The 72,089-nt window shown below is 45.7% G+C and overlaps 3 protein-coding genes across 5 annotated transcripts in view; all 3 read left to right on the top strand.

Moving 5' to 3' along the window:
* The window catches only part of LOC119433177 (lysosomal Pro-X carboxypeptidase-like), a 26,088-nt gene extending 12,681 nt beyond the window's left edge, over positions 1-13,407 (top strand). For both annotated transcript variants that reach the window (XM_049658878.1, XM_049658879.1), the window contains 6 exons: positions 1-62; positions 4,642-4,799; positions 7,380-7,549; positions 9,155-9,307; positions 11,084-11,271; positions 13,073-13,407. The exon at positions 1-62 is cut by the window's left edge and continues 120 nt beyond it. In XM_049658878.1, the coding sequence (XP_049514835.1) occupies positions 1-62; positions 4,642-4,799; positions 7,380-7,549; positions 9,155-9,307; positions 11,084-11,271; positions 13,073-13,262 (921 nt within the window). In that variant the 3' untranslated portion in view covers positions 13,263-13,407. The remainder of the gene's footprint in view (positions 63-4,641; positions 4,800-7,379; positions 7,550-9,154; positions 9,308-11,083; positions 11,272-13,072) is intronic.
* Positions 13,408-27,981: 14,574 nt separating this feature from the next.
* Positions 27,982-42,469, top strand: LOC119432823 (lysosomal Pro-X carboxypeptidase-like). The gene is made up of 9 exons (XM_049658880.1): positions 27,982-28,101; positions 29,957-30,097; positions 31,233-31,334; positions 33,584-33,765; positions 35,284-35,441; positions 36,608-36,777; positions 38,614-38,766; positions 41,248-41,435; positions 42,260-42,469. Exons 1-9 carry the CDS (start codon positions 27,985-27,987, stop codon positions 42,444-42,446), a joined length of 1,398 nt encoding a protein of 465 aa, XP_049514837.1. The 5' UTR covers positions 27,982-27,984; the 3' UTR covers positions 42,447-42,469.
* A 6,114-nt stretch (positions 42,470-48,583) lies between these two features.
* On the top strand, positions 48,584-71,535 carry LOC119432821 (lysosomal Pro-X carboxypeptidase). 2 transcript variants are annotated; one of them, XM_049658748.1, is made up of 9 exons: positions 48,584-48,791; positions 52,421-52,546; positions 56,114-56,254; positions 56,844-56,945; positions 64,560-64,717; positions 66,475-66,635; positions 67,082-67,234; positions 68,954-69,140; positions 71,214-71,535. In XM_049658748.1, the coding sequence occupies exons 3-9, from the start codon at positions 56,160-56,162 to the stop codon at positions 71,357-71,359; spliced, it is 1,002 nt and encodes a 333-aa protein (XP_049514705.1). In that variant the 5' UTR covers positions 48,584-48,791; positions 52,421-52,546; positions 56,114-56,159; the 3' UTR covers positions 71,360-71,535. The 2 variants fall into 2 exon arrangements, with proteins under 2 accessions (XP_049514705.1, XP_049514706.1); XM_049658749.1 differs by lacking the exons at positions 48,584-48,791; positions 52,421-52,546 and adding an exon at positions 60,469-60,650 and having other exon boundaries at positions 56,144-56,254.
* Positions 71,536-72,089: the final 554 nt, after the last annotated feature.

Raw genomic sequence — 72,089 nt, 5'->3', positions numbered from 1 at the left:
GGCTCTTACGGTGCCATGCTAGCTGCGTGGATGCGGATGAAGTATCCCCACGTCGTCACGGCGTAGGTGCCTCTTCGATTGTGCGTTACTGATGTCGTAGGATATGACTGGCTGAGTTGTACCTCTCGAAGGCATGCATATATTGTCATGTGACAGTCTTGTAACTACGCCCTTAACTCTACTGCTTTGGGGACATAATTGACTGAGTCATTCTTCTCTTTTCAAGTCTACATAGTGTCGTATGATGACCTTGTGACAACAACCTCATATGCAGGTGAACCTACGTTTACTGCACTGTGAAAAAAGAACCCATACTAGTTCCTAAACGTCGATTAACGTTTGACTTATTCGATAACCAGAAGACGTTTTTTTTTTCTGATGTGCTACCTGACCAGACGAGTTTTCGTCAAACTTTTGACTATGCGAACTGTGGAAATACGCGGGGACAAAGCTTCGTAACCAAGAGACGACGAACTTGGGATTAAGGAACCCATGGAAGTTCCGAAATGTCGATTCACTAATGACTTGGTCAATTACCAGATGTCTTAGTCTCTTTACTAGTGCCATATATAATAGTCGCCCAGGCCCCATGAGGCCAAATACGTCTGCTGGTGCCAGCACACCTTATGAACCGTCTTTCAGGACAGAAAAACAAACTTCAATCTTCGGACGCCCTAGTAGCCCGACTAAGATCCTGTAAGATCCATTGTCATTGCAGAAAAAACTTCATCGTGAAGAAGATTAAAGTTTAGATAAGATAGGCTTCTACACGAAAATAAGTTATTCGAAGGAATATAGAAAGGTTAGCCTGAGCTAGCGCACTTTAACCTGCTATTCTTCACGGGGGAACGGGGACGTAAAGGTGTGATGAGAGATGGCAATGACACAGAAGAGGGATGCGCTACGGTAAAGGCCAGTTCACCATTCTGATGATTATAAAAAAATTCCAAGGATGTCAGTGGGCCTCTTCGATTAACCATCTCTGACCGTCCCGGACTGCCCGAAGGAGTGCTTTCAGCCAATGAGCGTTGCGTGTGCAGCTTCTCGGACAGTCCGGAACTGTCAGAGACGGATAATCGAAGAGGCCCAGTGTCAAAGGTATTCCCAGAAGCCACGGGGTTAAAGAGCTTGGCTGGAGTCATACATTCAAATGTAGTTTGACAAAAAAAGGCGCAAAGGAGAGTCTCGTATGGGGGCTTCTTCTGCGTGAGCAGCATAGTTGCCACGGAAAGACTTCACAATACTAATTTAAGAGCTGCGATAAACTGCTCCGGTATACGGTGAGGACCTGCACGGCGCTTTTAACGACCGGAGTCTGGTGACCGCAGGTGATAACGTGCATTGATTCTAGCAGGTGCTTCAGCATTCATATTTCAGCGTGTTCTCAATATTTCGATCTCTTTGCTTGGCTATAGAGCTTTTCATCGGGCGAGGAGGAAAGGGCGCGCGGCGTACCACACCTCCTCTCTTTCTTGCGTGAGCTGGCGTGGCGCTGCGCTGCTTGAATGTGTTGCCGTCGCGTGCTGCGGGACAATTTCAAGATGTTTTTGTTCATTTTTCGCGAAATTTACGTGATGTCAGTTCATACAAGGTTCATACAAGTTCATACAAGAACCACCGTGTAGCCTTTCGGTGCGGGGGCAACTACACCATGCGGACATTTCTCAATTTCTCTTGGCGGCGCAAACATGTGACGCGTATCATCAGCTGCGGTGTGTGTACTATGTGTATTGAACTATTTTGGCTGTATCGGTTTTGACTCGGCGAATACCAGCGGTGTCTGTGAATTGCCAGCGTGAGTGGAAAAAATCTTCGCACTATCTCATCGCTTGGCGTGGGAGCTAAAACATAAGAGTGCATGCTCGTGTGCGGCCAACCCAATGCAACCCCGAAACATCTAAGCGCCAGTCGTTATAAAATATTTGTGTCCGCCACCGGCATCATTCTTGAGCATTTCATGTCCAGTAAACGTGAAACTACTATGCTATGTCTACGTTATCCCTCTGTATGAGGCAGATGGCGTTGCTCAGCACAGCGATCACTGCGGTTGGTAAACCAGCATGATACATATACAGGGTGATAATGTTTATACTTGGGGAATTACTAAAAACAGCCTGTGGCAGACAACATAATTCTAGTGCTTGAGCTGGATTATTCAAAGAGGCAGATATTACTTTTACGAGAATTCGAAACACCTATTGGAGATATGCGCCATCAAAACTGTCGTAAAAATGCACTGTTGTTCCACTTACCTTTTTAACAAAACTCTCTTTTATGCATGGAAGCACGAATCTAACTAGAAACGCCAATGTATTTCGTTCCACACTTTGGGAAATAATATCTCGGAACTGGTGTCATCCTGGAAATTAATTTCAAACGAATATATCCTACAAGCTCAACGGCTACAATTCGCAAATTGAAATATGGGCCGTAATGTAATTAAGCTAATGAGTAAATATTGGTTGATTAGTTGGAAATGTGCTTCTATTTCCCGTGCTAGGAATGTCCGCCTTTTCGGATAATCCAGCTCAAGGACAAGAATTAGGGTAACTGCCACATGCCACTAAAAAAATGTCATAAAACTTCCATAAAACTCAAAATCGACCACCCCGTATAAGCTTTGTGCCTCGGCATCGCCGTTTTATCCTGTAAAGCAGGAATATCGTAAGGGCATCGCATAAAAAGAATCCAACGGAAATTTGTAGGGACAAAATTTCTGTAATACGCGTGAGTGCGTCGTAGAGAACGGGACGAACAAACCCTACCCCCACGCACCCCCCCTCCCCACCCCCCACCTTACCCCCCTCAAAAAGAAAAAAAAAAGGAAAAGGAAAGCTAGCGCCACAATAATACCTCGTATGATCATGTCGCATGCTTGGACCATGTGCTAGATAGAACAAACATTTCTATAACCCAGCATATACCACTGCTTCGGACGTTCGTGCAGTCCGCAGACGGTCGCTCGACTACTAGACAATTGTAGCTCACACTGTATATCTTATGCTGTTATTACTAACCAAAACTATTTTATTAGTGGGCTGGAACCTAGTCCAACAAACGAAGTAGTCGCGCAATCTATGTACAGACAGCACTTTGAACGACTGTCAGAGTAAACAGCACAACGTATTCCTCAGCAGAATGGTGTTGCGCCTAAACCGCCGCTTAGAACTACAGGGAGAATGCTGCAGTGAGGTCACATTAGTGAAACGAATTTTCAGAAATACGTAACTGATCTCCGACGCAGATTGTAGGCTCAAACACCGGCGTACACATCGCGCTGGGTGCTCCGTCCGCCTCAACATGCGTAAATCGCTGCAGCATGTGTCACGCAACCATTTTACACGTAGCAGACGCCACGTCATACTAAATAGACCACGAGACGCGAAAACGACCACCAGAAACTGCCGCCATCGCTCGCCCAAGCCAGCGTGCCTATACTGCCCATAGATACCGCCACCGCGTGCGCATGGCGGCGCCCACGAAAAAAAAAAAAAAAGAACGGTCTATAGTGTTGCTGTATTTATTCACCCTATCATTCGCTCCTTGACGTAGCGAATCACTACGACGCGGGGTCATGCCCATGAGTCTAGAGTGAAGCAGAGGCCCCTCCATGTCTGTAGCAGCCGGAGGCGACGAATATTAGCCCCGTGCTTTCACCGACCCCAAATTCGCAGTATAAGAGCGGTCAGTGTCCTCGATGCAGACACAGGCAGATGTAGTCATGGTGCCTGTACCCCACTATTTTGTACTGGCGCCTAACGGCACATGTAACTCTTTACAGACAGGTTTGACATCAGGCAATGGCGGCCATATTTGGCTGAGGTTAGAATGCAAGAACTACTGTGTACCTAGCTTTGACTGCTGTTTAAAGGGACACTAAAGCATAACAATAAATCAACTTAGACTGATAAAGTATTCTTCGAAACCTCTGCTTTCGTTAATTACACTGCAATATGTCAGTTATTAGAAAAGAAAATGTAGCTCAAAGTAAATTATTTTGAATTTCGCGCGGAAACCCCAACGTCAGCACTTCAGTGTGACGTCACGACTTCTAAAGTAATTTTTCGTATTTGAGCCACATTGGCTGAGTAAAAGTTCGTGATACTTGCCATATTCAGCCTCGGGCTCCTTTAGAACACAATGTAGTGAATATTTACCGCTAAATGATTAACTGAGACCTAGAAGACGCTGTCAAAATTCATGATGTCACGGTGAGCTGGTGCGGGAACTTCAAAAGTGGCGTCGCCACTCGCCTTCTGTGTTTTTCGTTTCTTTCTGGATTACCAAGCGGATTCTGGCAGTAAGAGTGGTGTTTTCGGTATTGTGGAAGGTTAATCTACTGATGCAGAAGAAATCATTGTTCCCCTTAGTGTCCCTCAAAGAACCTGAGGTGGGGGAATTATTACGAAGGCCTCCACTGCACGCGAGTAGCGCCTGTGTTTAGCTGAAATTTTAAACGTTTTGAATAATTATCCTCTATCACATTTGACATAGAGAGAACCCCGGTAAGCACTCGTCCTGCTGTATGTCACTTTCGGGCTGTGTGCGCTGCTCCACACATTTTAATTACTATTCTGTTATCTGGCTAATTCTACGCACGAAAGCGGTCACTTGGCCAACGTCTTTGTTGTCCTTTCCCAGTGCTCTCGCCAGCAGCGCCCCCTTCAGGATGTTTCCCGGTCTCGGCTCCTGTGACCGGTACTACATAGGCGTGACGCAGGCATTCGAGAAGTCGTCATCGGGATGCCGGACGGTCGTGTCCAACACCTGGCCCGTACTCGACAAGCTCGGATCAACACGTGAGACCTTTGATCATGTTTAAATAATGCCCGCCAGTAGCCTTTTGTCGACTGCAATACTGGAAACATCAGCATGAAAACTTGTACATGATGTCATCAAAGAACCCACCATTTCCACGCACATGTATGCACTAAAAATTTCGACGGGAACTTCACCGCACGCTGGAGAAAATTATCCTGGGGTAACTCCGTGCTGGGGTATAGCTCCGTGCTGGAGTAACTCAGTTTTCGACTGCTCTCGCATTTCTCTAAGGAGTACGCTTACTTCGCTTGTGCCCAATCTGCATAAACGTGTTCGATTCGTTTGAGGGTAGGGGCGCTGAGGCACGAGAAGTACGAGAAGTTGAAGAAATTTTGTTAGTAACAGAAAAAACAGTTACTCCGGCGTAAAGAAATTTGTATCGTGAATGTGTACACTTTCTGGTGCTCTTTAGCCAAACTTGGCCATTGCGCCATAAAACCTTATATATCATCGTATACACTTTCTGTATTTTCACCGACTCTCGACAATTCATTCTTGCACTTTTCGAGATAGCTCGTTAGGCTTAGTGGGAAAACCTGAGAATCTCGGAACACCTACGCCCTGGCCGGAAAAAATCTTGCAATATCTTTTATAACAAATACTTGGTGGCTAAGGCTAGGATGCAGCTTTCGTTCTATGTAAATACATTTTCACGTAGATTTAGGAACCCGTGCTTAGGGCTAGTGACTACGTCTGAGTCGCACTTTTTCCTGCCTCACCAAGGACTCTCGAAATGATGGGTTACAAAGGGAGCGCTGTTGGTGGCTACAGTCAAAAACCTGTTTGTGGATACTTTTCGAGCGACTATTAGCACTATGCAAATTACAAAGAGCGAACAAAAATGTACGTATGAGCGCTGAAATCCTGCCCATTAGCGAAATTACACGACATATGATCTCAATTGGAGTAATAAATATAGGACACAGACCCGCTTGAAGTTGAATAACTATGTCGCCCCACTAGGCCATGTAATACCTCCGACACGCTCCCAGGTCTCTCTGGGAAACAATACATCGCTGCCCATATTGGATCTTGGTTTTAGCGCTCATCTTAATTCGACGAGCAGCTCAAGCCAGCATACGCAAGTATAGTGACGTTCAAAGAAGCACCAAAGAGAAAATTAGTTGAGCTGTATTAGTACATTACCGTTCTACAAAGCTACTCTTACCGATAGAGAGAGCTTGATATGCCAGAAAAAAAAAAAAACCCAGAAACAAATAACGTGGGGCAACGCCACTGCCGCCAAGTTTCTGCACTAGCTCGTCGTGACGTCATAGATTTCGAAGGCGTCAGCTCAGGCCTAGTTAATCTTTTTGAAGAACTACATTAAAAACAAAACAGAAGAGTGTATTTATCAAGTTTTAACAACGTCTACAGTGCCACAATAGCCCAAACATGAAAAAATGCTTTTGAAATCCGTGAGATAATTAACAGTCGTAGAACAATAAATGTCGCTAGAGCCAGCGTGTCGACGAGGGGACTTGTCTACGTCAGGACAGCACCGTAGCGCTCTTGTAGAAATGTTAAATTTAGTGACGTTCCACGTTATACCAATGTTAATCACTTCAAGCCTTCATATTCCCGTGAAACCGCTCTCTTGTTTCAAAATTCGTGATGTCACACTGATGAACTTGTGCCGGGGTACCAGTGCAAAATTAAAAAAAAAATGGAAATGAAGCTTTGACTTGCCCTGTCTTCGATTATCAACACACACCCGCCAAACAGGTGACAAGAGAGTATTGAAATACCTATTTATCGGCCATAACTAATTTTTCTCAACAGTGTCCCTTGAAAGGCCGTGGATGTACGAAGCTAAGCCCAATGGAAATCAGACGGCCGCTAGGCCTGTTCATTTGCATTAAAGGCGGGGAGCGCGACAAGTGAGACTCAGCGAAAACAACATGTTTGCAAACGCTCACATCTTCTTGAGAACAAAACCATTGCTTGAGAGCCTTCCGGAGACTTATTCCAACAGAGCTTCTAAGGCCTTGTATTGTCTAAGACGATTGTCACCATTTTTGATAAAAATTTGTGGCTGACTGCTGCTGCGTCAAAGTGCGTTCTCGGCTACGACTTTGCCGTTCTTTTTACCTTTAACTTGCATTTGCATTCCCACATTCCATTCTTATCAATGCAATATTAACTTTCTTGAAGTTTCTTTGAAGCATACTTAAATATGCCTCAATTCTAGAGTATACGCTCCAACCAGCCTAACTTCCTTCTCGAAATTTTGTTTCTGTATTTTTTTCACTTTTAACGGTCTGGTCTAGGTGAATTTGATTTTTATTCTGTCAGTGTTTACCTCGCGATACTTTGGTGTTCCGGATTACTAAGTTGCTTCAATTTTCAATAATATTTCTGCCCCAGATGCTCAGGTGGGTGAAAGGAAAGGACCACACTGATGAGTGCTTTGAGCGGTTCGATGCTCAACAGTCACTCCATCGTTAATCATACCTGTAAAGGAACACGACCCATCTTAACAATATTTTAACAGTCCCATCACATTCTTCACCTCTCATTCCATGCCCTGTGTGTTTTGTACGTGGTGGGTACCACAGCGGAGGGCTGTAAGACGCTGCAGGCAAAGTTTCGCACTTGCCACACCCTGGAACCCAGCAATTACCCTGAATTCCGCGACTGGATCCGAGACACGTACTCGATACTGGCCATCATCAACTACCCGTTCCCCGCAAGCTTCCTCGGACCCATACCAGCTCATCCTGTCAAGGTAATTGTACTGCATTCTGACAGGGTTTGCAGTTTTCCTGCGCATTCTCTTAGAGCTCAGATATATTTACAATAGCCAATGCTGCGTCCCTCATGGAGAGGTTAAGTGACAAGGTGTGCTTTCTAATTCAGTGATTGATTTATTAAATGACTGATGTGCTTTAACGTCCAAAGTAACAAAAGGGTTGTCAGAGGCGTTAAACTTAAGGGCTCCGGACTGAGTTTGACCGAAAGGAGTTCTTTAACGTTGACAGAAAGTTTGGTACTAGATATGTAACGTATCACTGCTTGTCACCGGGATAGCTGGTTCAGATTTACGATGGTATGATAGTGCGTGAAACAATGTGAAATAAGACCAGGAGAAGAAATATCTTTCCTGTCCTGGCCTTACTTCAGTTTGCGTCTCGTCTTATTGCACAATAACCTCGGCACTAAAGTTGATTGTGTCCTGAAATAACTACATATATAGTTCAATGGTTGAATTTGGTGACATCGAACTGCGCACCTTTTTCTGCCATGAAATTAGTATGCTTGCCTCTTTGAGCAATCAAGCTTCAGAAATGGGATGTCGTGTAATTTAACATGGGTGGCTTTTGTTCATGTATAAACGTTTGCTGTGTCCCCGTTCGTTTTCTGCTGGTAAGCGGTCAATAGCTGCTGTTACAATAGCAACAAGACATATCTCTCTAAGACAACGACAGACTATCTATGAAATCTTTCAGGGCGCATTTTTCATGTCATGTGATTGCGCAAGTTGTCTTTCGTCTGTCGTCCAATAACCACTCAGAAAAAGTTGTGCAACATGGCTTACGAAATGCGGGGACAAATGCACCTCACTGCGTTCGCGTGAAATATATACAAAAATAACAAAATACCATGCATTCTGCTTCTTCAACACTTTACCCATCGAATGCTTTGTATGGAAGAAAATCCTGCAAGCAAATCGCATGATACTAACTCAAAAAGAACGGAAATAAACAACATGACTGCTGCTTTTTTGTATCAGACTGAAGCGTTTATTAATGAGCACTATGGCGTGTCTGCACAGGCATGTATTGTGCACGCAGGCTCCATCTGACAAACTTTGAACATGCAATGCAGCCAAAGTTATGGGTTGCGTCAGCCAACGCGAAGCGAGAACCAGAAAAGTGCTGCTCCATTAACCCCTTGTGATCGCCCTCCGCACGACGCCGGCTGAATGGAAACGTCATGGAAAGATTAGCAGAGCTCAATGTGCTAGCACTCTCCTGTTCTCCTGGACGATGCAGCTGGCCCTCGTTGCTGATTGGCTGGCACGCGCATTAACCTTCTTCGCACTGCACGGAATTACTAGAACATGACGTGAGTGGGCCGAGTCTGAAGCCGACCTGACACAGCCTGACCCGACCACGTTTACATGCATCTCGCCAAAGCAAGTTCACAGTCGAATTGACTGAAATTGTCTCGAAACTTACTCAGCCTGATCCGCTAGTGTTTAACGAACGTGCCCGACAAGCTAGCTCGACCTGACTCTATAGGGTTCACGTAGACGTAGCTATTCAGAGCACCGGATTACGCGTATTGGTGATTTTATTTTCATTTTTTGGTACTGCCGTGCACCTTGCAGGCGACTTGCAATATCTTGCGCAGCGGGGCTAAAACTGAAGAAAGCACGGTGGATGCAGTCGCCAAAGTGATGAACATGATGTACAACGGCACCGGGAAAAGCCAGTGCACCAACGTTTACCTCATTGCAAATATGCATGCCTACCAGTTCCAGGTAAGTGGCATTTGACACCGAAATGCACACACGCCAATGCTCTGTGCACAACATTTCGTTTGGAGAGCACATTCATTTAAGAAATTAAAATTTAGGTACCGGAAGGGTTAAATTCCAAAGATTACGGTGGCGAGGGTGCCCAAAGACCGCCGCGGCCATGCCAAGGATGCTACTGGCAAAGCTTCATCAGTAGACCTATCAATTATTTCAAATGATTATTGATTCAGGGATAATACTTCAAATTCAACTGATTTTCGGACTAATTCAGAAAACTAAAAAGAAAATAGCTACTTTTTAATTATGATGATTTTTCTTGGTGCATAAACGATGTTGAGCAACGTTAGGGTGCGCTTATCATGGTGTACGTACCGCCTGTTGCTGATGACATTGTTTTCTTTGGCATGCCGTAACTGCTTAAGTTAATTTACAACACTGGTCCAGAACTCTGGCATTGGTGTTCTTAGAGTCCGTGCAACCATGACAGTTTCCTTTGTGGGAATGAACAATGAATAAAAAATGGTTAAAGGAAGGTTAAATCCCAGAATAGTGAATCCCACAAAGCTCGAATTGGTCAGAAATGAGTAATACCGAAGCAATCGTGACAAAGCTACAAAGCTTGTAGGTTCCTAATTTTCTTACTGACAGCCTTTACACACCGCCTTAGCAGACGACGCGTGAAGCAGATGACGGTTGCACATGGTGGTTAGCGGATGTGACGTAAATCCACGCACATTGCCTCAGATTTACAGCTCGCAGAGGCCATGTCCACAAGCGGCGCTAGTTCGCAATGTCTCGTGCTCTGCGTCATTTCAGGAGAGCGGTAATAGGGGCGCTTTCTTCAGTTGGCGCATGCGCTCTTCAGTTGGCACATGCGGTTTTATCTACTTTCTGAAGCTACACTTTCTAGCGCGGTATAATTTTTTATTTGCTCTTGGCCTTTAAGACAGAAAGCAGAATTCTACCAATTGTAGGGAACAAAATTATGATTTCGATCTAGGGCCTCGAATTTTTCGCGCATGTTGCCGTGAAATGACAAGTTAAAAACAAAAAACAAAAAAACAAAAACAGAAACAAAAATGCAGCAATACCTTGAAGCACATAGTGTAAATATCGGTAACTCCGCAATAACAATATATACCGCTGTTCTGCAATTTGCATCCGTTAGCGCATCTGTACTGGACAAATTCGGTATATGAGCTTACAGCTTACGTGAGCGTTTTGCAGTGCTTATAATAGTTTTGCAGAAATTCCTACTCGCAAATTAGTTATATATGTCATAGTGGCGTACAATGCATCAATTTTGCCCGCTTTAGATGTCTGAATAGCTGCAGCTAACAAAATTGTGATACTGTTCTTTGTTGGCGAGTAACAAAGCTTTAAACTTTACCTTTCAGTCTTTGTTTTGATTATGTTCCAGTACGCAAGTACGTTAGCTAAAAAAGAGCGAAGGCCTCAATAAAAAAAAATTTGAACGTTTGTCCTATTGTTTTTTGCGACTACTACATGGTGCTCACTGTGATGTTTGTTTGACTGCCCCCCCCCCCCCCCCCTCTTTTTCCCATCTTATGTAAGATCCAACTGAGGGCCTTCAAGGGTACCCTGAATAAACAAATAATAAATGAGTACTGTCTAGAGATTACATTTTCCTTTTAAATGCAACAGACCTCATCTAATTTGAAGCTGCTGTTGATGCCGAGCAAAAAACAAATTCTCCGTTCCCGTGTACTGAGATAGGAGCTCCCCAATGTAAAAGCTTTCTCTGAACCCTCTGCGCAGGAGTGTACCGAGCTCATCCACCCGAAGTGTGGTGACGGCGTCAAGGACATGTTCTACCCTCAAGAGTGGAATCCCGAGAAATTTGCTGAACGGTGCCGAAAAAGGTTCGGGGTTACGCCCGAATTCGACGGGATGCGCAAAAAGTACCCGATCCCAGACTTCGAGATGGCGTCCCAGATTTTCTTCAGGTATACGTTATATCCGCCAGTGCACAGAGATTGCCGTTCACATACAAATAAAGAAAAAAAAAGTCTGTTCCTAAAATGCCTCGCGTCGAACATGACATGGTACTCCGGAATAGCTTAAGCCTTTCTTTTTTTAGAGAAAAAGAAAACAAAATGAAAAGTCCCAAAATTATATCGCTTGTATGTAAGTACATGGTTCGCGAGCAGCCTGACACGAAAGAGGCAACTTCGGGAGGCGGTGTGGCCAACTTCGGGAGGCATTTACTTTAATAAGTAAATGTACGACACAATAGAACTTCGCAAGAAACGAAGCTGGGCCCATTTCTTACTGTGCTCTTGTCCGCGATACCGATCACTGTCCACAGCAAGTTAATCAAACAAAATTTCTGTTTTTCTGCTTGAAAAGTGGTGGCAGTTGCGAGGGCATAGCCGCTTTTAACAGCGAAGCTGTTTAAGCCAGCTGTAATTTGTGGTTCATGGTTCGTATCAAGAAACTGCCGCGCCGTAGCCAAACTTGCCCGTTTTTTATACTGGTTCTTACTATCGAGTCGCGACTAGTGCGTTACAAATGCAAAAAAAAATTTATATTTAAATAACATGGTGAGTACCGGAAAGCGACGTTCCCATGTAGTTGGATAATGTAATCGTATCCTCATGAATATTATAATAAAAACGCTTTTCTTTGCCAGAACAAAGAAGTTGCAGTTTCGCCCGAAAGGTGAAGCATCAATTGCAATAGCAAAATTACTAGTAGAGTATACGGAGTAAGGATAGTAGTTTTATGGGCTGCATATACTTGGACACATTCGCTTACTAACTGAATTAACAAGCTGGCGTAAGCGCTCAAGCAAACATGAATAGATCACACTCGATGACCGCAGAGAAGCACTGTCAAAATGCTAGGCGTGAGCTAGCGCTGCGGGAGCAGTGACCGAAGGTTCGTATGATCTATTGCTTCAACGGAAACTGAGCGGCGAAAGCACAGCGCATACAAAGGTCGCAGCCGTGTGGAGATCGCTTTCAACATACGGTGCGCGTGATAGATATCAGCCGCAGAAAGTACAAGTACGATGTTCCTGGCAGAGTAGAAGCCGCGCACCCTTCCTCCCGCGCGGCCTTCCCGCTTTCCTCCTTTCACGTGGGAGATTGAATCGCCAGTTCCCCTTGCGCCCGGTCGCAAGATACGCATTTAGTGCCAAATCTAAACGAGTCTCCCCTCCCTCTCTCCCATACCCCCACGGCCTTTCGCATGACCGGAGACGTCGTGTTTGCTCTCCGCCGTGCGTTCGCTCTCCGTGAAAGCACGCGTCCCCCGCGCGCTTTCACTCGCACATACGAAATGCGGCGCGCGGCGACGAGTTTATCGCCATTGGACTTTATACGGAACCTCACGGCGACCACGACGGCGACGGCAGGAATGTGCTTGGAGTGTCCATATAATTGCTATCATAATAAAAAGATCAAGCCATAACAACGCGTGGTGAATTTCCATGTTGACGATGCATCCTGGATTTCCACGTCTTTTCACCGTATTCTGAGTGAACTTCAGGGGTGTTATCTCGTTGTCGGTGACAACAAAAAAAGTCGATCAAATAAATGTAAATTTTCTCAAATGCTGGAATGCACGGGTATGACTAAACCATTTCCAAGCGCTTAACACAAGCGTTTGCCGTCATGTGCGGAATGTATAGTTTACGGTGTCGCTTTCGAGTTAACCTTAAAAATTAGGATTGAGATGATCGTGCAATAAAATGTACAAGTCGTCTCAGGAGGATTACCATACTTTTTTTTTTTCACATCGCAGTGACGGCGACATGGATCCATGGGTTGTGCACAGCTTGAAAAAGGCTCCCACGAGGGAAACCAAGTACCTACTCATCAAGGGCGCCGCTCATCACGTGGACCTACAATTCTCGCACCGCGATGAGCTTCGATCCTACAGGAATGCCAGGGAGGCCGAAAGACAGGCTATCGCCGGTTGGATAAACGCGTGATGTTGAGGACCGCGCTAGACTTCAGCGCTTGTGCGCAGGCACAGGTCCTACGGCCAAACCGATTCATAGAAAAAATTTGATTGACTGCTCGCGCAAAAATTGAGGCAATATATCGCAGCATGAGGCCAATAAATGGATAGAAGCCGCCCCCGCAAATTTCCTGATTCGTTTATTTCAATTGCACGGCAGGCAGCTACGCTGCCCAAGCAGGATCTTAGCAGGATCAAGCAGGATATCTCTGCCGGGAGGGGGGGGGGGGGGGGACAGCTACGCAATGCACCCCAAAGGGTGCAACTGTTTTTAGAGTGTACAGCGGACATTGGTAGGCCCTTTTCGAAGAATGAGACATTGGTATACTATACAACATACGCAGGTAGAAAAATGCATAGCTCTACACTTCCACAAAAAATGGTAGTTTATAAAAGCCACCTTCTAGGAAAGTACAGGCAGATGCAACCATTATATCTAATTTCGCCGTGACTACCATCTTTTTTTTGGAGCAAGAAAATACCTTTAACAATTAAGACCTGTTTTAAAGCGATAAGCTGATAAAAGACCTTGCTTATGCCACCGTATATGCAATGGTTGAAGCTGTAGTGACCACAACGTGTCAAACTCACAATGCATGTAGATAATTTGATGAAATTTCGTGAAAATTTCTGATGGGGTATTTTGGCGCTTGTGGACTGCAGCTCCACGCCCATCGACGAAATCCATTCGTAACTCAAAAGACTAGCCGGCGGCCTCAGTCAGTGCCTGTGGTCGAAGCAATTCTGGATCATGGCAACTGACAATATATTTGGAACATGGAGTGGGCCGTTCGGTGGATCATGTCGGCCGTAAATCAGATAGATAGAAGTCTATGAAGGAATATGCATTGAAAAAGAAAATATTTGTGGTTAACGGGCTAAAACCACGATATGATTATGAGGCGCGCCGTAGGGGAGGACTCCGTATTAATTTTGACTACCTGGAGTTCTTTAGCGCGCACACGGAATCAGAATGATTACGAAGGGGAGGCAAGCGCAGGAGTGGACAACACAGATGCAATTATAAGCTGATTCACGGGTGCAGAGAGAGCAAAATGTGAGATCACAGCATATAGCGCAGTGCTTTACAGGTTTGTGCTTTGTTGCTTGACAACATTTTACACTTTACATTCATGAACCGGCTAATCTCACACAGAGTGCAAATAAAGCATTATTCTCAAGCCCTGCGTGTGCTTCGTTTTGTTTCCTAACAATGATTCTTAATTGCCCACTACAGGACACCGGTCGAGAAGCAGGCGAAGTGTTTGATTTTGGTTATTATCTTATCAAAAACTTCAAATATTAGAGTGTGACTGAGAGAAAAAACAAAGGCGGCACAGCCATTCCTTGGAGTTGATTGGCGACGTTAGTGCGATTAAATACCCATCCCATGATGGGTCTGTAACTGGTAATACGTTTTATATGTTATGATAAATATTATTAACGCTATTGGCATTCTTTGGGAACTTCACCCAGTTTACGGTATTTCCCTAACTATGTATGTACGTCCATGCCTAACCTCTTTCCCGCCAACTTTGGTCACCGGGTAGTCTATGGTCAAATGGTTAGAGCATCGAGCCTTTGTGTTGAGGGAACCAGATTCAAAACCAACCGCTGGACCAACTTGGGTAAATGGGCATGTAACACTGGTGTATGGAGCTCTTCGATCAACCACTCTGATGCCAACTTGAGTCGCCGAATATGTGCTACTAGATATGTGCTGCTCTTTATTCAACTTCATTGACGCCAACCTTGGTGACGGGGTGTGTGCCACTGTGTCACATGTGTCGCTCTTCAATTAGCCTTTTTGACCCCCAACTTGGGAGGTATGTGCCACCACCTAGTATGTGCCGCCTTCAACGATGAAAAAAAAACATTAATGAAGATATTCTGGTGCTGGGCATAACTGTAAAAAATAAATAAAAAACATACTTGTAAACCCGGCTGCTTGTTATTCAGTCCACGTAGTACATAAGAACCATTGTTTGGGAAGGAAACAATAAACAAGGCTGCCATGAAGCAAGAAATAAACAATGTAAATGGGAAGCAAAAAGGCAAGAAAGTAAATGAGCACAATGAGCACAATTGGCAGCGCAATGCACGCGTAATGCGGAGGTTGCGGGTTCGGCTCCCGCCGGCGACAAGTGATCTTTTCGTCCACTTTCATTTCCCTTTTCTTCACTATTTTCTGCATTCTAATTTCAGCCACACTCAATTTCCCCGATGCTTTCCTTGGATTCATTGTCTGTTGGCTTTATGTGGTCATGATTTTCAAAATTGAGCCCCTCCGTTCCCATTCTTCTTTCCTATGTCGCACTATCTGTGATGGATGATGCTATGGGTTATTAGTCGGTGTATGATGGGTTGATTATTTATTAATTTAGCGTGCAGACGCTGCGGAAAGTTCCAAACTGGTAATTGAGGAAGTGGTACTCGAAGTAGTACCGGTTGTCTCCCGCTTACTGGTATGGTTAAACAATTGTATACTGCGCAATCTTCGGGGTTGGCCCACGAAAACGGTTAGACAGTCACGCGAAATCGGGGTAAGCTTCAGAGAATGCTCGAACGCATTAAATAAACTGGACTGCATTAATTCAGAGAAGATTGAGCCAAATTGAAACATTTCGGAAAAACAGTCCGAACGTTAGAACCACTGACGCGCCATGTTACTATGCGGTCACGAACACAAGTGTGAGTGCCTAGTTTTCGTGTGAGGAGCTACGCTTTTGAAAACGTTCTTGCCTGCATTTCTGATGCTGCCATCCTTTACAACATTCCAGAATGCCTGTAGATAAAATGCAACCAGAAATGCAGCCATTGTTACCTGGTTAACTTTCTTGAGGCAAATTGTTTTTCACATCTCGTCAGCATGGTTTCAGCAAAACATACAGTTGTGAAACGCAATTAATTTCATTTACTAATGAAGTCTTAGTATCCCCAGATATGAGATTTTACATTGATTGTGTATTTTTAGACTTTTCTAAAGATTTTGACCTTGTCTACTATGAACTACTTTATCTTAAACTCAGTAAACTAAATATTGACCCCAGGATTTTTGCGTAAAAAAACTATTTGTTAAACCGAGAAAAATTTGTAACTGCTAATGGCTGCGATTATACTCTCTGTCCTGTCCTTTCAGGAGTGCCCCAGGGTTCTGTTCTTGGGCCCCTTCTGTTTCTAATTTACATAAACGATTTACCTGATTGCACTAACTCTTCTATTAGGCCTTTTGCAGACGACTGTGTTGTATACCGCGTGATTTTTTTTTATACTGACGCATTACTACTACAGTCTGACCTTAACAATATTTTTGAGTTGTGTAACACATGGAACATGGAACTCAATGCGACGAAGTGCGAACTAATGAAAATTTCTCGCAAACTTTCCGCTAACGCTTGTAAGTATAACAGAAACGGTTCGCTCTCGAATGAGTGACTACTTACAAATACTTAGGGGCCTACATTAATTCTAACCTGTCTTGGCAGCCACACATCAATTATATTGTTAATAATGCTAACCGTATGCTTGGGTACCTGCGCCGTAACTTTTTCATGGCCCCTTCTTCGCTGAAACTCCTTCTTTATCAAACTTTCGCTCGTTCCAAACTGGAATATGAATCAGCTGTGTGGGATACATTTACTGAAAGTCTAATTAGTCACCTTGAAGCTCTACAAAATCGTTGCGCACATTTCATTTTTTCTAACTACTCCCGTCTTTCCAATGTTTCATCTATGAAAACAGCGTTACGGCTTCCGTCCCTCTCTTCACGCAGTAAAATGGCACGCCTCTCCCTATTTCATAAGATTTACTACCATAGCCCTCGTCTTAAGCAAGAATTACTTTCCCATCCTTTATTCATATAATTTCGTATCGACCATCTTTAATAAAGCGTTTGTTCCTCGTTGTCACACTAACCAACATTTTCATTCTTTCGTTCCTCAAACTTGTAATGATTCCAACCACTTGCCCACCTACATTGTATCTGTCGCGGATCCAAGTGACTTCAAAAATGCGATTGAATATGTTACATGATATTTGCATTGTTTGTTTTTTGCATATATTGTTACCACTCCCTTCAGTAATGCCCTATGAGCCCTGAAGGTACTGAAATAAATAAATAAATAAATAAATGCAACAAACAAAAGTAGGAAACTTACATCTGACAAAATAACGCCGAACGTTGCGCACCATCGCGCCATGTCACGAACACGAATTCGAATGATTCGCGTGCGTAATGACTGCCAAGTCATTCTATTGATGATTATGCGTATTGATGTTGTACGTAATTTTAGTTTTCATGCAGCTAAGACAGGCATCAAAACACTTACCAAAAGAGAACTTGAAAGAATACGACGAGCGTGCGTGCTACCACCTTTATGGAAATTTCTCAGCCACTGCTGCCTGGAGGAGAAAGCCTTAGCTAGCAACATTGAAAAATAAGCATTTTACCAAACGCCCCGTCGGCGCGCTAGTAAAGAGATACCAGCCTGCGGCTATCGGAGGCTGCGCAGAACACAGTATGTTGCCAGACGCTAGCGCCGCCCCATAGCGGGTTAAATTGGACCACCTTGGTGGTATACTCTGCCTAAATCTAAGTGCCCCAACGTTCTTGGATTTCACCCACATGCGGCCGTCTGGACTTAACCCACGAGCTCGAGCGCAACCGGCACCGCTAAAGCCACTGGGGCTACCGCAGCAGATGTGGCTTCATTGCGCAGTTCCACAGAGTACAGACCCGGCAGCAGACAAGGTTAGCACAGTGCTATACGTACTATCGACCAAAAACGTTTACGGACCACGGGATCTCGCAATATCCGAGCAGCCTTTAAAAATAGCCAGTAAAGCCATGCATCCCATTGTTTGCATATACTGGTGGAGGCTGTATAAATGGGAATACCAGGCTGCGTTGTGAAGCTGCGGAGATATTCAGATGTTTGCCAGATCCCTTGGTCCGTAAACTTTTTAAAAGCGAAGCATTTCTTGCCGGCGGCTCTGTCCATCGCCCCCGCGTCCCACACTCCCACAGCGCATGCGCGTCCCCTCCCCCTCTCTCTCCTATCTTATGCTCCCCCCTTTCTCTCCTCTAGGAATCCGGAGCGGCGCGCACGACAGGTGGTGCGACAGCTGCATACTCCGCTGGGGGCGCCACGGTAGTTCCGCGGTATGAAAATGACGGAGCGCGGGCGCCTCATTCTCTCTCCTGTGCAGCGCCGCGATGAGCGCTCGGGCCGCTGCCGCGAAACCATCTCCCGCTCAAGCTAACCATCTCCCCGCTGCTTCGCGTCCACACATGGTTCCCTTTAGCGGGAGATGGAGTAATTTTTTGGTCGATAGTACATGCCGACTCGATATACGTGTACTGTCTTGGGGTTGAGCCGTGTATACGTACGGCGATGACGCAGTTTCCGTGTGACGGAAGTTTGCGGGAGACCTCGAGAAAACGGTTTCTACGGTTACAAAAGATTCGCTTGAAAAACAATAAGAAAAGTAAAGTTGGAAAAAAATTATTGAAATTATTATTGAATTGAGATGATTATCAAATTGAGGGAATATCCTATGCGTACCACCGAGATCAAATGACCTTTCTTGATTGTTTTGCAATTTTTTATGCCTCACACGTGCTCATTGTTCTCAGTTTTAGTTTGTAATAATAATAATAATAACGATAACAACATTAAAACATTTGTAAAGCGGCCTGCCTGTTGGCACATACCACAAGTGCGTTAACCTATTCTTTAAAAATAAAGCAATAAACTATCGGGTGACACGCCTGGTTGGCTACAATGCACAGAAGCAAGGGAAAAACAAAAGCGAAAGCTAGTAAGGCAGAAAAATATGTATGTTATACCTCGCGCATGCAAGGAAATCGCATCAGTAACAGAAGTGAGTGAAAAGATAGAGAATAGAGAAAGGCCAGTTGGAGAAAGCAGAAATAGAGGAACGAGAATTCACTCTTCAGTTAGTCTGACTGGTCGCTGGCATACTAGTCTAGCTATTCCAAAATCTTTGTTTTATTACGATAGCAATTATATGGACACTTCAAAGGATTTCGGCCGTCGCCGTCGCTATGAGGTTCCGTATAAAGTCCAAAGGTGATAAAATCGTCGCCGCGCGCCGTATGCGCTAGTGAAAGCGCGCGGGGGAGCGCGCTCTCACAGAGAGTGAACGCACGGCGGAAAGCAAACGCGACTTCCGTCGCGTGAAAGACCGTGGGGGTATAGGAGGGAGGTAGGCGAGGAGACGCTGTGCTGCGGCACCAAATGCGTATCTTGCAACCGGGCGCAAGGGGAAGTGGCCGCTCAATCTCCCACGCTAAAGGAGGAAAGCGGGAAGGCAGCGCGGAAGGGAGGGGGGGGGGTACAGCTTTTACTCGGCCAACAACTTCGCTTATACTTTGCCCGGCTGCGGCGGTCACCCGCACCGTCTCTTAAAAGCGATCTCCACACGGCTCTGACCTTTTTATGCGCTGTGCATTCGCCGCTCAGTTTCCGTTGAAGCGATAGACCACCCGAATCTTCGCTCGCTGCGGCGGCTGCGCTTGCTGCCAGCGTTTTGACAGTGGTTGTGTGCGGTCATTGAGTGTGATGTATTCATGTTTGCTTGTGCGCGCTGACACCACGCTTGTTAATTCAGTTAGTAAGCGAATGTGTCCAAGTTTATGCAGCCGATAAAACTACTATCCCTACTCCGAATAGCTCTCTACTAATTTGTTATCGCAATTGATGCTTCGCCTTTCGGGCGAAACTGCGACATTTTTTTCTTTTACTTTGCGTTTTAAATTTTCAAATAAGAATTTTCTTCAGCCACCTACTGCCGCCCGATTCTTGGCCTATTCCCCTTAGTGGGTACGAGCCATGATAGAGGTTCATTATCATCATCATCAAGTGGTGGCACCATCGATCGTGCCAGCTGAACGACATGGCCAGGTAAGCTATGTCAGGGAATTCAGTAGTTAATCATGTTGCATCTCCATAATATAGCCTAATTAGACACGAACACATCGAGATATTTCCTCATTTGCATAAAAGTTATTTCACTTGATGGCCCAGCGGAATTTTGTCCAGAACCTGGGGCCACATTCTCAGACGATAAGTTTCGGTGATACTGCCACTTTCATGCCCTCGTCACTAATACTTTCACTCCACTTACATCGTCACAAGCGGAGAGTAGCAGGCTAGAGCCGACCAACTGAGGCCGACCTCTGAGTACAGTGCCAAGAACGCCGTCGTAGAACAGTGCTAGGGACGGTGTCACCCGTGGACTCAGACTCTCCACTAGTGAAGATATAAGAGGAGTGAAAGTATCAGTGACGAGTGCATGAAAGTGACAGTACGCCCTTCATCGATCAAATTGGCACTGGCCCATTCACAGTTTCCGCACGCCCTTGATCGTATTTAAGGAAATCGCCACAAGTTCACCGCACATCATAAAATAATCAACATCACTACCTTATCTTTCCGCATATAACTAGAGAGTCAACGTAAACGCTGCTTCTGATGCGTGCGCAATAGAAAAAAAAAAAAAAGCCTTGGTGCTGAAATACCAGAAGTGCGCAGTCGAGGACGGCAGAAAACTAGGTGGAGTGATGAAGTTAGGAAGTTCGCAGGCGCAAGTTGGAATCGACTAGCGCAAGACAGGGGTAATTAGAGATCGCAGGGAGAGGCCTTCGTCCTGCAGTGGACATAAATATAGGCTGATGATGATGACGACTCCTGCACGCACTCTAGAGGCTGACTGGCGATCATGAATTTTTGTTCCCTTGCAAGGCTATTGAACATTACCTTTGTCTTCTGCACATTAATCTTCAACTTTACTCTTACACCTTCTAGGTTAAGGTCCTCAGTCATTCGTTACCAGTCATCCCCAGCGTTGTAGAACGGGGCAATGTCATCCGCAAACCGAAGGTTATTGAGATATTCGCTGTTGATCCACATTCCTAAGCATTCCCAGTCTAATAGCTTGAATGCTGTTTACGCATGCAGTGAATGGCATTGGAAGAGATTGTGTCTTTTTGTCTGACGCCTTTCATGATAGGCAATTTTCTGCTTTTCTTGCGGAGAAGCAAGCTGTGGAATGTTTGTAGACCTTTCCCAAGACCCAAGACCATTACCTACCTACTTACTACTTACTACATTACCTACTTACCCAAGACCATTACCTACAAGACGCTACGCAATCTTGACGACGAGTCAATCACGCAACTCACAGAATACATTAACCAATGCTGGACCACCGGCAGCTTGCCCCCGCAGTGGAAAAAGGCCCAGGTGATCCTCATTCCTAAACCAGGCAAATCACTAAATACTAACAATCTTAGGCCCATCTCCTTAACGTCGTGCATGGGCAAATTGATGGAGCACATGTTCCTGGATAGACTAACAAATTACCCTAGAGGACAACGACCTATTTCCATACACCATGATCGGCTTCCGCAGGCATCTCTCGACCCAGGATACCATGCTGCAGCTGAAACACCACATCATAGACTGCACAGGCCGCTCCACTAAGGCCAATCTCGGCCTAGATCTTAAGAAGGCCTTTGATAACGTCACACACAGCACCATCCTAAATCAGATCAACACCCTAAACTTGGGTCTTCGCACGTACAATTATATCAGAGCCTTTCTAACGGACAGAACAGCCACCATCACCGTAGGAGCGCTCACATAGGCCGAGATAACCATGGGAAGCGTGGGCACCCCGCAGGGTTCCGTGATCTCTCCGATGCTGTTCAACCTCGCTTTCCTAGGCCTTCCGTCACAACTTCAGACAATCCCCGGACTCCATTCCACTCTTTATGCCTACGATATCACCCTCTGGGTATGCGAGGGCAGTGATGGATCCATAGAACAAATATTACAGGAGGCCATTGACACAGTAGAACGGTATCTGCAAGGGACAGGACTATCCTGTTCGGCGGAGAAATCCGAGCTACTGCTATATCGCCCTACACTCAAGGGCCGACCACCCAAACATCACCAAGCACAGACACACGCCGATATAACACTCACGACAAGCGACGGTCGCATCATACCAACTGTGGATAAAATTAAGGTGTTAGGACTGATCATCGAGAGTAAGGGCACAAACGGCGAGACAGTTCACAACATTGACGCAAAAGTATCGAACACGATGCGCCTTATTAAACGCATCACCAATAAACACAAAGGCATGAAAGAGGCTAGCATCCTCCGCCTCATCCAATCATTCGTACTCAGCCAGATCACGTATGTGGCAGCCTATCACCGATGGTTCGTCGCAGGAAAGGCAAAACTCAACAGCCTCATTAGGCGAATACATAAACAAGCACTATAATTGCCGCAACACGCCAGCACAGACCTCCTTCTTAAACTAGGATTACACAATACCCTCGAGGAGCTTATCGAGGCACAACAAATATCACAATACGAGCGATTGGCCAAGACTAAGCCAGGCCGCCAGATACTCGAGAATCTCGGCATCTCTTACCACACCCAACACGGCGACAAACATGACATACCACGCGATATTCGAACTAAACTCACAGTTCCACCGATAGCCAAGAACATGCACCCCGAACACAACGAGGGCAGACACGTCAGTAGAGCCAAATTCATGACTAAGATTTTTGGTCACAACGAGGAAGCGGGCTTTGTCGAGGCAGCACGCTATCGGGACCGTCACCGCTTCGTAGCTGCGGTCGTAGACCACACACACCAATGCAAAGCAAGCGCATCAATCGGCACAAGACACGTAGAAACGGCTGATGAAGTGGCTATCGCGCTGGCGATAGCTCACACCAATGCCTCGTATATCATCAGCGACTCTCAAACGGCCGTGCGAAACTACGCCAACGGCAGAATCTCCCCTGAGGCATTGCGGATCCTTAATACAGGCAAAACTTATGAGGCAGACAAATGCGAACAAATCCTCTGGATCCCAGCCCACACACCTCTTGATCAACCGGAGTTCAGTCCAAACGAGGTGGCGCACAACGTGGTTCGTGGTCTCACGTTCCGAGCCGCGTTCGAAGTAGCAGCCACCCGAACGGACACCTCCGCGGTGGTGTGGGAATGGGACGATCGGCTCACTAAATTCTGTGACATTACTCAACATTATCGAATGCAAAGGCGTGAGTATCCACCGCCTCAACCCAAGCTCAATCGGGCCCAGTCCGTTCAATGGCGGCAGCTACAAACACGAACATACACGCGAACCCTGTCATCATGAACCATATATACCCCGAATTATATACAAGCAATCTGTGGCAGTATTGTAACACCAGAGCCACACTAGATCACATCCTATGGGCATGTCCAGTATTAATCAGCAATACTGGGGTCGCGGCCTCCAATGAGGGCCTTCGGGCGCGTTGAGGGACTGCGCTGCTCAGTTCAGGCCTGGACCAGCAACTGTGGGCTATCCAGCAGGCCGAGGAAGCTGCCGGGAGACACGGTCTCTCCGCTGGCTCCTAGGTGGGAACCCAACCCAGCAATCTGCCGGAAATAAATAAAGTTCTTCTCTCTCTCTTTCCCAAGACATTCATACTCATTTATTACAAAATATCTCCATGACTGCTGGTATCTAAACTGAATCAAATGCGTTTTCGTAATCTATTAAAGCCATATAGAGAGGTTGTTTGTACTCCCCAGATTTTTCAATTACCTGATTGGTGAGATGGACGTGATCCATGGCAGAGTATCCCTTCCTGAAGACAGCCTGTTCTCTTGGTTGATTGAAGTCAAGTGTTGCCATGATTCTATCGGAAATTATCTTGATGATTATTTTATACTGCAGTGAAAGCAAACTAACGGGCCTATAATTTTTCAATTCTTTAATGTTTCCCTTTTTATGGTTTAGTATAATGTTGGCATTCTGCTAGCTCTCTGGTACACTTGAAGTGGTGAGTAATTGCGCATAAAAGGCCACAAGCTTTTTACGCGTAATATCTCTTCCATTTTCGATTAAATCGACTGTTATTCCTTCTTCTCCATCCAGTTTTCTTCCGGACATGTCTTTCAAGGACCTTCTAAATTCATCGTTAGTTATAGAATGAACCTGTGTATCTTGTTCATCACTACTTCCAATGTAGGATGAGTGGCTGTTTTGGGTACTGTACAGGTCAGTACAGAATTCTTCTGCTTCGTTTACTACATACTCGAAATTGTTGACGACATTGCCCTGCTTACATTGCAATGCATACATCTTGGCCGGTCATATGCCAAGTTTTCTTCTTACTGCTTTCATGCTGCGGCCATCTTTTATTGCTTCCTCAATCTTTCCGACATTGTAATTTCGAATATCATTTACTTTCTTCTGTTCATCATCTTTGAATGTTCAGCGAATTCTATCTGGTCTCTTTAGTGCCAGACTTTTGTGCTTCGTCGCTTCTTTATTAGGTCCTTTACTTGGGAGATCTCATCTACTGGATGCCTTGGTGCCTGACTTCCAAACTTCATTTGCTGCTACATGACACGAATATTGTCACGTTGTAGTGATGGTGAAGAACACAATAGCAAAAACTGTGAATGATGAAAGTAAATGTTTAATGGGCGAACGTGCACCCACAAAAGCAAGTGACACTCAAAGCACAGCGAATAGCGGCGAGCACAGTCGGCGGTCGTCGAAATCTGATCTGCGAGACATGCCAACATCATCTAGAGAGCACAGGCCTACGCACTCCGATCCATGACGTCACGCTACCTGGCCCGAAATTTTCATTGCCAAGGCTGGCGTGACGAAAGCAGTGACGTAAAAATCACTTATGCATACGTGAGAGCATCCCCATTAGATTCTATAGCAGTCGGGCCAGCTAGCATGACGTCATGGATCGGAGTGCGTAGTGCCATCTAGGTGGTGTTGGAGAAGCGCGTCGGCTTTTATACATGACTCGGCGAAGGTTCCAGCGTGATAGTCGGCGCCCGCGCGCCTTCCAAGAAGTACTACACAATTCGTGTCGCGCATACAATCTGGTTACGCAAGGTTCGACGAGAACATACACAACAGATAGAATCAACGCTAACATATGAGTAAATGTCAATCATGCAGGCGAGTCTTGCGCTGAGAGATACCATTAAGTTCTTAGCGGGCGAAATGCAGTCCTCGAGAAAATGATAAGTGTCAATATATTGCCCTAAATATCCATTTTATATCGAACAGGTAAATTCGAGAAGTGAGCCACACATTGGGAGGGAATTGGCCTTCTCCTTGTGGCTCAAGAAAGGTAAGACAAATCATTGCTTGTAGTTCTGCCGTTATCTCATTTTAGGCTTGCTGTGTTAGTATCAAGCAAGAACATTCCAGAAAGCTTTTTGATAACTTCGGTATTATTGGATGAAGTCACTCCATGTATATATGCGTCAGTGAAGATGATTGAACTTTACAGAAGTCGAGGCAGTATAAGGATTAGATAGACTAATTTTTTTCACAGCTCAATAACAAAAGCTAGATACCTTGAAAGAGGTGCTGGCAGTAAATAGCCAGAACTTCGAACCCTTGCTTGCTGTATTATGCTATTGAATGGGTCCACTGTAGATAAATATATTGTTTACATTTTGGCTGCCTTGAGAGTACAATTACATAATAACAGTTCACTATACACATAACGCTATTGTTTTCTACCACTCACCGCTGCTACATTATTCTGCTAAATATGATGTTACGTTAAACGTACCTATAAAGACACACTCAGCACTCTAATATTTTATCACTTATCCAGCAGGTGATATTAAAAGACGTGAATTTGATTTTGACTTGTATACGGCACTTAGCATCTTCTATTTGAATCCAGATCCAGCACTGTTATTTGAACACAGTGCCGCGTTTGGACGAGCATAAATATTTATGTTGAGATTAACTACAGAACATGTTATCAGATGAGCATGCATACACGTCCCTACTACATGGCGCTGATATGGTTATTTTTGCTTTGGGCTTGGAAAATGTTTATATTGCACGTGTGCTATGCTCATACAAGGCCGTAATTACAGCCCTATATGTATACATATATTCTTCTGAGTGGTATTATTGGAAATATAAATACTGCACTTCCATTCATATATGACCATACATGGTAAAACGTATCCCTTGTATGACAATATAAAGGCTCACTTACACTACGTATGGTCGTATTTACAGCCGTGTACGGAAGTATAAAGCTGTAAGTATGACGGCAGTATAAGGTCTTACTTGTAGTCATATATGTGAGTGTATGGAGTTATGTGGACCTTTACAAATCATATAAGGCTTTATATACAATAATAAGTGTACTATGAGTCCTTGTATTGTCATATATATGTCCATATATTCCCATATAAAAACACATAAAAACCATATATGACATTCCAGTAAGGGGGGACACGTTTTTGTGTTCCATGATTGTTATTGACAAAAAATAGCATATCAAAGACAAAGTGTCCACGATTACACCACGGCCGAAAATTTGTACCATCTGCGAGGTAGAATCCACTTGCTTACCGCAAAAACAGTGTCTGGTTGAGCTCTGCGCCACCAGGTAACGACACCAACACAACCACTCTCTTCACGCCTCCGGTAACCCGGTAATGCACAAACGGTAAGCATTCTGCGGGCAAGCTCAAAATCTAATAGATGTTTTCTTTCTCTCCCTCTTCAGAAGGCCGCTCCCAGAGGCAGTGCACTCAGACGTGTGAGTGGGCCGCTTCCGGATGTTGTGGGCAAATGAGCATACACGGCGACTGAGTTTTGAATTTTTATAGAAGTGTGTGTAGCTAGCTCTCAAGTCTACAGACGACGCCCGTTGGTGATATTTCGTGACAAAGCGCGCTCATCGTGGCAGTGGGACCCGCGAGCACACGCAGAACTAGTAGACGCAATGAATCGTCCGTTTTACCCATGTCTTTTTTACGCTGACTAGTTAAGTGTGTCCACGTGCTGTCGACCACAAAATATCATGGACCATGAAATCTGAGAAAAATCTGAGTATCTCCACAGCCTCAGAACGCTGCCTAGTATTTGCATTTCGGGCCTCGACTAGAATATGCTAACAACATTGTCGTAGACAGTTTTACCGGCTACTGCTACAGGCTGCCCGGGAATTGAACGTTTTCTGAGATCGCGCGGTCAGTAAACGTTCGTGGTTGACTGTACCTCAGTGCCATAAGCAGCAAGCTTTGACATGAAGCCGTCAAAATGATGATAATTCAAATTATGCGACGATCACCTAACCGATGACTCCCGAAAGCCTTTTCGGCAGGGGTTCGTGAGCTCTGGACATCGACGCCACGAGATTGGTTTAGCGGTGTTGCTGATGCCGGGGTACGTGCACGTGAACTGGGGATATAGGTATTGAGTATGTAGGCTCTAACTTCATTGCGAACGCCCTTGATGCTGAAATGTTATTAAACGGGATAAGATGGCTAAGATGTAGTCCCGATGCATTTTATTCAAGTATAGGACATTCACTAATCGCAGCTTTGTAAGCAAGGACGTGGACATCTTCCTTGCCATAGCGCAGCGCTCAAACTTTGAAGTGATGAACAGCGAGCGATGCCAGTTACAGTGAGCGGATAATGAACCCTGTTTTTAGGAGCACGCTTAGTGCAGCATAAATTGGATAAAAAGGGCACAGAAAAAAAAAACATAAGTTGATTCAAACGTAAGCGCTGTAAATAAAATGAAACAAGACAGAACAAACGTAAACGTTCGTAATTTATCTTTTTTTTCAGATTGCGAAAATGGCAAACCTGCGGGTGGCCGTGGCAGTGAGGTTGCTGATCTTCATATTAGCTCCGCTCGACGTGGCTGCCTATGTCAGAGCGCTTCCTTACAAAATCTACAACTTCACTACTAAGGTATGTCCTGTACAAGAGCGGGAAGTTCGGCTGTTTGGCTGAGCGTCAGCATTCTGATAAAAGGCGTTAGGTGCTGGACCCTTCGTTACCACATGCCTATCCTTTATTTACGAACACACAGTTTGCACATAGGCGTTTCGTGCTGAAACTTTCTACAGTGACAGTAGCAGCAGAACACAGCTGGGCATTTGGTGGCTGCAAAATTCGAGGGACGCGATGCACGTTTGTGCTGACACGTCTGACCACTTCGTTGTATTGTTGTAGCGCTCTCTCGTGAATTTTCGAGGAACAAAGGGCACTTGCTGCAATGCATATGATAGGGTGCCTCGATACAGTGACTCTACATGATTTCAGGGCTGGGACATCGTAGGGAACCTTGCCGTGACGCAATATGACCTTGACAGGGACGAAGAAAACGCCGCCGGACGTAAATCATTCATGCAAATGTTGCCAATAGTATTAATAATAACAAAAGGCACATGTCTTTATAAGCACAGATTCTGGTACCACTCGTGTGAGTAGGGCGTCACCCTGAAAGCAACAAAAATTCGTTAGCATCGATTCGGTAAATTAAATGAAGAAAATTATAGTAGTACCAATTTTAATAGGGTCGGTAAAGTACAAAGCAGGATCCACCTGTCATGGCATGCCCTGGGAGCAGTAACATTACAGTGATGTCTTTGCCGATACTCCATGCCTTTGACATTTTGTCGTGTTTTCAATACAGACATTTTGTTCATAAGGTGGAGTTATAACAACTTCGGTCCATCATTGCTATGTAAGAAATAACTGTGGAAGCATTCTATGTAATTGAGAAAGTCACTTGCGGGCAATTATAGGTAATATTTTATTGCAGTGGACAGCCCTTTCCGGAAGAGAGTTAATTTTGATTGATTTGTACCACCTTCAATACACGGCATAATACAGGGTGTTTCAGCGAACACTGTCAGAAATTTTGAAAGGTTGCCTGTGGCAGATAGCTACCTGCAATTCTAGTTCATGAGTTGGTCTACTCGAAGAGGTGGACATTACTTGCACAAAACAAAAATTGAAATGCATAAGCGACTTATTAACAAAATGCCACTAATTAAGTTTCTAACTAATTACGTTATGGCCCAGATTGCAATTTACAAATTCTAGCCGTGGAGTTCGCAAGGTGGATCCACTTACAACGAATGCTCAGGATGGCACCAGTTTCGATATATGAATTCCCGAACATTGCGGAGAAATGCATTGGCGTGGCGGTTACTTTCTTTAAAGAACGTTGTTTTATGCATTGAAGCACAAAAGTAACTGGAATGCCAATGCATTTCTCCGAAAATTTCAGGAATTAATATCTATAAACTGGTGTCACACTCAGAATTCGTTCCAAGTAAATTGCAATATAGGCCATAAGATAATTAGTTAAAAGGTTAATTAGTAATTTTTCGTTAATTAGTCGCTTATGCATTTTATTTTTTGTGTGAGTAATGTCTACCTCATCGAGTAGACCAGCTCATGAACTAGAAATGCCGGTGGCTATCTACCACAGGCAACGTTTACGAATTTTTGAAAGTGATCGCTGAAACACTCGGTATATTGACAACGAGCCCCTTTGGTATCATACTCTGGACGAAGAATGGGTATCCGCGGGAGGAAATGTTGCTCAACGAGTTGGTGCGCGCCTAAAGACATAACGTAGCACAAGCGCACAATCTCAAAGACACATGGACACATGAAAAAGGCAGAAACACAGACTTATAGACACATACAGAGGCAAATAGCCATATAGACGCATTGACAAAGACAAATAAAAAAATATGCTCATAACAATATGCATTCCAAGTGCGACGCTGCTCCTGGTTTCCCATTTCAGATTGACCACTTCTCGTACCGCAACAACGCCACGTTCCAGATGAGGTACATCATGGCGGATAAGTATTGGGACAAAATGAACGGGCCAATCTTCTTCTACCCAGGAAACGAGATGAGAATCGAACCATTAGTGCACAGTACGGTACGTTTCGGCGAGAGTATTGAGAAAGTCGGGGAAAACTTGCGGGCCAGTTAGTCCCACTCATGTTTGAAAAAGCAAGATCGAACTAATTTATTGAAACACTTAGGCAGCACTAATCAGCGACAAAGCTTCACGAAGAGTGCGTATAAAGATCGACGACTTACGAAACTACAGCGCTTGAAACCAGGATAAAGGGATGCGTATGCGAACTTACAGAGCGATCGGAGGGAACCGGCTGCTTTAACCGAAGATCGAGCTTTTTTTATGCAATAATAATTAAAAGCCAAATATAATGAGGCTTCCTTATCACCCATTTCCTTTGTAGATTCATGCTACAGCCGGGTGGTTGACAATATTGCCTTTGAGATTTGACTAATTTCACCACATCAGTGCATCAGTGCAGAACAGAATGTACTTAAACGGTGAGGATAGCGTGAGAAAAGCTGCATTTTAGCAGCTTGACTAGTCCCTCTACTCCCTGGTTACTAAGGCGTGAACTTTCCTACACATTACACGCTTCCACAGGACTGATTTGCCATGTTCAGTGTCCCCCTGTTTTGAGTTGTCGATTCATACGGCCTAGCTCTGCGATCTGCTTGCATCCAAGTTAGCACCGATGGTGGAGCGGCAGACCCGGAAAGGCACTGGTTCGTGGTTCTTACCCTGGCCCGGAACGGCGAGGTTTACTTTCGGAGAAACTCGTACGAGTTTCCTTTGTGGCTTTATGCTACAAGCCGGGTGGATCAGAATTTCTCTCTTTCAACGTCTTGCGCTGGGTTGACACATTTACACTGCGCCATGGATCTTTATGTTATTTCGCTGCATCAGATACGCACTTCACGGTTGCCCCTCGTCGTCTGTGACGCTACAACGGCCTATGTAAAATTAGTGTCGAATATCTCGAAAGCTGTTGGCCAGAATATGATTAAACTACCTAGCGCACAGTTTCGCACGCATCTGACATCACACATAAACGGTGTGTATATGTTACGGAATCGGTTTTGAGAGAGGGATTGAAAGCGACGTGCAATATAATGTTCAAGGGGCCCAATAAGCTTTAAGAGATCTTACAATAATACATTTCCTGAAGTGGCGCTTCATAACACGACCTCTTTCTCGCTTATGTTGACCTCAGGGCATCATGTGGGAATGGGCACCGCGATTCAAGGCTCTTCTGGTGTTCGCCGAGCATCGCTACCACGGCCTGTCTCTGCCATTCGGAAATGACTCGTTTAAGGTAAGTGAAATGGCTGTACTCCGCTGAAGGATAAAATACACATGATGCCAAGGGAACGCTTAAGGCCAATGATTAGATTTCAACGTTGTTTCTCTCGTGTTTCTCTGATTTTTGAAGAGTAACGACGGCGCTGTGAAACAGTTTGTAAAACTACGGTACATCAACACGACAGCGTGTCATTTCTAATAAGGATGACTAGCTTATGTGCTTATGATTAAAAAATCCAGCCCCTCGGTGCCCCTTCTGCTTTCGTTTATTCATTGCGAGGTTTTCGAATCTGGCAGCCTTGATGTCGTTAGGTAGCATGCGAGGGTAATTAGCCACGTACCTGCTCTTCCAAGGTCACGTGTTACGTGACGCCATCGCGCTAAAAAAAATGTCGCAGTTTCACCCGAAAGGCGAAGCATCAATTGCGATAGCAAATTAGTAGAGAGCTATTCGGAGTAGGGATAGTAGTTTTATCAGCTGCATAAGCTTGGACACATTCGCTTACTAACTGAATTAACAAGCGTGGTGTCAGCGCGCACAAGCAAACGTGAATAGATCACACTCGATGACCGCAGGCAACCACTGTCAAAACGCTGGCAGCAAGCGCAGCCGCCGCAGCGAACGAAGGTTCGTGCGGTCTATCGCTTCAACGGAAACTGAGCAGCCGAATGCACAGCGCATACAAAGCTCAGAGCCGTGTCGAGATCACTTTCAAGATACGGTGCGGGCGACCGCCGCAGCCGGGCAAAGTACAAGCGCCGGTGGCAGAGTAGAAGCTGTCTTTTCATCCACTTTAATTTCTCTTTTCTTCATTATTTTCTACATTCTAATTTCAACCACACTCAATTTCCCCGGTGCTTTCCTTGGCTTTATTGTCTGTTGGCTTTATGTGGCTATGATTAACACAATCGCACCCCTCGGTTCCCCTTCTTACGTATAGCTTATAATCAGTAACTTCTAATTTGTATGCACAACAATATATAACTATATATTTATATAATATATATATTGTGACAGAGCGATGAAGAAGACGTTTTGAGAGCACTTGAAAAAGACGAAGCTCGGGACTTCGCGTGCTTACTATGATCTTGTCAGCAGCTGCCAGTCTTGTAAATACACTGTAAATACATTTCTTACTTCTTTTCCCCGTAACAATATAATGAATGAGAAGAAAGGAAACCGAGGGGCCCGATGTTTATTAATCATATCATAAGTAGCCAACAAACAATGACATCAAGGACAACATATGGGAAATTACTTGTACTTACTAAATGAATTAAAGAAATGATAAATTAATAGAAATGAAAATCGATGAAAAAAGGACTGGCCGCAGGTGGGGAACGATCCCACTTCTTCGCCTTACGCGTGCGATGCTCTTAACATTGAGCTACCGCGGCGCCGTTTTCCCATCCACTTTCTGCGGTATTTATGTTTTACAACTAGAACTAACCCTGGGAGTGTTAGCCAGCGTCACCACTCACAAACCTAGGCGGCGGATGTGGAACATTCTTTCTGCCGCAGGTGTCACGAGTACGTGATCTTTTTTGGGTGAAGGCAACTGGTCAATAAAGCCACATGCGCTACCTGAAGGCATCAATGTTGCCGGATTCCAGCCCTCGTTATGTAATGAACGAGAAGAAAGAGAACTGAAGGGCCCGATATTTATTAATCACATAAGAAGCCAACCAACATAGACACCAAGGACAACATAGAGGAAATTACGTGCACTTACTAATTGAAATAAAGAAGTGATAAATTAATGGAAATGAAAGTAGATGAAAAAGCAGCTTGCCGGAGGCGAGGAACGATCCCACGTTTTCGCATTACGCGTGCAATATATATATATATATATATATATATATATATATATATATATATATATATATATATATATATATATATATATATACTCCTTAAGCGGTATCACGCGTCGAAAGCGAGCCAACAGAACCGCTGACAACAATGGTGGGTGCTGTTATACTACTGCAGAAACCTTTATGGCGGTATCAGCTCATTCTTCGATAAAAATACACACACAACGCAGAAATGCTCTCAACAGGAAATCACTTAGTCAGCAGGATGATAGGGTTTTAAGTGACACGAGAGGAAGGAAGCACACAGACGAAAACTACACTGACTACTAAGGTTGATAGGAAGACATCGAAACACTCATTTCTTCACCATAACTCAAGGGGATTCCTAAATTAACATCGCGCGGTTAATGAGGACCATTCTGTCTTGTCCACGTCGCGCTTTCATAGGATCTGGAGCACATGGCGTACCTCTCCAGTGAGCAGGCCATGGCTGACTATGTCGATCTGTTGACATGGCTCAAAGAAAACCTTCCAGGAGCCAAGCACAGCAACGTGGTCGCTTTTGGCGGCTCTTACGGAGGCATGCTGGCCGCGTGGATGCGGATGAAGTATCCGCACATCGTCACAGCGTAGGTGCCTCTTCGATTATGCATTACTGATACCGTAGGATATGATGGGCAGAGTGATATCTCTCGAAAGCATGCATATACAGTAAAACGCCTCTACATCGAAGTTAGCTGTATAACTAAGGATTGATTAGGTTGAGCTGATTAGAGCTGAATTCCAATCTTTCATATGTATTGTGGACACCTCTACAACGAAGACGGGTACGACGAATTTGCCCGTATTTTGCCCGTACATCGAAAAAATTTAGGCGTCCCCGACCGCTGATTTGTTGCTTCAGAACGAACGGCACACTAGCAGTGCCACCACTGCCTTTCGCAAACGTCGCCAAGGTGCGCTCTGTGCTGGCGCTAATGGAAGCACTAGCGACGTGAGGGTTCGATGTCCCGCTGCACTGCTCCACGAAGCGCTCAACTCGTACGCTGCTAGTTAGCGCATCAGCGGGTGCGACGATTGGCGAATGTGTCGCAGTTGATGACGACTTGATGATATCGCAACTGACGACCGACGACGTCTTCAAAGGCCAGCTAGGGCGGGAACTACGCAAATAACAACAAGGCAACAGTGATGAAGATCCTGTAAACCACGAAGTTCAACTACTCGGAAATATTGATGTTGCTGTGTGTGCTTCTACTACCGCATTTGTATTTTGTTTGAACCGCAGGTTGTGCACATTAATCTTATTTTGTATATACATGCCTACAAGGCTGTGATTGCCAATACATTTTCTGCATTGTAACAAATATTTCGCTCCCTGTAACGGCCCGAAAAAGGGGCTAACAGTATTAATGAATGAATGAATGAAATAAACAAATCAAGGATTTCAATGGCAAGGGAGACGATAGCGTCCTTAGACGATTTGCAGTTTTACTTTGCGTAGCTCGTGTGCTTCGCTGTGGAGCATGCCGTAACCGGCTGCAGGGTCACATTCTTTCAGACAAACTGTCCCCCCCAAAAAAAACAAAAAAAAAAAAAAGAGCGACTTATTTCTTAAAGTATCTCTTGAATTCATGATAACCAAGGGTTTTGTTTGGTTGAACGTGCTTAGCCAGCTCTAGTGCGATCGGCACGATGCGCACCCTTTCCAACGACAAGGATCTGTACACCGATTAATTTTTGGAGGTCCCGATCACTTTGTTGTAAAGACGTTTTACTGCAGTGCCATGGGACGACCTTGTGACGGCAACCTCTGTGATGAAGATCTTACGTCTAATTCATTGAGGTCATGACCGGCTGAGTGATATTCTTGTCTTTAATTTTGCATAATGTGATATGACAATTTATGACGACGTCCTTATATCTGCTCCACTGAGTACATGATTGGCTGAGAAATACTGTTAACGCTTGAAGGCTGCATGTTGTCACATTACGATCTTATGACGACTACGTCATGGTTTTGATGAACTTACGTCCACTGGATTTGAGTTCCGATATGTCGATTGACTTTTTATTGTGCTTTATTGTTTTATTATTCTGCGCACAAAAGTGGTCACCTTGCCAACGTCGTCGTTGACCTTTCCCAGTGCTCTGGCGAGCAGCGCCCCCTTCAGGATGTTTCCTGGTCTCGGCTCCTGCGACCGGTTCTACATAGGCGTGACGCAGGCATTCGAGAAGTCGTCATCTCGATGCAGCAGATTGGTGTCCGCCACCTGGCCCGTGCTCGACGAGCTCGGATCAACACGTGAGATCATGATTATAGCATGCCCTCTAGTCAGCTTTTGTCGGCTGCAAAACAGAAAAATGTTAACCTGAAAACTCCTGCAAGCTCTCTTGTTCTGAAATCGGTTACGTCACAATGACGAACCGGTGCCGGGGTCCCCGTGCGAAAGTCAGAAATTGAAACTTTGACCTGCATTTATCAACCTATACCTGTGAAACAAGCTACAATAGAGTTTTGAAGCATTGAATTATCAGCCAGAATTACCCAGTGTTCCTCTACAGTGTCCCTTGAAAGGCCGTGATGATTTAGTGGACGTACGAATTAACCCACTGGAAATGAGGTGCTGGTTCTGCTTGCTCATTTCTACTCAAGGCGCGAGCGCGACAAGTGAGACTGCGAATTCCATTCGTGATCCGAGCTCGTCTTCAAGGATTCACATGGTTGCTCTAGGGTGACCAGAAAAATTCACATGTTCGTGTGAAATTCTTCTGGAGCTCGTCAGAAACATCCGCGAGCAACATGTGCGCAAACACTCTCACCTTCTTGCGGTATAGAAAAATCATTGCTTCAGAGTCATCCGGAGACTTGTTCTTACAGAGCTTTGACGACTTGCATTGTCGAAGACGACTGTCTCTCCATATGTTCAAGATCAGTGGCTGACTAGTGTTAGGTTTCGGCGTTCCTTCGGCTACGACTTGTCTGGGCCTCTTCTTCGCATATTATGTCCCATCTTGCATCTACTTTCCTGAATTTGATTTTTCTCATTGCAATATTAGCCTTCTTCAAGTTTCTTCGAGACATATTCAAGTACGTCTCAGTTATAGATTACGCTCTAACTAGCCCAACCTTTTTCTATTTATTGTGTGTGTTCTTTTACCATGTTTTATGGTCAAGTCTATTTCCAGTTCTTTCTTTTTCGATTGTTGCTTACCTTGTGACACTTCGGTGTTTCAGGCAGATAAATAGTTGTTTCAATTTTCAATTATATTGCTACTGCAGAGTGGTCTGTCGAGTAAACGAAAAAAGGCCACGTGAGTCAGTCATTTGAGCGGGCAAATGCTGAACCATCACTACGCCATTAATCATGCCTGTATAAAACGTGACCATCTGCAACATAATGTTTCAACAGCGTCAGTGGATTATTTTACTCTCCTTACATACATCTTCGCACGTGACGCGTGGCACAGCGGAAGGCTGCGAGACGCTGCAGGCGAAGTTTCGCACTTGCCACACCCTGGCACCCAGCAATTACCCGGAATTCCGCGACTGGATCCGAGACACATACACGATATTGGCCATGATCAACTACCCGTTCGCCGTAACGTTCCTCGGACCCATTCCGGCCCACCCTGTCAAGGTAATTGTACTGCATCCCGCCAGTGGTTGCAGTTTTTCTGCACCTTCCCTGAGAGCTCAGGGATATTTACAACAAGCAATGCTGCGTAACTAAGTAACTGCTGCGGGACTAAGTAACAAGGTCTGCCTACTAAATGATTGATTAATTGACTAAATGATGTGCTTGGACGTCCGAAAACAACAAGAAGGTTATAAGAAAGGCTATAGTCGAAGGCTCAAGACCTATTTTGATCAACAGCAGTTGTTTAACGTTGACTGAAACTTCGGTACTAGATGCAACGTATCACTAATTGTCACTGGGACTGCTGGTTCATATTTAATGCTGGTTTAATGCTGCTGGTTCATAATAGGACGTGAAACAATGTGAATTAAGACCAGTAGAGAAAAGAGTATCTTTTTTTCGTAGAAGACACAGAACGGAAAACGGAGCCCACTACAAAAATGTAATGCGTCACAACTTGCTGTTGGGCTAGTTAATTTATAGTCATAATGGTGTAACAGTGTGCAAAACCGTGCGAAGTAGAACCAGGACAATAAACAGCCACCACTTACTGTCCCGGTGTTACTTCACTTTTGTTCACGTCCTATTCTGCCATAACTTCGGCACTAGAATTGTTTTGTGTCCTGAAATATTTACACATATTAGTTAAAGAGACGAATGTTGTAGCAGCTAACAGCATACCCCTTGCTGCCGCTCAACTAATAACCGCCTCTTCAAGCAATAAAGCACAGGAAATGGAATAGCTCGGGCTGCAACTGGTGTGAGTCTTGTACGTGTCGCCATGTCGGTCTTGTCCCCGTTAATTTTCCGCTGGCCTATACCATTAATAAAGCACGATTTTATCGAGCATAGCTGCTGTTACAATAGCAACAACACTAATAGTCTCTCAAAGCCAATGACGGAATATCTATGAATCTTTCAGGACGCATTTTTCATGTGATATGTTTGCACAAGTTATATTCCGTTCCTCGTCCATTAACCATTGGAGCCAAGTTGAGTAGCGTGGCTTCCAAAATGTTGGTACAATTACTGCCCTCGCGCGACACATACAGTGCATCAGTATAGTTTAGTACATCATATAGTACAATATCGAACGCTATGAGTGGCATCAGAAAATCAGACAAAAGAACTAGAAGAAGGGCTCCTTAATGAATAGCCGGTGATCGCCCTCCGCACTAGGCTGGGTGAATGGAACCGCCATGAAAAGATTAGCCACACTCAATTTGCGAGCACTCCTGTCTCCTCTGGAAAATGCAGCCCGCTCTCGTTACTGTTTTTCTGACACCGGGCGGGGAGGGGGGGAGGGACGGAGCGATATGGCGATATCCAGTAAGCGCCCATCTAGCAGACATGTCCATTTCGTCTGCTGCTTAAATTCTGATTGACGGCGCTGAGGTATACGCATCAGAAGGAGAGCGGCGCTCCCAACCAATCCGCACTTCAGCAGCAGACGAAATGGCCATGTACACTAGGTGGACACTTACATAACACACACCTCCCCCCCCCCCCCCCCTCCCCCGCACTATCCTTCTTCTCACTGCACGGAGTTACTATAGAACTCGACGCGAGCGGTTAGAGACAGAATCCGAGCAGACCCAACCCGACACCCCCGCGTTTACATGTATCTTGCCAAAGCAGGTTGGCAGGCGTATTGACTGAACTCGTCTCGACGATAGCTCGATCCGACTCCCTAGCCTTTAAACGAACGCACAAGACAAGCTGACTCAACCCGGCTTTATCAGGCTCACTTAAACGCAGATACTGAGAGTATCGTATTATGATCAACACTTGCAGTGGTGATTTTTTTCCTTTTTGTTATTGCCGTGCAACTTGCAGGCAACTTGCAATATCTTGCGTAGCGGGGCCAAAACTAAAGAAAGCATGGTGGATGCAGTCGCCAAAGTGATGAACATGGTGTACAACGGCACCGGAAAAAGCCCGTGCAGCGACGTTTACCGCACGGAAAATATGCACGCCTACCGGTTCCAGGTGAGCTTAATGTGGCAGTCAAATGCATGCACTGCAATGCTGTGCAGGCGATTTTCGGGTTGGAGAGTATAATCATTAAAAAAATTACATTTTAGGTAGCATATTTCAAAAATTACGTTGTCGAAGCTACCCAAAGACCGAACCACCGTGGCCACACCCATGGTGCCACATCCACGGATTTATCAAAAGACCTACTGATTCTTTCAAATTTATAGTGATTCCGCGACAATACTCCTCAATCTACCGATTTTCGCCCTTTTTTAGAAAACTAAGGGGAGAACAATTTATTTTAATTCTGCGAGTTTTACTGGTGCATATACACCAGGAAAAACATTTGAACACATTGCGGGCTTATCTTGTCCAAATGAGCAAGCACCTTAGCAGACAACGGGTGCACCTGGTGGTTAGAGGATGTGACGTAACTACGTGTACATTGCCTTAGAGTTCATGTCTGGAAGCCGCGATGGTTGTCAGTGTTCTAGGTTCTGCGTAAGATCCGGTAATGGCGGCATTTTTTACAATTTAGTTATCAAGAACTTATATTTTCACGAACGTTTCGTGACGCATACACTCGTATTTCAAACGTAAGATTTTGCACCGGGGTTGCAACATATATCTACAACACCTGAAACTACGCTTTCTTACGCGGTACAAATTTTTTTTGCTTTTCGGCTTTAAGACGGAGAGCGGAATTCTACCAATTGTAGACAGCAGAATTATAAGTTTGATTTAGGGCTTCAGCAACGTACAGAACGCTCGATAAATTAGGTTTAAGCTAGAAAATGAAGCTCGAATTCTAGGAAATGATAAGTCCGCAACGAAAACAGATACCGCAACTCTACAAATTACATCTGTTAGGGAATGCGAAGAGGACGAATTTACATACAAGCTTACAGCTTGCCTGAATTATTTGCAATGTTATTAAGGATTTTGCAAAAAGAGCTACTCACAAATTGCAAATTAGTTATATATTTCCGAGTGGAGTACAACTCACCAATTTCGTCTGCTTCAGATTTCCTATGGGTATAGTTTAGAGAATTTTATAATGTTTTATGGAGCAACAAATTTGCTAACTTCCCTTTTCAGTTTTATTTCAATATCGCGATATTCAACAACCTTTGCCAAAAAAAAGTCAGATGGCCTACATGAAGAAAATCAGCATCCTACTGTTGGGAAAGCTCAACTCCAGTTTCTGCACCTGGAGTATTCTTTGAAAACTCTATAGTCGTTAATTATGTGGTAATATGTTGATTATCAGAAAAGTAAATGAACGTCAAAGTTCAATTTTCAAATTTCACGCACAACCTCAACGCCGGTACGTCATTCTGACATCACGGATTTCAAATAATCTTTTTTTTTTCCATTTGGGTCTCGTCATTTAAGTCATAGTTCCCGAAAATTGTCATCTTCAAGCTTCATCGCCTTTAAAGCACTACGTAGTACATATTTACCGATAAACAATTAACTAGGCCTTAGCAGACGCCGTGGCGTAGCGGACGCCGTGGGTATCGTGACGCCATAGCAGAAACCTTTGACGTCATAGTGAGCTAGTGCGGGAACTACGCGGTAGTGTCGCCACCAGTCCTTCCTTTTAACGCGATAGTTTCAAGGGCCCCATGTCACAGAAAATTGGGCGTTGGCGGCGTTTTCCGATATCAGAAAAATCATTCCGTACCACGCAGGCTCTCCGCGCGGCGCATAAGCGTCACTGAACTAATTGAATATCTGAAAGTAGAATGCGTCAGAAAATTTATTAAGTATGACTTACACACTACCTACAAACATGATAGCGTCGGATTGTAATCTGAATATACGAGAAAACATAACTATGTTACGCGGAAATTCAAACACAAGCCCCTTTGTCAGCTGCCGTTTGAGGTCGGTCTTATGGGAGCGGCACTCCTAGCTCGGTTTCTTGCCACGCCATCCAGATGGAACTCGCTGCCTCGCATCCGCGGCTGCGGCGGATCCCGCCATGCGGGGGAAAAAAGAACCAGAAAGCTCGCCTTCGTGGATAACGTTCATCCGCCAGCGTTTGCAGGTAAACGTTACGGTTACATAAGCTGCAGTTGCCGGGTAGCACGAGAAGCAGTCAGGGATCTTTGAATGCTATTGCGTTCCACTATTAAAGGCGAAGTTGAAGCATCCTCCAAGTTTTTTGCGCCTATTTGGCTTACAAAGCATTTTCTCGCTGTAATAATGGCGCTTTTGGTGCTCTAGAAGGGTAATTTACTAATAGAGGTGAAATAATGTTTCTTTTTAGTGTTCCTTTAAATGCAACAAACCCTTATTTAAATTTGGGCAATGGTTGCCGAAAGAAACGTTTTCTCTGTCCCCGTGTATTTAGACAGGAGCTCGCCGATGTAAAAGCTTTCTCTGACCTCCATGTTCTTTCACCGTCCTCGCCTGGCTGTGAAGTTTTTGTCGTGTCTCACCAACACGCCCAAACAACCACGTTATTTCTCGAAACCCTCTGCGCAGGAGTGTACCGAGCTTATCCATCCGACGTGTAGTGACGGCGTCAAGGACATGTTCTATCCTCAAGAGTGGGATCCCGAGAAATTCGCCGAAAGGTGCCGAAAAAGGTTCGGCGTTACGCCTGATTTCGACGGGATGAGCAAGAAGTACCCGCTCCCAGACCTCAAGATGATGTACGAGATTTTCTTCAGGTATACGTTATATCCGCCAGTGCACAGAGATTGCCTTTCATATACAAACAACCATAGCGGAAGAAAATTCGCTAGGGGGGAGCATTAATTACCTCCCTCAGCCAGCCTTGGCAAGCGAACTCTCCGTGAAGGCACTTGCTTCGCCCTTAGGGCGAAACTGTGACATTTTTTGTTCTTATAAACTTCGCTTTTCTGACGCAAGCTTTCTATTTGGTCTTTCTTTATATAATCAACGAAGTCATTTACACGCAAGAGATTATTCCTTTTTGAAAGCTTGTTTCCTTACTGCATCCTTGAAGGCCCACTGCAACGAAATTTCACTTCGGCTAAAAATTGGTACACAAACGCAATATTGGCAAAACCGCAGCGCTGGTAACTGTAGTTTTCTCGGTGGAAGCTTCTAACTAAGCAGACAATGCGTGGACCTGGTGGTTAGCGGCCTTGACGCAAGTCCCAGGACGTCGCCACAAAAATGTTCCAGCGCGCCACGCGCCGCCGTGGGCGCCACACGTACTAGATCATGGGTCGCTTCCGGCGAGTGGAAATATATATATTTTTTTCAGTTTCGCCACCAAAACAAATATTTTGCGAGTATTTTGTGACGCATCCCATATTATACTTAAAAAAATATATATATCGCGCGAAGGCTCCCTTATACTTACACCATCTCAATTTAGCCTTTTTACGCCGTCTGAAATCTCGTGGGCAGTTGGCTTTTAAAGGTTCAAGAAGGACTGAAGATAATGTGAAATATAATGTACAAGTAATCTCAGGAAATTACAATTCATCGCAAAATTTGAACCGTACTTCTTTTCGCGTTGCAGTGACGGCGACATGGATCCATGGGCTGTGCACAGTTTGACGGAAGTTCCCAAACGGTGGTACCAGCTGATTAAAGGTGCCGCGCACCATGTGGACCTACAGTTCTCGCGCCACGACGATCCGGACTCGTACCGAAATGCCAGGGGGAAAGCCAGGTGGATCATTGGCATGTGGATAGGGCGTATATGACTGCACTAGATTTTAGCACGCTACGGTCATGTTTTATACGGCCAGATTCAAAGCGAAGAATGATTAGCTGCTCGCGCAAAAGTCGAGCTTCTAGGTGGCCACTTGAGGCCAATAAACGGATAGTAGCCGCCACTGCATGTTTTCCGTTTTGTTTGTTCATTTTAAAATATTGCAGGCAGCTACGCTGCCCAAACAAGGTAGGTTACACAAAGCACATTTCAAGGCGATTTTCAAGAAATGAATATTAGACTCCGAAGAAGACGCTGGGAGAAAATTTCATAGTTCATAACTAGGAAAAGAAAACTCAAAAAGCTCACTCTAGTAAGGCTGCGGCGTAAAACTATGCTATAATTTAACGGTGACTATACCATTTAGGTAGAACAACCAAGCATTTCTCCCGTTTCAAATCGGTTTTAGAGTGATTTACCTGATAAAGAAACTTTAGCTTTCCTATCTGCCGCCGCACATGCGATAGTTGAAGCTGTTCTGACCACATGTCAGAAAGTGACAATACAGTTCAATAATTTGATAAAACTTGGTAATATGTTTTGATGTAGTTTTACGGTGCATGTGTACTGCTGTTGCGGGCCCTACGACAAAGCCATCCGCAAACCGGAGACTATAGCCTGTGGTCTCGCTTCGTGCATGTGCTCGAAACAGTTCTGGATCGTGGCAACTTTTAATAAATTTTGAACTTTTAGTGATAGTTGGATGTGTGATGTGAACCAAAGGTCAGATAAATTGTGCTTTGTTAAGGGAGAAGAATGGCGACAAAAGGAAGGCAAATGCAGGAGTGAGAAGCATAGATGCATTGATAAGATAAGCTGATTTACGGGTGCAGATATAGAGCAAATATGTGATATCAAAGCATATAGTGTAGTGGTTTATACCGTTATGCTTTGTAACATTTTACTCTTCATATCCGTGAATCGGTTAATCTCACACACGGCGAATAAAACATTATTTACGAGCTCGGCGCATGCTTTGTTTTTTTTTTTTCCCAACGATGTCTCTTACTTTCCTACAACGGCGGATTTGCGTAGAAGCGGGCGTTTTTGTTTTGTTTTAGTTATTTTCTTATAAATAACCTATTAAAAAAAAGAAACTGCTGGCTCTCTCGTAATCGAGAGTACATGTAAGCATGAAATGGCTACCGGCAAAGTGCATTGGTGCCGCGACGCTGGCCTGAAAGCTTACTGTGCCGAAATGAACCTATTTTGAAATGAATCTCGTTGGAAGTCTCGTCTCGGCCAAACAACCATCCGCGCCGCACCGGAAGCTGCCGGCCTGGTCACGCAGCGTGACGCCATCTCTCGAAGGAGGCGGCGCAAAACCCGCGCCGCGGAACTCACGGACCGCTGGCGTTGAAAAGAGCACAGGCAACCTTGACTCAGCACCAGAAGATGACAATCAACTATATGGTGCACCATATCTGCCTTTTTAACGTCGCTATTGGAAATGATAAATTAGACTTTAGCCTAGCTATAAGAAGTTAACAGCTTGAGTGATATTGTGAAGAAACATTAGGAAGAAATCGGACGCAATATTTTTGTAAGTTGTTTTGGCAGTAACTAGCTTATGTAATGCGGTCCTGTACAAGGGGTTGAGGGCCAGAGACCGCGTTTTCTTAAGTTTTGACTGGTTTGCCCAGGTGATCTCGTTTTGCTCTCGCAACGATGCTCAGATGTCTTCGCAAGTTCTCATTTCGTTTTCGCACCCATTCTCGTCTTGAGTGCCCGGATAACGGCTCCGGATTGTTGCTCAAGGTTTCTTGAAGGTCGCCCACAATGGGAGCTAAAAGCATATCATGCTTAAAAGGGCGCGTGCGGCGACTAACACGTCTGTTCGAGTACGAAAACGGTGAATGTACCAAGGAAAGCGATTCGCTTTATAACCGCTGAAAGGCCAAAGAAGCGAATTTTGAAAGAAATGAAAGAAGAAAATAGTGCAGTTGGCTATACGTATATGCCGGCTCGATATAACTTTGCAGTCTTGAGTTGAGTCATGTCGGGCAATGATCTAGGTTCCGTGAAACGGAAGTCTGCGGGAGACCTCGAGAAAAGACGCTTCTAAAGAATATGCGTCGTTTCATTCTGTGAAGGTGTATGACCAACGAAGCTGTTTAGCGCACGACGCAGCGCACACGACTTGCGGCGTCTTGCATGGCGAGCCGCTTGCAGCTGGCCTCTCAGGAACAATCTTCATCGGTGTTGGCCGCCCGCCGCCGCCGATTGCGTTCTCGGATCTGTCCTCGCCGTCGCTCTTCGTGGGCACGCTGTTCCTCGGGAGTCTGCATTGTACGGCACCTCCCCATTGCGACGACAGAAGTGAAATTCAAAATGGAGAACGGCAGCTTGCCTTGCCGACAACGCACGACAGTGCCGCCGCCCGGGAAAGCGGAAGGAAACTATAGCACGCGCGAGCTTGGAACGACGAAAAAGAGACAGCGGTGGTCGGCGGTGTAGACACGGCCGACGCGGGCCGCACAGCGGTAAATCTTTGAGAAACGTTTATTATCTACCAGAGGGTCTACTGATCTTGAAAATGGCCCCTATTGATAACTAATTTACTCGAAACACATATCCAAGTGATGAGACGGATAAGGTTTTGTTTAGAATGAAGCGATTTTACATCAAATTCGGGACCTGAGTTTTTGCTCACGGAGTTGAAAAATGCTTAGAAGCCTAGCCATATAGAGCTTCGCTGTAAAAAAGAACTTGTGCCAGAACCAATCTCACGGTGAATGATGATGTCGTCGCGGTTAAACATTGCAGCAAAGTAGCGACACACTGTATTGCCGACGCAGGGCCGCATCATATATGAGGCGTGTATGCAGCCGGGCTCCTCTCTCGCGCTCGCCCCTGGACAAGCTGCGCCGTCTAGCGGCACCACCGCGAAGTCCACGCGTGGCGCCGTGGCCTCCGAGATCAGCGCGTGCCTGGTGGCCATGGTGGCGCGTGTGTGAATATATATTCAGTCAAGATTGTAAGGAATATATATGATGCCAGTTGGACTCCGTCCAGCACCGGAGAAAATTGGCGTCAATGAGGTTCATAGAAGAGCTGCACATACCAAGTGGCACATACAGAGTGACCCAATTAAGTGTCCATGATGTTCATTGAACAGTGACACAAACCCAATGTCGCACTCAGTGATGCAGGTTGGTCTGACGTTTGTTTTCGAACACGGTTCCCTCAGCACAAAAGCCCAATACTCTGTCGAATAAACTATCCAGTGAGGGTAGCCTACCGGGCTCAGCCTGGTTAACCTCCCTGCCTTTCCCTTATGACTTCTCTCTCTCTCTCTCTATCCAGTGACCCAAGTTGTTGCGAGAATGGTCCCAAAAATACATTAAAAAATTGTCAGCCCTTGCACTGGGGTGGAGGTGGAAGACCAGCGAAGCTGTACTATGGTGGGAATTATGTATTTCCAATTATGACTATTAAGATGTGATGGTGTAAGTGGTTATTTGAACTATTAAAGAATGAGAAATATATATGATCCGGTGATCTTAATTTATTTAGTGACCACAGGGACCATGACCTTATCGTTGCTACGGTACACTGCCACAGGGTGTACGGCAAAGGTTGGCCCGTTCTTCATAAACACGCCACCAACGCCGCGTTGGTGCGAACGCGGGCAAAACGCCGCCGCCGTCGACAACAGTTCTGCGCGTTGTTTGTGTGACCGCACACAACCACTGTCAAAGCGCTGGCGTGAGCAAGCGTGCCAGCAGCAGCGGACGAAGGTTCATGCGGTCTATCGCTTCAACGGAAACTGAGCGGCGAAAGCATAGCGCATACAAAGGTAGGAGCCGTGTTGCAGATCGCTTTCAAGATACGGTGCGCGCGACCGCCTGGCGCCGCGCAAAGTACAGGTTTATCGTAGAGCAGGAGCCGCAACCCCTCGCTCCCGCGCCGCCTCCCCGCTGTCCTCCTTTCGCGAGGGAGATGAGTCCCCAGTTCCCCGTCGCTAGTTGCGTTGTTCCTCCAAACGAACGGCATGCGGCCGGGCCATTGCGAGTCGTAAGGGCAACTGATAAGAGCGCTAGCGCGATGTCTAGGTGACGGAACGGCTAAACACCGTTGTCAACACTGTTAGTGGAGAGACGGGCGAGAGTCCAGAGAGAGTCTGCGGCACAGGCATGGAGGAAGGAAAAATATAGGAGGGAGCATACCGCAACGAGACTGTCGCCGACTGTGGTGGCCCAACACGTGATGAAAACGTCAGGGCACGGAGGATAAGTCAGAGCACGCGGTAGGTTTTACAACTTCCGGTTGATATTTTTTTCAATACCCATTCGAAACCATTTGAAACTCTTGAAATAAATAAAAACAAGGAAAAAAAACAAAGCAAGGAAAAAAACTTTTTCCTTCCTGCATCTGAGCAGCTGCCGGCCGAGCGCGCACCGAATAAAAACTACCGGTAACCAAACGTCTCAGAAAATATCGATTCTCCGTGATCTCGACGCAAGAGGTCACATGTTGGGCCACCACTGCTGGCTACACGAAGCGTTCGCTTGCCAAGGCTGGCTGCGTGACGTAATGCTCCCTCCTACATTTTCCTTCCTCCATGGGCACAGGCGGCAGAGGCCGGCAGGGCTGCGCGCATGCGCCGCAGTGGGAAAGCGGGTACGCACACGCACAGTCTAGAGCAACGTTCTTAGAAGTGGTCTAAGAACGTTGGTCTAGAGCAACGTTCTTAGAACGTTGGTCTAGAGTGCCTCAATGCCCTCCTCGCCCACCGCTTCCCTTCCACTGGGAAGTCGCGTTTGCTCTCCGACGTGCGTTCGCTCCCCGTGAAAGCGCGCGTCCCTCGCCCTCGTGCGCTTTCACTCGCACATACAGCATACGGCCAATGAGAGTTTTTAGATGCGAAGCATCTTATGCTCGGGACTATGTCACTCCCTCCATCCATCCAACCGCCGTGCGTCCACACCCCTACTGCGCATGCGCCTCTCTTCCCCCTCCTCTCCTTGTCTCATCTCCTCTACTCTCGGCATTCCCCCTCTCCTCTCCGACGCTCCTCTCCGGATTTCGCAATGAATCTCGAGAAAGAAATTGCAGCAGCACCAACGAGGCAACGCGCAGAGCTGCTGCCGACGCCGCCCGAGTTTCTCCGTGTCCCCGCGTTCGCGCCGAACGCTCGCGGTGTCCGTGAATGCAGCAGGCGCCTCTGGCGTCGGCTCGGCAGGTTTCGACCAGCCACAGCTTGGCCGTGACGTCACCGGGGAGATAAAACTTAGAGCCGCCACGACGGCGGCAGAACTCTCGTTGACTCTGTGGCGAGTACATATACCTTGACATGGGACGGGAAACCATCTCCCGCTCAAGCTAACCATCTCCCCGCTGCTTCGCATCCACACATGGTTCCCTTTAGCGGGAGATGGAGTAATTTTTTTTCTACATCCGGACGCGACCATCGAAGAGTGAGTCCTTAACAGCTTCGGCTGTAAAATTTTGCAGAGCACCGAAGAGGATTGTCAGACGAATAGCTTATGCGGAGCACAGAAAACAAATGGGCACGTTATCAATGCTTCCGAAGTATACTGCTGACGTCGGTAACGGTGTTCGATGATGGCGGCACAATATATTGTCGATATGCTTGGGTAGACAGCTTCGCAGAGTGACAACAATGACAGCATCGTCAGCGTGACACCGATAGCGTGGCCTCTGAGATTGCGCACTCAAGAAACGTGCTAGCGGGCGCAATCTCGGAGGCAATGACGGTAGTGTCACGACGGTGGAGAAGGTAACGGCATAACAACGACAGCAGCATGATGGCTTGACGACAACGGGATGACGAGGGCGTGAAAAAGAGTCAAAATCTATGAGATACCGTTTACCTAAACGCTTTGCTTTACCTTAATTATTAGTACTTTGCAATTTCATACAAGTTCGACTTGCTTATGGAAGGCTGACAGATGTATTACGCATTATTTTCTTTAACTTGTGATCGGTTTGTTTCGTATTTTCCTTTTTATGTCCTTTAAATTACCACCCTGGTTTTGGCCTATCCCCCACACTTCTTTGGTATCATTTTTGAAAGATTATTCACGATAGTCATCAACCATGGATTATTTATTCTGGACATTACTGTCAGCAGCGGCACCAAACTGTTGCCATCATCATCACGAGTGAAAAACAGGGGAACCATCGCACAGAGCTGATCGGACGCATGGTTCTCTGCGAACCGGGCGCGTCGGCCCCATAGGCCGACCAGGCCAAAGTATGGCCTTTCCGAAACGCCGCGGTCAAGTACATTTGACATGACGCGTCCCTACATCTTCCTGGAAGCTTCGACGACGCGCGGCATTTCCTGAGCAAGCCGGCGTTGGCGCGTACAGTAAGTTGGCGTCCTGTACCTTCATGATGTTTCATTTCGCTGGGTGAAGAGGAACTGCTTTAAGACGCGTGACGCGAGAGCGTTAGCCTTAATTAAAAAAAAGCACTTAGATGATATTTCTAGCATTTCATAGATATAAATAATCTTCCCACGAGATGTATATGTGGTGGACTCATGATGTAGAAGGTGGTCACGTGGAAGCAGGAATTCGTGACGTTTCGGCACTCGCTCCGGCTCGCAGGGTCGTCTGGTACGCTGCTACATCGGGCCATGCCATGGGTAAGCAGCACTGCAGACGACCCTAGCGAGCCCGATACAACATCACATTGGGTGTGCGCCAATTCAAATCTGGTCTGCGTTGAAGCCAGCCTGAGATGCCTAAGAAGCCAGCTACCCGCCGAGGTGGCTCAATAGCTATGACGTTCTGCTGCCGAACAGCACGGGGTCACGGGTTCGATTGCCTGCCGTTGTGGCCGCATTCCGGTGGGTGCCAAATGCAAAAGAGGCTCGGGTATACCTAGCTTAGGTGCCCGTTAAAGAACCAGAGGTAATCAAAATTAATCCAGGAGCCAACCGCAACGGCGCCCTTCATAACCCGCTGGGCAGTTTCAGGGCTTTAAACCCTACAACTTAAGTAGGACAGCTTCGAGCTCGTACATTTAAACGCATTCGTAACGCGTTTCTACGACTTGACGCCATCTCGTGACGACAAAAAAAAATAAATAAAAGAAGATATTATAAAAAGAAAATGCTTATGTTCTACGCTTTGGTTGTGCAAACTCTCGAAAAACAGAATGTGGCTTACTTTAATTACTAAGCAAAACTGATGACCCGTTCTTGTGCTCCAGGCGAGCTCTCCACCGACCTTTCAGGCAGCCTACTCGGCCGTCATCTTGCTGGTACAGCGAAATAGCTTGCATCGTTTCTAAGTTTGGTGCTGTCTTCGCGAAGCTGCCTTTTTAACAGCGGAGCTGTTTAAGCCGGCTGTAATGTGTGCCGCCTGCCACTTCGTTGCCTAGCTACCACCTCGCGGAGCGGCATGTGCTTCACCTCCTTTCCGTGCCGTGCACACGTTGCCTTGACATGGGACGTTAAGGAGAGGGAAGGAGAGCATGCGTGCGTCGCGCGCTATGCTCGGGAGAGAGAAAGAGAAAATGAGAGCGAGAGACAGAGCGAGAGAGAGAGAGAAACAAATTGTAGCAGCACCAACGAGACAATGCACAGAGGTGCTGTCGACGCCATCCGCGCTTCACCGTTTGCCCGCATTAGCGCCGAACGCTCGCGGTGTCCGTGACTGCAGCAGGCGCCTCTGGAGGTGGCTCGGCTGAGCTCCAACCAGCTGCGCGCTACTGCGCATGCGCCGTGACGTCATCCCGGCGTGTCGTCTGCTGCGCGCCGCCCGTACACTTTGCATAGCTTTCGCCCCACTTCCTCTACGTGTGCTCGGACTGCAAGTGCTTCGCGAGGCGTTCCCCGATGACACGGACCCCGAGGAAATGCTCCTGCTCTCACCTTGTTCTCGCGTTGCTCATCGTCTTGAATTTCCATATCCCGCATTATCCGTGTTTTTATACACTTCGTATAACTTAGCATCACGTCGTATAGTCAGGACCAGATAGGAAACGTTCAGCTCCGCTGTGTCTTTAGCCTTGCGCCACTAGTGCAAGCTACCCCGAATTTTTTTTGGCTCCGTTAAAATAAGAATGAGAGTTCAGATGACCGCTGTCCGCTTAGCTGTCTATTTAGCCGTCTACACATAGAGCATTGCAACACACTCACGGGCCACTGTGCTAGAGAAGAGAGCAAGTAGCGAACGAGCACAGAACCAATAAAACATCTTTTTTTTTCGTTGAGTAATTGTCATTTCTGCTCAGTCATGGTCATGACTATGGCTTCTACCACCATCCTTTAGTGTTTTGTTCACTTAGTACCCACGTCCGAACCCATTTCAGCTGTTTTTGAGTGTTAATCTTTTTTGGCTGAGTCATTATCATTTTAGGCGGCTGTTTCATGACCTACATGATAAGCATGTCATGACCTATCATTTATGTTCGTCATACACTCTTGTGATACTATGCAAATTTTAGTACTTACCAAGTTAAAAAATTTGGTACCGATCCGGCACAGTGGCCTTGGTAAGCTGGGCGGTAATGCAGTTCCACTCAAGGTGAAAGCTGGGGAAGTGCGAAGCTGTGATTCGCCGGTGTTTTCCTTGTGTTTATCTTGTTTTATCCTGTGTTTATGTTGCATCTAGGAATCCATAATTCGTTTTGACAGCTGTGCTAAGGCACAACTGGTGGGAAACCGCCTCGCACACGGAGCCAAACCGACACGCACATGAAGCCCAACCAACACGCACATGGAGCCAAAGCCTTTGCTGCGCGTGACCACGACGACATGAGATCACATTACAAGATTTTCAGGATTTTTACAAGTTAATGCTAATTATTGCGCCTAATGCTTAATTATTCCTATATTTTACATTATTCTGAATCATGTTAGTTTATTTTGACCCTGTTTTTGCACGTGACCTCTACATGACACGCCGACAGCCCGGGCCACTGAATGCTGCGCACTTAATATATGTTTTTAGTTGGCCGAAGAATGGTTATATATATATACCTCTACCACGTGACCGGCTTCCCACACTTCACACACGCACACTTTTTTCCACTTTGACACTCCTAACGCTAACGCATTAAAACGATGCTCCCAAACAACACAAATGAAGGGGAGAACACCACCGTGGCGAATCGTGTAACTCTATTAGTTTTCCTAATAATGCGGCCGAAAATAAGCAATATTTAGAATTCTGGTTTTATTTTTGCCCAGTTTTGCGGGAAGGTAATAAAGCTGCGAAGCTGTGCTTTAAAACTAATAAAGTTACATGAATGAAATTTTGTGTCCTAAATGGAAAGTCCTTGAACTCTACTTTATCCAAAATTTAGCTTCCTTGAGCATGTAGTTGCCGGGCTGTTTACAACAGAAGATTGCAATATTTGGCAATTTTCAAAAGCAAATTATCCAAAAAGTAAAAATTAAAAAATAATTCGCTACGTCTAGGAACTAGATAAATATGTCCTAAAGCTACAGAGCAAGCCGCAATGCAGTAAGTGCGGTAGTTTCTTCTAAATATGGTCACAACTGAGACACAGTTCGCAAAAACCATGTATCTCATGCTTGTTCTTGAGCATTTATTTCTAAATCACATTAATCAATTTCCTTATATTATATATAGTTGGAATCTACAAGAATTAAGCTTTTTATGGTATATACCACAACTTTACATCCTAAGTAAAAGAGCCGCCACGGTTACTCCAAAAGTATTGAAAACGGGGGGCTCGTGCCGCCGGAGTGGGACCACCGCCTTAAAACGATGCTGCCAAACAACACAAATGAAGGGGAGAACACCACCGTGGCGAATCTATAACATTGATTTATAAATGTAGTTGTGAGTTTATCGGTACAGTGTCATACAGTTTCTCTTTCTTTACTGTCTTTGTTCCACTGGCTAATTTTTTTTCTTGGGACGTCCGATTTAGCCAATCTTCGAATCTTGCAGCCGCCGTTGGTAGCTCATGGTTAAATATTCTAACTTACAATGTCTACCTTCACTTAATTTTTTACAGAAATTCAGCATGGCAACCCCTACGGTGATCAGTCCAGTGGTAAGCTTAGCCTTCCTAGCAATGCTGGCGTCTTCAACCCAAGCTGCCTTGAATCTTTCTCACACGTACCACACCTTCGACGCTCTGGTTAGTATTGCCCTGCTTTCCTGATGTACGAAACTGTCATTGTGAAAGCTTTTGCAGCGAAGCTGTTTTAAGGCCCAACCACAAGGAACAAGTTTCCGACGGATTTCGCCGGGCGGCGTCACACAGAGTCGACCAACTTTCACGCTTTTCTAGCCATTTCGGGCGTCCGCACTGTGATCTGGCATGGGCAGATTTGGGCGTCGAGCGAGCGTCGCTCACCAGTGTCCAATAATTATTGACGATGCCGGCCGACGCCAGAAACCCGTCGGAAACTTGTTCCTTATGATTGGGGCTTTAAGGTGTGCATTGCAACAATTCTGTAGCGTGAGCTACACTGGCCGAGGTTGAGCAGCTTCGCGTGGCTCCTGGAGAGCCATGTTGCGCATGCGGAGCAGCAGTGACGTCACAAGGCGCACAGCTGGCGCGCCGGGCGTTTGCGCTGGGCGTTTGCCAGTGTGGTATAGCCATGGAGAAGGAGAGCGAAGTTGCTGCTCAGCGGCGCAGAAGAGCGGAGAAGCTTAACTCATCGGATCCCGAAGTAGTTGCCTGGCAATTAGCGGCTGAGCGTAGGAAGAATGAACAGAAAAAGGCTAAACGTGCTGCAGAGACACCGGAGCAAAGGGAGGAACGTCTAGCAAAGCGGCGTCGCCAGGAGGCTGAACGACGTGCCCGACCATCTCAGCAGCAGCAACAACAAGACGCCGTCGATGATGTCAAGGCTCGCCGATTGACTGACCTTACGGTGAAACATAGCGAAAGCGCCAGTGCGATTCGGACCTTCGAGACGGACTTCGTAAACAATTCGTTTGGATATGTGTGCGACGTGTGTGAAAGACTGTGGCACATGAAAGACTTGACGCCGGTAAGTAGTGTCATGCGTGAAACGTTGAGTTTAGTGGCGCCACCCGAGTGGGAAGAAACCATGGCGCGGGTTTGTACAACGTGCAAGAACTTTCTCGTTATGCAGAAGATTCCACTCTTTAGCGTTACCAATGCGTATCGTTACCCGCCCATGCCACCAGGTCTACCGGTTCTGAACGATGTGGCCGACTAAGCTCACGTTACGTATATCCTGGCATAGCCGAGCTAAGCGACTGCTAATTTTTTTTTTTTTACAGCGAAGCTGTTTAAGCGGACCCTGTGTCGTCATTGTCGGACTTCGCTAAATAGGGGCCACGTGACCTACCGGGAGTGGAAATGAAGAGCTCAGCAGAGGGAAAGGGGTTGGAGTGACCCCTTTCCCCCTGTGAGAATGCTGTGACAGGGTGCAGATGAAAAGGAGAACGGGGAGGGGCGTTGACGTAAGTCGCGCCGTCCAATACTCGCGTAGGAGGGGGAGAGCGTGAGGCACGCCAACCAATGGTGGTGTAAAAAAAAATCACAGCATATCCACGGGATGAATGATGATGAGTGGGCGAAGCTCCGGAGGGAATCATCGGATCTCCCGCTTAAGGGGACGCTAGCACAAACGCGTTAGAAACGTGCAGTACTCTCTAGTAAGGGGGAGCGGCCACAGCGTCTTACGCAGCCATTTACACATGCCGGAACGTGCACCACGTTTGCCGACGCCATCACATGACTGCTGAGAGAGTATACCCCCCGTATTCATAAACGCTCCTCGACTTGAACTTGACTTGCCACCGCTTTGGGCAGCGCGTTCGAAACGCGTTGAAGGTAAGGCGGAGAGGCCACAGCGTCTTACACCAGCTTCTTACACGGGCCGTAACGCGCTAGCACAAACGCGTTAGAAACGCGCTAGAAACGCGGCATTTCGTTAATGTTGGGTATTTATATTGCCATCGTGGTGCGTGTGTCCATGTCCGCTTCGTGGCGTAGTTGGCTAACGCCGCGCGCTCGGAAGCGGGGGGTCCCTGGTTCGATTCCGCGCTACGGACACAACTTCGGAATTTTTTTTCTCATTTTTCTCAGACTGGTTACACACTACTGGTTACACACTACTACTACGACGACGGGGACGGAACGGGTGCCGCTATAAGGAGCTTCGCCCCTAAAAAGTTGTCGCAGTTTCACCTAAAAGGCGAAGCATCAATTGCGATAGCAAATTTGTAGAGAGCTATACAGAGTAATGATATTAGCTTTATCAGCTGTATAAACCTGGACATGCAGCAGCACCGGCAACACGCACAACTGTTGTCGACGCCGTCGGCGTTTTGCCCGCGTTCGCTCAAAATGCGTGCGGCGTTGGTGACTGTTGCCGGAGCCTCTGATATAAATAGGCACTTGGTGCCGCAGCTAAACGTCGCCTCCCTTCCCTCCCCCTCCCGCCCCCTCCCCCACGGCCTCTCGCGCGTCGGAAGAAGGCATCGTTTGCTCTACATATATGGTGATTGTAAAGGAGGAAAGAGACGCCTACTTCTGCAGCCCTTAAGGGAGCACGGCGCAGAACGCGCGTTTGTTCTCCGCCGTGCGTTCACTCCCCGTGAAAGCGCGCGCCCGTCGCGCCCTTTCACTCGCACATACAGCGTTCGGCGCGCGGCGACGATTTCATCTCCATTGACGTCATACGGAACCTCACGGCGACGGCAGGAATCTGCTTTTGAGTGTCCATATAATTGCTATCGCAATAAAAGTAGGTCAACGGATGAGTGGGGTGTTTAGAGGTGTTCGCGTTAGCGCGGATATGCAGAATGAAGCGTCATTTCCTTCTTTTTGATCCCTCTCTGGTTGTATATGCGGAGCTTTGGTCAAGGACTCAGTCACTCAGCCGTGGTCCCACATGGGAAGGAGAAAACAGTGACTCTTCTTCTTCCATAAAAATCACTACTTCTAAGGACTGTACTCTTGTCTGGGAACGTCGTAGAAAAAGCGTCAGAAACGCGCTAGGAACGCCGTCGCCGGTGAACGCCGACGCGTCCCATCCGCCGCAAGTAGCGCCTTTCACAGTTTCGCTGTTCGACCATCTTCAGAATGGAAGGGATGGTGATATATTTTTTTTTTTTTTGCGGCGGCGGTGAAGACCGACGGCGACTTGTGGTGGCGTGCCCAGTATAGTATATTCACTATCAGATGAGGATAGCCAGGAACACAGCCTTCGTCGGAGTGCCGAAGTGGCCGTATATATGTATATGACCGGGGCATTGGTTAGAGGGCGTTGCTGGACGCTGGCAACGGTGATGAGCTAAGAACAGCCACCAACAAAGCTCTACCTGCAGGCTGTCGTAACTGGCGGCAAGACTCCGGCTTCGGCAGAGCGGCCATAGAATGCAGGAACAAGCGTCTGATTAGTGCCACCTTGGTTGAGGCACTGGTCTGGTATAACAGAGGGTATAAATGTGGTAAGCCCGGATATAGCGAAGGAATTGAATCGCATATAGGAATCGTTTTCAAAGTCTTGGGTAGGTTTCCGGCAGAGACAAAACAAACATCTAGGAATTCTAAAAGGTGTTAGAACTCCCTCGTACAGCTTCGCTGTCTAATGCATGCGTTACTCGGATTGGGATGCATCTTCGAAGTGTTTCTTATCTTTCTTTTTCCGAAAGTATGCATAGGAAACAGATCAGGACACTAAAACGTTTTCTTTCTCTCCTTTTTCTTTCTCTCCACAAGATCGACCATTTCACGTACAGCAGAAACTCTACGTTTCCTTTAAGATATGCGATGGCTGACCAGTACTGGAATCGAAAGGGTGGGCCCATATTCATTTACACCACCAACGAAGGCTCCATCGAAGACCACATTTCAAGCACCGTAAGCGAGCTATTCTTTTATTTGGTGTTCTCCTGTAGACCATGTGAGTTATACCGTTGTCGCACGGTGCATTTACGATCGCTGTCGAGCCTGACCTGGCGCGTTTGCGAACACACCATTCGACCGCTTGAGGTGCTCTAACACAGTGCAGTTGACAGAACTGCGATTTCAGTTTTTTTTTACTTTTTTGCACAAACTTACAGATTCGTTAACTTCTTGCTGCTCTTCTTTATAAAGCTTATAAGTTTTCGACAATTTTTTAAAACAATTTTAGGCCGAACATCAATATTATGCTTCCTATAGTCGGCAGAGTTTAGTCTTTTTTTCCTGAGTGTAACAAATTTTATTCAAATCGGTTCAGCGGTTCTCTACACCATTTTTAAATTTCATTTTATTACTTTAACTGTAATAAAAGCGGTATTACAGAAGGGGTGGGTACATACGTTATATAAATACGTTAGCAATGTCTCCATAAGCGATATTTCTCTATTTACTTATTTTAGTATCTGCTTTACCTATACTGGCATTACAACAAGGTATATACATTCCAAAGCGAGAGACGGCTAATTTTTCGTCTTTTTTATTCCAGGGACTTATGTGGGAGTGGGCCCGAGACTTCAAAGCGCTGCTGGTGTTCCCAGAGCACCGTTACTACGGCAGGTCGTTGCCTTTTGGAAAAGACTCATTCAAGGTGAGTTGAACAACTACCCGACTTAAGCTATTTCGAGCTGCACACCCTAAAAGCAAAGAGCTTCTGGCTATTCCTTTATCTGGACTGGGTGCGTGACTCGCAATTAAATACACCTTTTTACAGCGAAGCTCTATGTAACTAACTAACTGTCGACAGACTGTTCAACCAGTGTGGGTTCCTTACAGCCCTACCAGATCGCGCTCGCCTCCGTGCATCCGCGGCAGCGGCGGTTCCGGCCGTGTGGGGGAAAGAAAAAAAAGAACCAGAAAGCTCGCCTTTGCGCATAGCGTTCACCGCAATCGTCTAGCGTCTAGCCGCAAGAACCCGCGCCTAGCAACTAATTTCATTTGTGTTGTGATGGCGCTATGGAAAGGCCACGCATAGTTAGGATTCACTAAGAGCAGCGTGAACACGATGAGGGGCGATTGGAACAGCAATGACAATATGCACAACGGCGTCGTGGTGAGGTTCGGCAGCACCCAGTTCAAGTCTACGTCACATTGGTCTATCGGATCAGGTGATATCGCCGCTTCGCTGGCCAACCACCTTCACAGCATGGATTGAAGCCCAGTTTTCTTTTAAATTTGAGTAACGCACTCCAGGCTGAAGGCATTACGGAGGGGAGTAGTTTCATTTTGCTGAATATATTACATTAGTTGTTACAATTTTGCAGCAACGGTATATGCAAAAGTATATTCCTCGGCATAGAATGTTATTTAGAGCGAAAGGAAACAAACTGACGGTTGCTTATGGTAACTGTGGATCCGGGAAGGCAGTACCAGTCGAACGATGCTTCCGGAATACGAATTTCATTGCAAAATTTGTTTACACGCTGCATAAAACCAACCTTTTTTATACGTTCAATTGTGAGACGGTGAAGTAGTAAGACTATAGTATGCCCATTGCAGAGCTCGGTGCGGTGATTCGTGGCTGAAAGGTAGCGCATTCGGTCCTACCTGACGCCAAAGCATAATAGCTTTTTACACGCGTAGTTTTGCACATGGGAGTTTCGCGGTATAAGTACGAATGGGCGGACGTAGCAAGAGTTGGAACATCCTATAATAGGCATATACTGTGTAGCGTCTGTCATACTTAACGTGAACACGACTTAAATACTTATCCTGCGGAGAGGACTTAAGGTCGTTGCGTATTCATTAAGCGAAATGCAACTTGCTTTCAAAGCCATTCGTGGTTTGCGCCTAGCGGTACGAGTTTGTTAAGGTTAAGCCGCTAGAAATGTGACTTCGTTGTATTGCCTAAGCCTTACAGGGCTGCACTACAGCGGAGAAAGACAGAACAAACAAGCAAACAAACCCATGACATAAGGGCACACTGACAAACCCTGAACTTACATTTTTTTAGAAGTCGAACATATGTTTTACATGTCTTATTTAGTGTCGTGATACTCGAAAGGACAAATCGAGACTAAATTAAAACTTGATCGCCAGGAAAGAGAACCCAAAACCACGAAAAAGAAATAGATAATCTAGACAGTTGTGACATGTCCAGTTTCCATACAGAATGCATGGAAACTGGACCCGCATGCAGAATCAATTAGCAGAGAGGTATACACCTTACTGAAGAAAAAGAAAATTCAGTAAGAGCGATGAATGCCATGGGTACGGCGGTGCTTGTCCCACTTGTGCAGTGCTCAAGAATTAAAATGCGAACAGAACTGAACACCTATACAAACGCCTTTTACCCACCGTGGTTGCTTAGGGGCTATGCTGTTGGGCTGCTAAGCACGAGGTCGCGGGATCGAATCCCGGCCACGGCGGCCGCATTTCGATTGGGGCGAAATGTGAAAACACCCGTGTGCTTAGATTTAGGTGCACGTTAACGAACCCCAGGTGGTCCAAATTTTCCGGAGCCCCCACTACGGCGTGCCTCATAATCAAAACAAAAGCCCAAGCGCAGCTCTGAAGCATTTATGTAAACAGCACAGGAGCAGACTTTCTCATTCTTAAAGTCCCAATTAGCCTGCATGCGCGGTTCTAATCATGACTGAAACCGAAAAATACTGGTTCGGTTATTTTTACGTTTATCAAAATTTCTGAAGATCGGGTCACGTCGCGGTAACCAGAACAATACTCCACTCAAACAGAAATAAATCGGTGCCAGGGGAACTTTGAACCAGTAACCAGAACAATGATAACCAGATCTTCAAAAAAGGCAAATCAAGATCAATCAATTGTCTCGTGTTGCGCACTAACCGCAACTGAAAACAAGTCGTTGTGCCGGGTTGAGTCCCTGGTTAAAATTACTACTGCGTTTTTCAATGATAAATCTACGCGAAGAGCAAAACATTAAGAAGCAGTCGATTTACATTTAGACGGCTTGTTCAGGTCTTTTGATGTGCGCACACCATACCTCTCGTTGACGGCAGCCAAGGACCTCTCAAAAAGGTTAAGCTCATCGTCTGCCTTCAGGTAGCCATGGGAGTATCCGTCTTCATGGGCCGATATTTTGTAGCGATGCCTTATGGCTTATTCTATACTAGTCATCATCCACCGCTCACGGCCGGTTGATCCCGTTGATAACGCGAGCGGACTGTCGCTCTGACCACTGACAAAGAGCGATTAGCGCGAAAAGGCATTATCCCCGGAAAGGCATCGGCATCGCTGCAAAATACCGACCATGATGATGTAACCCTTGGAGGTACTTTTCGATCACCTTCTGTCGGTCAGGAGGCTCACTCATCGTTGCATTCCGCGCTTTCACAAGCGAGACAAAACAACGCACGCAGCGAATATGATACGCACGCCAACTTCTCGCTCACGTGGAATGAGCTGATCCGAACTGAGGCGCCGCACACCGACCGCGCCACCAAACAGAGAGGAAAAAAAGAAAATGGTTCTACGTCATCGAGGCGAGGCCACGTCATCGAGGCGAGGCCCCGCCTCTGCACGGATTTATTGTGAAAACAGTCGCACCCAGCTAGGTCGATCACCAGCTCCGCTGTTTACTCCAGCCTTGCACCACTAGTGCAAGCTGCCCACGTTCTTTTTTTAATGGGAATAGACTTTAGCTTATTTCAGTCACTTTGCGTCTGTTTGTCTAGCCTCTTTACGCCACCCCCTACAATGAAAAAAAAAATCCCGTAATATTTTAACAACTATGAACACAGTCCACCTCGCGTCAGACGGGTTCCTCAAGCACAGCTGCCCGACACTTTTGCGCTGCACCAATGATGCTTGTGTGCTACAGAGGATTACTACTCAGCGTTAGCACGTATGGGCGCGCCACGCATCTCAAAGGCCACGCCAAATTCAGGTTACTTCGACTTCGCAGACGCGCCCCACGAGGGCGCAGCACGCCTAGAGGGAAGCGCGAAAGAGGAACCTGGCTGTAGTAGACGGCTCAGATATGATGTTTTTCAGTGGTGGCAATAAGACCTGTTTTTATTTCAGCTATTTACATTGAATTAACAGGTTTTCTTTTGAAAGATTAATTTTTCCAGTTCGCAACAGGGACGGTCCCTAGCTGCCGGCTGCAATCATTCTTTTCTTCTAACTTCACTTAGGCCGCCGAGATGACTGCGTATTTGACCACGGAACAGGCTCTGGCCGATTACGTCGACCTGGTCATGTGGCTCAAGAAAAACATCAAGGGAGCGGGAAACAGCCGGGTGGCCGCTTTCGGCGGTCATCACGCAGCCATGTTGGCCACCTGGTTCCGGATAAAGTACCCGCACACTGTCTCGGCGTGGGTATATTTATACACTCACGTCGGAGCTTTTGGTAAAGCAATTGCGGCGAAGATTAGGTTCTGGTCACAAAACGTAACACACCTTGTGTTCATTACTGTTTTGTTCCAGGGCCGGGGAAAAAGTAAATTACACAGTCATTTCCAAAGACGCGTGGGCAGCGCCACTATGAAAGGGAAAACCATATATATATATATATATATATATATATATATATATATATATATATACAAAACCTACTGCTGAAGTAGGAGTTTGTCCATACGTGCTTAGCAGTACTAGCGTGTTCAACCAATTTTAATGCAGGGTCGGTAATTTAGTGTGAGGATTAGTAAATGTAACCACTTGTTATAGTCACAGTATCGACAACTTTGCCTTTTTGGAGTCCTAGCAACCTTTTAGCGACTTTTATAGTGACGTAAATAGCCAGTAAACTGCCTTGTTAAAATGTTCGGGCTAGAGATACTTGGGCTAGATTCAACGGGGCGCGTCCATTTTATTCCTAGAGGGATAGAGGCGCCTTCGTTTGACGCTACTTGGGAAGACATACCGAAGAGATTATTACTAATCCACGTGGGTGCATCACAACTGGTTATATAGAGAAGGCACCACCTTCACGTATGTGGCTGTTTTAGATAATCAGGGGGTCGTTTCCCTTTTTCATATTAAGACCACTGACTCACCACCAGCAGAAGGTAGTTTGGTTTAAACAAAATAAAAGAAATATGTTAGGAACAATTAGAACATACAAATGAGAAAATTTTGAGCAAGTCATCATACTCATAATCATGACTGCACGCCTTTTTCGCCAGAAAAATGGAATGTTTTGGAACGCCGACTTGGTAACCTTATCCCAAAAAGTTAGCAACACTGGTCTGACGCGGTACTATAAGAAAAAAAAAAAAAGCTTGTTGCATGACAAAAAATACAAAAAAGAAAAAGCAAAAGCAAAACTACGTTGACGAAGGGAAACACAGACGAATGGTGCGCCTTCGTCTTGGTCAGTGTCTTCTGCGTTTCAAAAAGCTTCTATAACAGCGAAGAAAGTCGCGCTGATAAAGCTACGCTTGCTCACAAGGTATTTTTTTCATATGAATGCAAAAATGATGGATAATTAACAATCTGTGAGGCCAATCGTGCGGTATCGTTCATATTGGCCCCTCCGTGCACAATACATGGATGCAGCAAGGAGCAGTAAGACAGGCGCCTCTCTACATACTCCTACTCCTTTGGTGCCAGTATAACGCCATAGCGTTAAGGGCCCCGTGTCGCAGAAAATCCGGCGTCGGCGCCGGTGGCAGCGTAGTTATCGGCGTCCGTGGCGGAGAAAGTCATCCCGAACCACCCCGACCGCACAGGCCTTCCGCGTGGCGCAAAGTAGCCGAAGGAAAAAAAACCACCCTGAACCACCCCGACCGCGCAGGCCCTCCACGTGGCGCAAGGTGTTAGTGAACAAAAATTATTTCTCACAGTGAAATCCGTCAGAAAAATAGCAAAGTATGACTTAACCACAATCTACAGACGTGGTGGCGTCGGGTTCTAATTTGAATGCACCAGAAAACAAAATTCTGTTACGAGGAAACTCAAACACAAACCCCTTTTCAGCATTTCTACCATAGCAACAGCGGTGCGCTCGGGTAGTTTACTTGCGAAAATCCTGTCCAGATGGCGCTCGTATCCTCGGCAGGTAAAATTGTGACTTCGCCTGCCTAATGCGTATTGGACACGCGCGCGTCGGGGCAAAAGCAAACAATTAATCAAATAATAAAAAGGCGCAGTTTCACCCGAATGGCAAAGCATCAATTGCGATAGCAAATTAGTAGAGAGCTATACGGAGTAAGGATAGTAGTTTTATCGGCTGTATAAACTTGAACACATTCGCTTACTAACTGAATTAACAAGCATGGTGTCAGCGCGCACAGGCAAACATGAATAGATCCTACTCGACGACCACAGACAACCGCTGTGAAAACGCTGGTGGGAGCAAGCGCAGCAGCAGCAGCGAGCGAATGTTCGTGCAGTATATCGCTTCAACGGAAGGTAAGCGGTGAACGCAAAGCGCATACAAAGCTATGAGCCGTCTGCAGATCACTTTCAAGATACGGTGCGGGCGACCGCCGCAGCCAGGCAAAGTACGACTACGCACTTGCGAGGAGAGTAGAAGCCGCCTCTCCTCCCTCCCGCGCTGCCTTTCCGCTTTCCTCCGTTCGCATGCCAGTTCCCCTTGCGCCGTTGATGCCGCAGCACAACGTCACCCCCTCCCTCCCATCCTCCCACGGCCTTTCGCGCGACGGTCGCGTTTGCTCTCCGCCGTGCGTTCACGCGCTTTCACTCGCACAAACAGCATACGGCGCGCGGGGACGATATAATCGCCCTTAGACTTTATACAGAACCTCACGGCGACGACAACAGCGACGGCAGAAATCCGCTTGAGGTGTGCATATAATTGCTATCGCAATAAAAAGGTCCTAGGGCCTTCACATTTTAATATAAGATGACTTATATTGCCCCCTAAAAGAACGTCTTCCCAGCAATGCATTTGTGTGTAAAAGTGAAGCCGACTTTAAGGAGATTGGTGTAAGCTTGGTCTTTGTAAGCTGGCTTTCCCTTATTCTGTGTTGCAGTGAAGCCTACTAAATAAATGCGATCCGAATGGGGCCCGATAACGCTATCGCGTTCCACTCTTAAAGGCGAAGCTTAAGCGTCCTCCAATGTTTGTGTTCCAACTGCCTCTAGATAACGAGCTCGTGCCGACTACGCCGTGTAGTACGGAGCCCAATGCCCTCCGGAGATTCTAAACTTTGAAGGGCGAAATGCGAAAACACCCGTGTACTTAGATTTAGGTGCACGTTAAAGAACCCCAGGTGGCCCAATTTCCGGAGTCCCCCACTACGGCGTGCCTCATAATCAGAAGTGGTTTTGGCACGTAAAACCCCATGATTTAATTTTTTTAAGCGATGCGTTTACCTGGATGATACCGTCTGACACTGCGTATGCGTCAATTCCTTGACAGTATATCTGTCGAAAATACGGAATTATAATAGGTTACGCACACTCGCCAGCATTTATTCAGACATTGTAGACATCGGCTTTTATCTCTTTTCAGACTAAACCAGAAGCGATATGCGAAAATATTGAGCCATAACTTGAAACCAGATGTGTTAAGTGATTTCATCGTAATGTTGCCACAGATGACCGGAAAAAAATTGCTGTTGCTTTGCCTGAGTCTGTGGTATCGCTACCAACAACCGGAAACACCCGTCAAGTACAGTCACCCTTAGAAGTTTACGGATTGTGGTATATGAGAAAACAAAATTTTCCAGCAGTTCGGGGACCATAGGCCGTACCACAATATGTTGTACGCATACTGTATACTACAGTAAAGAATGGAAATCCGAACTCCAAGCTGCGTGATCAAGCTGCAAAATATTCAACTTTTCTCTCGGATCTCTTGGCCGAACTATAGCGGTGGTGTGTACATATACTTCAAATGCTACAATATGACGCAGCAATCTAGGAAGACAAAACAACACTATTCACCGCATTATGTATTCAGTTGAATAAACAAGGTGTTGTATTTTTTAAAAATTGGGCACTTTGTTCACTTATGTGGATATGCATCGCATAAACCTGTGTCATTTTATCTATCCTTTTTTAATTATGTAGCAAACAGGTTGGCAACAGATTATAAGAAGTGTAGTGCCACTGGGCTTTTACAAGGTACGAGGACGGTACATGAAGGCTAATTTGGCAACATCGAAGGCTAAGCGATAGCAATGAATAATCGGCGTACTACGTGCCCTCAAGCGAAGAGTACTCTTGAGTCTGCCCTGTGCAGTTCACGTGATAACAGATAAAAGGACGCAAGAAAATGGATAGGTCAACCACCATTCTTCTTCGTCATGCAGAGCCCTGGCGAGCAGTGCTCCTTTCAAGATGTTCTCGCAAACCACCAAGTGCGACACTTACTACAAAGCAGTAACAGCCATCTACAAGCAGACGTCGAAACTGTGCCCCAACCAGGTCAAGAGATTATGGCCCATTCTCGATGGTCTGGGATCTACAGGTAGTTTTCCCATAACTTGCCCTTTCTCGCATTTAAGCTATGCAATAGAAAACGTGCGCACTATTTTGCTGTGAGCTTCGTATAATTTATCTGAAATCAATCAATCAACCAATTAATCTTTAAAATGAAGTAAAAGAAAGAGGCAGTTCAGCGAACGCAGTCCACGTGCTTCTATCTGGGCTGTTCACGTAGCTTTCTTTTTTCTGTCGTAGTATTAAAAAAAAGAAAAAAAAAGAAAACGTCTGCCCAAACTATTTGGCTGGGTTTTATCGCAGAAAGGAGTTACGACGTACTCTAATCGAATTCATTGATTTCTTAACCTATTGTGGCCACCTCTTGTGTCAATATTTGGTGATTTATCCCAACTCGTGCTGCCAAATGATAAGCTTCCATGGTTTGCTCAGAACAAGCATAGCGACCCGCCTGAATCGGCTACGGCGTTGTACTGCTAAGCACGAGGTCGCGGGTTCGATTACCGGTCGTGGCGGCCGCATGTGAATAGGGTCGAAATGCGAGAACGCTCGGGCACCATGCATCGGGCGCCCGTTATAGAACACGATGTGGTCAAAAATATTCCCAAGTCACCCCCCCCCCCCCCCCCTGCTAATGGCGTGCCTCATAATAAGATTGTGGTGCTGGAACATAAAAGCACAGAATTTAATTTTGACTTTACAGGCCTAGTGATTGCCGCTGGTTCAAATTCAGAGTGTACCTTTCACCAATTACGAAGTTTTCTTCACAAGAAAGCCGTATTGTTTTTCTTTAGCATGAGCTAAAGTCATTTGGAATAAATGTTCGTTTTCATGACGACACAATTTATACCGCACAGTCGCGTTTACTTGCAAGGCCCTGGGGGACAGCCAGAGACCAGCCTTGCCGATGTAAATCTTTCTTTGGCTTTTACCACGCTTTCCACCGGCGAGATATATCTCGCTGGTGCAAGCGTGTGGCAGAACTTTTATTGCCATTTACTCTGGCGTTCATCATTACAGAGAAGTTATCTAAAAGAGGACAGATGATGTGCACCAAGGGGCCCCTTTGAGAGAACCTTTATCGCAATTTGCGTAGTGGTAGTTAATTCGTAATATATTGTCACCATTTGGAGATTATCTTGTCCTGAAACAATAATAATAAATATTACTTGAATTTCCGGTCCTAAACACTCTGCGCTCACTGTACTTTCTTGCCAAGAACGCCATGTCACGCAGATACGCTCATGCCATTTGTGACCTCAAAGCACCGGACACGCAGTGTTAAAGAAAGGAAATGAACGCAAGATACATAAATATCGTTTCCTGACAGGATAAGACCCAAAGGGTGCTAATTTTACTAACAGTGTTCCTTTCAATCGCATCAGACTTGATGGGATCTTGATGGGGCCGGAATGCACAAACACTGCTGTGCTTTGATTTAGGCGCACGTTACGAAACACCATGAGATTGAAGTTAATTCGGAGTTTTCTACACGCTATAGGTATTGACAAAAGGCCTGCTGTGTCCCCCCTTGAGACGTACAACTCCGAAAGCTGCTATCTTTCAATGTGTAAACCGTACCGAGATTCCTGATACGCATTGCTCGATCATATTACGTGTATAGGAGGCTAAAGTTCCATCATTTCAAATTATGCGCGACAGAAGTAACTCGTAGAATTGAGATGAGAACAACACCCACACTGGCACCATTGCTTACACAACTCGAGCTTCGCCTAGTAGACGCTGTGCTGTCCTTTTGTCCTTTCCTGCGGTTGCCACTTTCAGACGACGGACGCCACAAACTGGGGCAGAAATTTCATCTTTGTCAGCGCTTGAGCTCCAGCCACTTTCCCGCTTTCCGGAACTGGATTCGTGACAGCCTCATCGGCGTCGCACTGGTTAACTACCCCTATAGGTCGGGTCAGGTGCCTCCTCACCCAGTGAAGGTCAGTACAACCCTAGCCGACTTTGTCGTAAGCATCGTAAGGAGGATTTAGAATGAGGCTGCTCTGTTGGTATTAGAAACAATGGTTCAAGGCAAGCTCAAGGTACTCAAACTATGATATACTCGTATTAGCGCAAAATGCTAGAACAGGCACAAATTATACTCCTTGCAAAAACGTTTTAAACATACACTTAAAATTAATCGCTGATTTTTTGGGGCAACCAGTGATGCATTCTTATAAGTATAACGCCATAGAGTGGATTATCCAAAGGTGCTAATGATAGCAGCTTGTCACTCTTTCGATGAAGGCGCATTAAAAAGCTTCTCAATATTTAGAGACCTTTTACCATGGGTTGCCACTCTACCTTGAATTCTGGCACGTGCCAGAATTTTGTTTCGAAGTGGATGAATTTTGTCGTAAAAAGAAACATTGGATCTTGTTTTCAGGTACTATGCAATCGCCTGAGAAAATCCGAGAGAAACAATAGTCGTTTGATCGACATGGCAGTCGAGGCAATCGGCTTCTTTCGGAACGCCACGGGCAAAGCTGCCTGCTACGCTGTGCCGGCTACTCCAGACAACTCTGCATGGCTTTTTCAGGTATGCTAACCACCATAAATTTATTACCTAAAAGTTAAGGTAAGCATACGTGGCATATGCTACGACTGTCTCCACCTCCTCACCGCAGCATAAACGCCCCTAAAATGTTGGTTTACTTAGCACATTCAGTCAGTTCAGTCAGTCTAGATTCAAACCATAACCCAAACTTAACACTAGAGCAAAGTGTTAAGTCTAGGTCAACGAGCAAAACAGTTCGCTTAATTTTCTTCCTGCTAATGAGATTTCAGCCGCAACTACGTTGGCACTGCCACCTTTCTGCTAGAGCATCTGTGCTATTGGCTTAGGTCTCAGAAATATTTGTTGTAATAATGGGAAACGACTGAAATAGTGCCAGTTGCTTGCCCAAATCTTTCTTTGATTTAGGATTTCAATAACTGCTTTCAGTTAGCCCTGCCTACAAATTCACCAATCTCATCGACTGTATACAGCGCGTCTTTGTGTTGTATAAGACAATAAACTAGAAGGGTCATTTTAGAGCTGCAGGAAGTTGCGTTTCGTAACCGTGTGTCACCTGCCGCTAATCTGTTGCAAAGTTGGACACTTTAAGTGTATCCACCAAGGGAGAGTCGCGTGTACGAGGCGCTTGCGTGTTCCACCTAACAGTGGGCCGGGGTGTATACAGTGCGCTCCACTGTTAAAGGGTACAGTCCAATGTGCGGCTCTAAATCCCTGGAACTCTAACTGCAAGTAACGGCAGTAGATATGTCACAGGTGTGTAGAAAGCTGCCTCTGCGAACAACCACAAGTAATCTGCTGCAAAGCCAGACGATTGACATGTTTTGCATTAAAAGCGCATGTTTTGCATTAAAATTTGCAATTACAGTATTTCTCGACTAAAGTCGATCCTGTTTTCTTAACTATGGGAACATAGGAGACAATGCTTATAATCGTTAAAAGCGAGGTCGATCGATATTTTAATGAAACCAAGCGCCAACCGGCGCAACAGTTCCCGTCAACACCGCAGTATCCGGCCCCTAATTCGGCCGCTGACTAAGCATTCAACGAAGATGACATGCCAAGTTCAGGTTACGGTGCCGTCTGAATATTCCTGGACACTCGACCAATACTGAATATTTGAAGGAATCGAAAATCAAATGCTTTAATCAAGTACGCTGATTCGATACATAAGATGTGATTCATATTTGAAATGTCTGATTATACACACACCTTTTAAATTGGTGAAAGCGAAAAAAAAAAAGACCTACAGCGCACAACTTAGAACACAATCCTATCTATGAACCTGCATAGATAACATTCCCTGCCATGCCTTGTCCCTTTTTTATGTGCTTTCTTTTCTCTTGTCTCACGGCTTTAGGCTTCAAGTTGTTCAAGGACGCATTACGAACTGGTACAAAGCACATGCATTCTAGCCTAGTTTACACGGTCGTTGCTCAATTTCATCGAGTTTACAGAATTCACGATAAGGCCATGAAAACGTTTTTTGGCAGACCTTGCTTCCCTTGACATCGAAGTTTAATCTTGGCGCGTTAGGTCGTTTGTCTTCTCATCCATTCTATTCACGTAACTGGACACCCTGAATCTTTCCTTGACTGCTGTGTCTGAGACCTTGACCTTCCACCTAGAATGTGGTCGCTTCCCCTATGCTTTCACTGGCTTTATTTTTTGGTTTCTTTCATATGTTTTTAACAAAACATTCTTCCAACTCGTCCAATAACTGAGATTCGCTACTCTGCGCAGCAATGCACCGAATTCGCTCTGCCCTTATGCGGGGACGGCATCGTGGACATGTTCTACCCGGCCGAGTGGGACAACGACAAGTTCGACCACAAGTGCCGTCTGCTGTTCGGCGTCAAACCAAAATCGACAGACTCGTCCGGTCAATGGGAGGGGCCAACCTGTGCGGCACGTCGAAAGTTTTCTTCACGTGAGTATACGGCGATAAATTGGTGGCGGCAAAATTTTATTGCGAGACACTATTTCTTGGATCACGGCAAAACATCGTAGATGACGAGACGGGTGAAACAGACAAGACAATGAGTTGCTTTTTTTTGTGCTCGCTTACTGCACCTGATGAAGATTTTGAGATGACCAGGTAGTCGTCTACATAAACACTTTGGATTCTTTTGAACGAGTGTAAGCTAGTCTCGAGAACCCTGTCACATCGCGCCTGCAGCAGGTCACTTAGCACATGAGTCCGGCAAGGTCATATTTAGGCACACGCCTTCTGTCTGGACGAACAAATTTCCTTGGAAGCTCATCAAGGAAGAACGTTAGTAGTTTTCAAAAGCTATCCATGCTCGTTTCACTGGCGTTCTGAAATTTAACGACTCCGGGATCATAAAAGACCTGTACTACTGCTCCGTCCTACGCTGCTCTACTGGAGATGGTCAGCGACAGAGTTGACAAGTCAGCGCATTGTCTAGTCAGTTTCACTCGTCCTGTGGACTGCGCCATTTCGCCATAATGAACATACATCACGCTAGCCCAGCTCAGAATTTTTGTGCATTTCTCTGGAGCTATGTGCTAATGCTAATCTTGAATGACACATTGACAACAGACATGAGGTTGGAATCTCATTCTGCAAGACTGACACTTTGCAAACTAATTCATTTCAAGAACACCTGAGGAGGGGAATTATCTTCCTACGTTCACAACGGATAGAAAGAACTACCAAGGTTTGAAAGAAAACATCAACTGAAGGCACTTAATAGATGATTCTTTATTTGACTGGTGTCATCTGTTTCGAAGTGTGTTCCCTTTTTTTTTTAGCTTACGGTGTCTTCTTGGATTTTATGCCCGTTTTCAGAGCTTCTGCTGTGTTTATCGTCATCTTTTCACGTGACCTTATGTATTTCCCTTCTTGAAGCACTTGTTTCTGCTTCGGCAGTGAGGGTACAGTAAATAAATAAATAAATAAATAAATAAATAAATAAATAAATAAATAAATAAATAAATAAATAAATAAATAAATAAATAAATAAATAAAGTGTCGACCGCAATGCACTGCAATTGATTTTGCTAAGTGACAACAATACCTTACCTTATTTTTATTTACCACCTACCTGACATGTAAAAGTCTACAAAATTAAATCAACTTACAAAATGCTTGTCGCTAAAGTACGCTTCAGGGCGGCCGAATGTTCCCGAAGATAGTATAGAGACTTCACATACACTGTCGTGTGCACATCAAGTAAATACGCAAGCTCAATAAGTTGAGCTCCGGTCATATCCGAATGACGTATATGCCATTCATTCGCAGAGCTGCAGATAGCCTAGACAATATATCATTCAGCAGCACTTCACAGAGATGCAATGATTTTATTTGATGCTGTTACGTATTAATGAAGGTTTAAGCTTGCACTATCCCATTCATCACAGTTTTAGATGGTAAATATATTTGGTAACAATAGAAACGCGCTTCAAATTCCGACATTCACTATAACTTAACTTTTCCTAGTAGATACAACAAATTTCACTCTAATAGATTCAACGGCCGACTGATACGAGGATTTCAACGCTAAATATATTTCCCAGAAAAAGAGAAAACATGTTCACCAAACGCGAACATCTCTTTTTGAAGTTACTCTTTTGTAGAGAATACGCCTCCAGGCGCTTTGCGTTCAAGGGTCCTGCTGATACATTAGCGCTACTGACACCCATACGTTTCCGTATATCATGCCCTCTTTGCATATATTTTATGTTCATAGCACATCTCACACCTCCCACGTAATTACTATAGTCTTAATACATGTATATTTTACGCACTTTACATCTAATGTTTTAAGGCCTCTGTACAACCGTGTTACATCTACCCTTCGAAATTCACAGTTAGTGCACCACTGACAACCCATCACCTTAGCCTTGGCGCTCTTTGGCCATACCTGGCGCTTGCGCCAGTAGCATCCAATAATCAATCAATCATTCATTTTGAAATTGTACATTGCCCACAACATCTCGTCACGATATGGCTGAAAGCACTTGCTTTTTTTTTCGGCAGCAACGGAGATTTGGACCCATGGTCAGCTTACGGAATCGAAGCGCCACCGACTAGGACCACCGACTACCGTGCCATCCGAGGCGGTGCCCACTGCGTCGACCTGCGGTTCGCCAATGACCGCTGGGACCCGCACTCACTCCGGCTGACCAGAAGGGTCGCCAAGAGAGCGTTCCGCCGATGGCTGGCATCCTGAGTCTGAACCGTCATCCCACAACACTAGCAAGATTGTGACGCCCAGATAAAGTCCCTTGCGTCCGTAATAAAGGGAGGCGTACCGAGAAGCAACGGGAAGATTAAATCCTGGTTTTGTAGATTAGGCAGCGCGCGAAGGAACATAAGGAACAATAAAGGTAGGCCATATGGCAGCGCTGAGCTCGGACACACCAACACAATAAAGTATACACACATACACAGCTGGTAACACCTCAGAAACGCGGAATGGCGGATAAAGAACACGAAACCGCTGAATACATTATTATAAAGCTTAACGTCATTTTCCCGCCCACAAGTATCGTATGGATGTCTATGCAGAGTCCCTAATGTTCACAGATGATAAAAAACAAAAGCGTCATTACGTGATTTGATTATTCGGGATTAGTAACCTAAAGGAATTTGAAGTTTACAATAGGCGAATTAGCGGAGTGCCGTAGGATAACTTCGCCCATTTAAGTATGACGTGCACCACCCAAAGCACGGAACTCGAGGGTTAGTGCATTCCGCTCCCATTGAATGTAGCCGCCGCGGGCTTCTAACTCACGACTTCATATTAAGGCGCACAAAGCCACAACCAATGAATCACAGTGGCCGGCAAACGGTGCTCACTTTCACTGATAGTCAAACGGCAGTCAGTTACATTGTGATCAGCCATCACCTTCA

Source organism: Dermacentor silvarum, chromosome 11 (genome assembly GCF_013339745.2).
Source record: "Dermacentor silvarum isolate Dsil-2018 chromosome 11, BIME_Dsil_1.4, whole genome shotgun sequence".
In the NCBI taxonomy this organism is placed as follows: Eukaryota; Metazoa; Arthropoda; class Arachnida; order Ixodida; family Ixodidae; genus Dermacentor; species Dermacentor silvarum.
Note: the sequence above shows the minus strand (reverse complement) of the source record. Positions and strands in the feature narration are given on the sequence as shown.

Bases quoted from the DNA above. Each gene is read 5' to 3' on its own strand.
- LOC119432823 (XM_049658880.1), top strand. From the start codon at position 27,985: ATGGCAAACCTGCGGGTGGCCGTGGCAGTGAGGTTGCTGATCTTCATA. The intron at 33,766-35,283 runs GTAGGTGCCTCT...GACCTTTCCCAG, and splicing joins TATCCGCACATCGTCACAGC to TGCTCTGGCGAGCAGCGCCC. The intron at 41,436-42,259 runs GTATACGTTATA...TTCGCGTTGCAG, and splicing joins ATGTACGAGATTTTCTTCAG to TGACGGCGACATGGATCCAT.
- LOC119432821 (XM_049658749.1), top strand. From the start codon at position 56,165: ATGGCTGACCAGTACTGGAATCGAAAGGGTGGGCCCATATTCATTTAC. The intron at 56,255-56,843 runs GTAAGCGAGCTA...TTTTTATTCCAG, and splicing joins AAGACCACATTTCAAGCACC to GGACTTATGTGGGAGTGGGC. The intron at 69,141-71,213 runs GTGAGTATACGG...TTTTTTCGGCAG, and splicing joins ACGTCGAAAGTTTTCTTCAC to CAACGGAGATTTGGACCCAT.